We start from the raw sequence: 65,309 nt of genomic DNA, 5'->3' as shown, positions 1-65,309 counted from the left end.
CTGCTCATTCCTGTGATCACGCCTTGATCCTAATCCCTTTTGGAATCCTCTTTGCGGAATTCCTGCCTTAGACTAAGGCACGCGGTTTTTGAAGGATTTATTGGCGGCAAACTGGTTTTCTGAGAGGATCTGCTATTTAGAAAATGCAGAAGGCATCTGGAGCCCAGCCTGGTAGATAAATTGAGAAATCCGACTTTTTAATCTCATTCATATGTGATCAGAACTGGAGAGATTGGTTTTCTGATGCATTTTCCAAACTATACAAGCAACTCCATATCATGTCTCCACGGATGGGCAGCAAGTGTGTCTCCAACAATGGAATAAGCATGTCGTCTAGAAGGGAGAGTGTCTTAAATAGAACTCTGTTTTGTTTTGGTTTGGTTTGTTTTTGCTCTTTATTAAAAATCTTATCGGAGCTGCAAGACGAACATTCACAGAAGCCTAGGTTCTAACTCCAGTACTTCACAAAACAGGCCTGGTAGCTCACTCACACCTGGCCATCTTAGCGCCTAGGAGGGAGGGACAAGCAGGATCAGGAGTTCAAAGCTGTCCTCGTCTAAGTATTGAAGTGGAAACTTCTAGTTTCTTTGGAAAGCTAGTTATGTCAAATGATGGTTTGCTGGGGCACGCAGCTGAAACGTTCAGATGTCTTACTAAAGCAAACCCGTGAAAGAATGTTTTCCTGAAGCAGACGCAGGTGAAAGTTACCTGTGATATAGCAAACACCTGGAAGGACCTGTGCTGAAGGAGTATAAATAAGACCCCCACAGACAGTGGGAGATGCACGGTGAGCCATGCCTTGGTTGGCTCGGTCTTGTTATTCTTCCCTAACGACAGGACTGTATTGGTTCGCCTTACACGGCGTTGTTGAGCTCAACTTGCGTGCGGTAACTCCGACATTGAGAGAAACCAGCCATAGAACTGCTTGGGTGAGGTTGTTCCTTCCGCAGCTTCACCTCAGATCAGGTAGGTGAGCCTGGCTGTTTCTTCAGGATTGAACTATCGATGCTTAGTGTCTACTTGCTGAAAGGACTGGACTGTAGCAACCATTTCATGCCTGGTGTCTGACTGCAGGTGCTAAGCCATGTTTGGTGTTTGCCACGGGACTGAACTGCTGTCCTTGAAGACCGACCTCTCCCCCAAAGAACTATTGCTGAACAGGTCCATTGCCCCCATATCCTAATAATTTTCTCTTCCACTAACTCTGCTGGGTGGTGGCTAAAGGAGAGGTTGAACCCTTATTAGAAGTAGGCTGCAAACAATTTATTGCCTACAGGGTATTCAAGGCCAGTCTGGGATACCTGAGACCCTGTCTTTAAAAAAAAAAAATCTTAAGTTTTGTTTCTTTTCCAAGTGTTCCTAATTGCATCTTTCTGGGCCAGTGACTGTATAATCTGAGCCCACTTAGGCTGAACCCATCACCTGTACCAGCAACCCTGATTGATATCTGGAGTTGGGTTCATCACCATCTTTGGTCCTTTGGGATAGGGTAATGTCAGTATCTTGACTTCCTCACTAATTATATTTTTATGGGACTTAAGTCATCAGCCTTAACTTGCTGCACACCGAGAGCTGAGACGAGAATAGCTTGAAACTGAGGGGGAAAAAATGCTGATAGGCTTAAAAGAACCCAACAGCCCAGACAAACAAGCCTCAGGGAATCTTAATCAGGAAATGATGGCCAAATGTGTGTCGTGGCCAGCCAAAATACTGAATGTTGTATTTGAAATGGAATCCTATTTTCAGTCTCTGCCGTGCTTATCACACACTACTATAATACAAATTTAACCATTCCTTTAAAAAGAAAAAAAGATGGAAGAGACCTTTTTCACAGGTTCTTGTTGGCATCAAAGGAAGCAGAAATGGGCATCAAACAAGCGATGTCACAGGTGTTGGGTCAGGTCAAGGAGCAGGAAGAAGAGCATCTATTGCTAGGGCCAGTGTGATGGCTCAGGGGGTAAAGGCAGGTTGCCAAGCCTGGCAACCTGACTTTGATTTCCCCAGGACTTACATCATGGAAGGAAAGAACTAAGTCCTATAAATTGTTCTCTGGCTTCTACATGTGCTGTATGGCATGCACACTATCATATATACATATGCATGCAGACACACATGGGTGGATGGATGGATGGATGGATGGACGGACTGACAGATGGGCAGACAGACAGATGGACAAATCTCCAGTCAGATGATACACAGTTCTAGGGAAATACTGGTTTCTGCAAGGCCCTCCCTAGAACAACAAAAAGGTAACTGAAAAATAAATGAATCTTAGTTTTTGTCTTGTTTTATGGTTGTTCAGCTGTCTTCTCTCTCTCCTCTCCTCGGAGATTGCCACAATGCAACAATCAACACTGTCGAAGATTGATGTATTTTTCTTCTCTTCTAATTTAAATGCTTTTATAGGCAAGCACTCTAAGGTACAGTTGGAATGTGCTTGTCATTTCGTATTTGACTTTCCCCTTTCATATATTATGCTAGGAGTTGTTGAAAGATTACTTTTAGAGGTGGTCTGATGACCGACCATATGCATAGAATATAAAGTTATCATTGGAATTCCTACTAATCTTTTTCCTAATTATACATGACTATAATGAAAATATTCCTGGGAAATACTTTACGCCCTGTTATTATGATTTATTTGTGTGCATTCTGAGAAGTGGAATTCTTAGGTTAAAGCTCCCTATCAACTGAATTGCACTCAACCTCAAAGTTCTTTCTTTTCTCCTTAGTTCTTCTCTTTCCTCCTGTCCTCTCCTCCTCTCTTGTCCCCTCCTCTTTCCCTCCCCTTCCCTTCTCATCCCTCCTCTTCTCCAGTATTACCCCCTCCCCACCATCCTGTGCTGGATAGGTTTACATCAACGTGACACAAGTTAAAGTCATCTGAAAGGAGCGAACCTCAGTTAAGAACATGCCGCCAAAGATAAGGCTGTAGGCAAGCCTGTAAGACATTTTCCTAATTAGTGATTGTGAGCTATAACCGGGCTGATGGTCCTGCATTCTATAAGAAAGCAAGCCGAGCAAGTTGTCCATGAGCATAGCAGTCAGCAGCATCCTCCATGGCCTCTGCATCAGCTCCTGTCTCCAGGTTCCTGCCCTGCTTGAGTCCCTGTTCTGACTTCCTTTGATGATGAGCTGTGATGTGGAAGTCTAAGCCAAATAAACCCTTTCCTCTGCAACTATCACCGCCCCTTCTCTTTCCTCTCCTCTTTCCTGTCTCACTGTGGAGTCCTGGCTAGCCTTGAACTCCAGAAATAAACTGAGAATCTGTAGTAGGGGGAGAAGGGAGCCAGAGGTAAAGGAGGAATTGAAGGAGAGGTGAAAGACTATTGGTGTGGCCAGGGAAAAGGTAGAGGAGGAAGAGGAGTGATCAAGCATTTAGTGGCCACTGACTTTGCATTTTATATGCAAATTTCAAGCTTTGTGAGAGACTCCTGCTAGCACTAAGCCCCGTTTCACGCACCCTCTTTGAAATGAGTTTCTCTTTCTCAGAAGCAAACTATCCAAGACCAGTAGTGTTCTGTCTCCCCACCACAGCAAATCTTTCTAACTTTTATGGTTAGGAACAGGTCAATATATCTTCTTACAGTTTTCAAAAACAGTAATATCCATTATATAATTGTCGTTGTTATTCTAAGCCGGGGGCCCGCTGATCTGCACAGTGTGCGGTTGGAAGCCAAAGGACAACTTGGTGAAGTCAATTCCCTCTTCCTGTCTTTTCCTGGGTTCTTGAGGATGAGGTCAGGTCACCAGGCTTGAGTAGCAAGAGTGCCTTTATCCACTGCATCGGCTCACCAGCCCTCGATACATATTTAAAGAAAAAAAATAAAAAGAGGAAATTAAAACAAAAACATGTGACTAGAGAACATACCTCACTTGAAAATGCTATGGAGTTTTTTCCATCCTATAGATAGATCATACTGGTCAGACCACATGCTGACTTGTGCATTTGTTCCCACCAAATGAGTCAGTTGAGATTTAAAAACACCCCAAACACCAAAAAAAAAAAAAAAAAACAAAAAAAAACAAAAAAAAAAACAAAAAAACAAAAACAAAAAACAAAAACAAAAAAAACAAAAACACAGAACAAACCAACTATCTCCCGATTGTTCTGGAAGAGTCTGAAAGGGAGCTGGTTGGTCTTCTTGGCTTACCCTAACAAAATTAACCGAGAAAACCTGGCTTCACTGTATTTCAAACAATAATATTAACTGCTTCCACTCCGTTTGTAGTAGTAGAGTTGTGAAACGCTGTGCAGTGGCTTGGCAGGCTTTCAAGTTGGGTGTGTGTGAAAAATGTTTTACAAAGTTACTCTGCTCTCCAGGTCTCCATGTGTACAGGAGCATGTACTTGGTATGGAAGGGAGAGGGAGAGACAGAGAGAGATTGAGAGAGGTGACAGAGAGAGAGACTTTTGAGAGACATCAGTGCCTGTGCATTACCACCAAGATCTTGCCCGAGTGGAACTAAGGTAAGAAACTGGGGTGTCGCCATTTTTTTACTTTTATAGTAGTTCTCTATTGATAACGATTTCAATGTTCACCATTTCAGTTAGCCAAGATTCCATAAATAATTCTTGTGATTTTCTTTTTGTGGAAAGGGGGTCTCATGTGTAGCTCAAAGTGACCTCAAAATTGCCACAAAGTTGAGGGTGACAAAGTTGAACTTCTGGTCCTCCTGCCTTTACCTCTCCGGTGCTGGTATCAAAGGAGCACACCACTACACCCAGTTTTGTGTGGTGCTGAGGATCAAACCCAGAGCTTTCAGGATGCTAGGTTAGCACTCTACCAACTGAATTAGATCCCCAGACAATTCTTAAGCTTTAAATGGCAAAGCCTGCATAGTTAGGAAATCTTGTCCCTTCCTATCTAGAACATGACATATTGGTTTGTCCAACGTGTCCACACTATATGTCACTCACCCGCTATTCAGTCAGAAATTGTCTTGGTGAGCAAGCAGAGTGTGATGATATGTGGGATTTGGCACCATCCAGATTTCAGGAATTCCTGACGGTCTTGGCATGTATCTTCTGTGGATGGGGTAGGTAACTACTTTTCTGGATGACGTCATTGGCCATGACAGGATGATGCAATTCACTGGAGAGATGACTTAAGGGGCAGCCAGGGCTGTGGATGAGAGCTGTTGCTTCTACTTCTCACTTCCTAGAATAGACATGCTACAGTGTCTCGGTTCTCATTTCCTGGGGGAAGGACTCAGAAATGGAGATTCGTGTTGCTGGAAATTGACTGGGGAATGCTCTTGAACAACATCAAGTAAAGGAGTTAATGAAGCAGAATTGAGACTATGGGAGGCTAAACCGAGATGCTGTTGCTAGCGAGGTCTCAGCTGAGACACAGGGCTCTGAGGCTTGAATGGCTCTGTGGCTGTTATCTTGGATTAACTCAAAAGGGAGTAAGGAGCTTACCTTACTCATCACTTGCCAGTCATGCGATGGTGGCTAGCACAGGTGAGAAGAACTTTGGCAAGGCAGCTTCCTTTCAGTAGGGGCTTTTTCCAAAGAAGCCCAACATATGTGACAGCTGAAGAATTAATGAATGCCTCTGGCCCTGAGGAGGACCCTGCCTGAGCATGGAAAGATTTACTACAGTCATTCTGTGTACCTCTTGAATCCAACATGGTAAGTTCATTCTGAGAGGGGCTTTTCAGAATTATGCTTAGGCTTATTTCTTTGATAAAGTCACAAAACACAGGTGACTAGAAAAACTTAAGCTCCCCACTACTACCCCTGGGCCCAAAGCATCAATTACACACAATATCTTTCTAACTGCCTTTTATCTTTCATGACTATAAGCTGTCCTAGAATGGACAACTTATCTGGAGGGGTGTGTCTAGACTTAGTCTTGAGAGGTCTGAGCCCCTCACTTCAAGGTTTTTTTCAGGCTGTGACTGCTATGTTTGTTCATTTACCATCAAAATAATTGGGTAGGGAGGTGTAAGGAAAAGTACTGGTGTGGCATCTGGATGCTATAATTATTCCTTCATCTTTAATTGTGACATTTGGGTGATTTAGGTCAGTTTATCCATGAGAGCAAACGTACCAGCCAAGATGATGTCCTTTTCCCTGTCTGATGGTGTCAGGGCATGAGGTTCTTGATGTAATTGAGTGCCAGCCATGATTTAAAATTTAACGAGAGCCTCTCTGAGATGCCCAGGGGAAACATGATTGCTCTGGAGACCAGGACCTCCAAACCACAGAGCATAGAGGTTTGGGGATAGGATTTACCAGTTTATCTAGCAGGAAACTTCAGCTGTGTGTCTGATTCTACCTCCAGTTCTTGTTTCCTGGAGCTATGCTGCAGACTACATTGGAGCCCGACACAGTGCATGAGCTACAGGGGGGAGAGGTGTATCATAGTTGGATAAAGATGCTCCATTTTTGCAGAAGGTCAACTCTAGGGGCTGAACTCTTAAACAGCTGTTTGCACAACTTCATCATGCTGGAAAGTTCTAGATGATATATAGGATCAGTCAATCCCATGGTCTTCTACCTACTGTTGCATCTCTCTAGCTATACCTCAGGGCCCTCATCTAATTGAAATCCCATGACAACTGGATCACTCTGCAGGAGCTGTCACACTGGTCTGACTGAGGCTTGGCACACACCTTATGTTTGGAATGCACATTTCAGTCAAAATGAGGTCCTTCTTCCTAGATGGAAGTATATGATGTGGACTTGTCAGCAAGTCGATGGAGTGGACAGATGCTTTCAAGCCAAACTTGGAACTCAGTGTTGGCTCTCTTCTGCCAGCCTGTCTGTGGCAGTAACCAGCATTCTTTTGCTTATGGGAGACATTACTTGGGCCTGTGGACCTTCTGTGGTTGGTCACGAGTACCGGGGAGAGAATGGTAACAGAGCTGGCTGTTATCAGAGGATTAAGTTATTACACCTCCTTGTTATTTAGTAAGCCTTCAGTAGTAGATGTTCTTGAGTGTCATAGCAAACTAAATCTCTCGCAGTTTTGAGTACACACCCACATATCCAACTACATGTTCCAAGAGTTCTTTTTCAATAATACGCTTTGGGACCCAGAAAATGACTACTAGATCTGTGGACCCAACAGACTTACTGTGGGCTGCATCTGGGTCAAGATGTCATATGACCTGGCTTCCGCATCCCTGTGCTAATAAGGGTCCAGTATGATGGTTTTGGCATTGGTAGTAAATGTTAGCCCAGACCCTGTATAAAACAGTTCTCAAGATGTCTAAATAAGCTGGGTACAATGGCGTATTCCTTAGTACCAGTTATCTGGGAGGCTGAAGTAGAGAATTGCTTGACATGTTTAAGTGTTTGCTTTTCCCACTATACAGTCACCTATAAAAGCCCTGGGAAAATTTACCACAACGAACTGTCATAGTGCGGTAGTGTCTTTCTCCCTTGGGACTCTGTCTTGTCTTGTCTCTAGTCAATGGGTCTATGTCAGACTCACTCAGGTCTAGGTCCTAGATAGAGGATCATGTATTTTTATTGGAGTGACTGCTCACTGTTTCCCATAATATATTTTTGTGGTCCTGCTCAAGCAATAATCCTATAAACTACTCATCTATGATGGGAGGCCATATTGCTTCTTGTTTCTTGTAGGACCTCTATGCCAGCCAGGTTCCCTGGCTTGTTACTATCATCATTTCATACCAGGCGTCTTAGATGTTCATGCCAAAAATTGAATCTACAGTCCTGAAGCGAAACTACATAACCCTTCCACCAGCCCCTTTCTCTGTTTCACTAACTGGACTGCTGTGCTATGTGTGTGTTCATTTTCATGCTCTCACTGATGTGAGCCTCTGACTTCCTTACCTTCACCACGGTAGCTCCGGCTTTTCTCCATTCCTGTGGTAACACTCGCATTTTCGAATGGCCAAGAGCCATCCCAGCAGTGTATTAGCACCATTTTCTAACAAACCTTTACTTGTTTGAAAAACATGAAGTGCTTCCATATCAACAGATCCCCCTCCCTGTTCAAGTTCGTGCTCCTCCCTTAGCCTACAACCTTTCTATTCAATCACAGGCATACTCTCCAAACTCCTGCTAGCACAGATAGCCAAGTACTGAAGTTCCTACAGCACAAGGATTGTTTCTTGATCTAGAAGGCTCAGAACTCTCCACTGTGACTTAGAAGACTTGATACTAGCTACTGTGTGATGCTTAGTTAGGGCATAAGGGACTCTTTTATAAGAGGATTTCATAATGTCTTTGAACAAGGGGTAAGCAATGCTAGACGTAACAGATAACAGCCTCAATGAATAGGTTACTTCTGTATTCCCTAAGGTTCAAAGGTCTGTTCTTAAGGTTTTAAGTGCACCAAGGCATATGTCTCCATTCTAAGGCACAGAGGACCACGTGGATTCATAATTATGATAGTTTTCTCAAGTTTACATGCTTGTTTTCTATTCTGCAGTCTCCTTTATTCACTTAGAAATAGACCCTAGGGTCTTTTCCTATACAACATAAATGTGTTAGGTTATACCCTATTAAAAAAAATCATAATCATTCCAATGTTTTGAGCACCATCAATGTGGTGGTTTGAATATGCTTGGCTCAGGGAATAGCACTATTAGGAGGTGTGTTATGGTAGGTGTGGCCTTGTTAGAGTAGGTGTGGTCTATTCTAGGAGTAGTGTGTCACCGTGGGTGTCGGCTGTGAAACTCTTCTAGAAAAGTCAGTCTTCTTCTGGTTCCCTTCAGAGCAAGATGTAGAATGCATAGCTCCTTATGCAACACCATGTCTGCCTAGATGCTGCCATGTTTCCCACCATGATGTTAATGGGCTGAAGCTCTAAAAAACGTAAGTCAGCCCCAATTAAATGTCCCTCATAAAAGTTGCCTTGGTCATGGTGTCTCTTCACAGCAATGGAAACCCTAACTAAGTCAATCAATTAATTTAACACAATCTTTTCTTCTGGCAAAATTCCCAGTTTAGCCAGTAGCTATCTCATCTGCCCAATTGCCTTGACCAGTATTTATGGACTTTTTTTTTTCTTTTTTCCCCCTTTTTTCCCATATCCAAGTGTCAACAAAGATAGGGACATCTGATCTACCTTCTGATATGTGAGGAGTCTGTCATACTGTGTCACCTCCATAGTGACCACTCTGTGCCACCTGGGTTATCATCATATCTTCCTAGCTTGTTTCTTCTGCTACTCTGATCGTTGTCTCTCTTCTGTTCAAAATCTTTCCATGGCCTCTGTGATGATTAATTTTAAGTGTCAAACTGCTAATGACATTAAATTACCTGGGAAAAGAATCTTAACTGGAGAGGAGTATTTAGACCAAGTTGGCTCATGGTCTTGTCTGTGGGAAACTGTCTTGATTATTAATTGTTATAAAGATGAAGTCCATTGTGGGTGGCACCATTCCCTAGGCAAGGGGGTCATGAACTATATAGAACAAAAGAAAGCTAGATGAGAGCAGAAGCAGTGAGTGAGCAGACAGTAAGGGTCCATTCATTACTCTCTGCTTTTGACTGTGGGTGTGGTGTGACTAGCTATCTTAAACTCCAGCCACTGTGACTTCCACACATGATGGACTGTAACTGGGAATTTTAAGCTAAATAAATCTGTCCTTCTTCTCAGTGACTTCTGATCAGGGCTGTTTCATCACAGCAACAGAAATGGAAGAACAGCATCCCTTGTCACTTAGAATGAAAGCCAAAGTCCTTGCATCAAGCCTTGCACGAGTTGGACTGTTTGACCCATTCATCCTTTTAGCTTACTCTTCTGCCTGTAACAGTTTCTCTCACCCACAGACTCCTTGCTATTTATTGGACATACTGGAAGGGATTGAGGGCTTAATTTAGTGAAAGAGTGCTTGCTTAGCAAACACAAGACCCTTGAGTTGGGTCCCTAGATCTGAGAAAAGAAAATAAAAGACACTCTTAAGGGTTCTGCTTCAGAGCTCTTGAGATGTGCAGTTTACTTCAGTATCCAGGTGGTGTCCCTTACCTCCTTTAAATGTTGCCTTCCCTCAATTCTGGGTACCACCCCAGCCTCCTTAATGCTTTTCTTTCGAATCTCACCACAGTGCTTTGCCACATATAAGTGTATCTCCTCGCTCAAGTATTCTCTCCTCCTTACCCTACCCCTCAGGATGTAGGTTCAAGGACAACAGAGAATTTTTGCCAGCTTTGTCTGCTCCTGACGAAGCTAAAAGTGTGATGGTCAGGAAGAGAAAGGGGGTAGTTTACTAATGACAGAATCATGAATACGTGTCTAGTGTGTAGCCAAGAAAAACCTATGAATGTGGTCAAACACAAAACCATAAATATACTTAGAATGTTATAAGATTTGGTGGGAGGAAGTGGGGTAAGTTGATTGTGTCCCTTAATCGAGTGCACTTTGTAGAAGATAGTGTGGTGTTGTGATGTCAAAAAGGTTGGCCAAGTGTGTCAGTGATTGAACTAATCAATCAATGTGCTGCCTCTGCACCCCCCAAAAGATTTGTTGACTGAATGAATAAACTTGCAATGGCTTCATCAGTGAGGATCCTAAGTTAGCTATTTCCTGCAGTGGTTGTCACTGGTTTTGATCTGTTCCCATTCTGAACATCCTCAGGCATCCTTAGGAAAATAAACAATTTCAAACTAAATTTCTAAATCCTAATGAAACTCATATTTCTCAAAAGACAAAAGTGAGTTGAACAATTTAAGCAACTAAATAAACAACTTCTTTGCTTTGATAATCTAGGGGCACAAAGTTTGCAGCAAAAAACCAAACCAAACCAAGCCAAAACAGTGTATGCTAACTGAGGCTTAGCAAATCAATTTCCTTGCAGCCAGGCATTGTGTGACACATACTTGTGATCCTAGTACTAGGAAGGTGGGAACAGGATACCAGAAGTTTAGGCCAGTCTTTGGCGATGTACTAGTTTAGGGCCAGCCTGAACTCTGCTTAAAAATACAAATAAAAACAGACTAAATATTTAGATGATAGATAGATAGATAGATAGATAGATAGATAGATAGATAGATTCCTTCCTAACATGTGAATGTGATGTTTGTGGGAACGTAACGAAAGCCTTTATCTTTCTCCTATGCACAGCATCCTGGTTGTCCCTTATTTACTGTCTTGGCAATAGATGGGAACTTGTCACTTAACTCTGGCTTCTCTTTAATCCTCTTTTCTCCACCATAAGAGTTCAGCAAGCAGTGTGAATTCCATCCCTCTATATTTACAAAAAAAGGTTTCCCCTCAAGCCTTGCCATAGTTAGGCCTCATCTTGGCCAGATCCCTCAAGATCTAAGACGTTAAAAAGAATCATTTCTCCAAATACTATACCCTACAGCAGTGGTTCTCAACCTGTGGCTTAAGAACCTTTTGGGAGTTGAACAACCCTTTCACAGGGGTCACATAGTAGACATCTGCATATCTGACATTTCAATTCATAACAGTGGGAAAATTACAGTTATGAAGTAGCAACAAAAATAATTTTATGGCTGGGAGATCACCACAACATGGGGAATTTTGTTAAAGGTCACAGCATTAGGATGGTTGAGAAGCACTGCCCTAGAGGGAGTTCTGGTTTTTACCGTGTTGACACCCATGACATAGTAAGGTTTTTTTAGCCAGCCAGTGCCAGGTTATGTGGTGAGGCTTAAACTCATGTTGCCATAGTTGCACATGCAAATGTGTTTATGTTCCCTTGTAGGATATTTGAACCTCCACAAAGAAAATATTAAGATTCAGCTAAATACCTCTGTGTTTTGGAGCGGCAGGATGCAACGAAGACTTCTTGCATTCATGCTATTGCTGTTAGAGGTGACATAGGTAGACAGTGGCAGTGACATTTTCCTCGTCTTAGGCCAAGACCAAAGGGCATGGAAGTGCTTTTTATTTACAAGTCCCAGTTGTCAGAAACAGTCAGGAACTCCCGCCCTCATAGCTTCAAGATGTTGCCAGCCCTTTTTCTTTTCAATACTTCATGTTCCAAGCATATATTTTTTTTATTTCTCATCTCCCAGTCAAGCACCTAATACCTTTCTGATTATGTTTTTACATCATGAATTCCCTATGCTTGGATTAGCTTTGTGTGCAGAAACGATAGCAGAAATGATAAAACAGATGATGAAGTGAATCGTTATATAGCGTGTGGAATTTCATGATCCAAAAGACATAAAAGTGTTGCAATCTGGGTGGAGCAGGAATGGGGGGAGGTGTGGATATGCAGGGAAAAAGATGTTATTAAAGTACTTCAGTGCTTGATTGGGTAAGCAGACAGAGCCTAGGGTTAGCCCAGGACTCTGTTGCCTGGCCCAAGACTCCTATAATGTCACCCAGACAACAGTGGCAAGTCTGATAGCAAATGCTTTAAATGGACCCTACCTGGATTGTTGTGGTGAACCAGCGATGCTTGGCTGATCATAAGTGGCTAAGTGTGCCAATCGGAGAGAGATTAGGTGATGGTGATTGCAATATCCATATTATTACATAAGGTGTACATTTGTAAGGGTTGTGTAACTATAGTAAGTGCTGATGTTATTATCGTGCATTTGGATATGCTTTATCTGTCTTCGAGTTGCATGACATTAATTAAAAGAATTGATTCTACTATGTTTTAAAGTCTTACTAGTTGAGTCAACAGTAGGAGAAGATGACCTCTGTCATGGTGTTGACTATACCTGACGGGCTTTGAAGTATCTGACAAGTTCAGATGTGTTGAATATATAATTGTAGCATGAATGTCTAAGGAAAACTTACTGTTACTTAACAGAGAATTTAAGTGTTTTATGAGTTAATTTAAACATTATCACAGGCCATGAAAATGACTTCCTACAGTTAGACGATTAACCGTGCATCTAATCAAGTGCAAAGAAACAAACAGAAAGGTTTGCAAACTTGATAATCCGCGTCAATAATTGATGTTCTTGATATATTATTAGTTTATAACGTTCATGAACCGAATGCTAACTCCAAGCCTTGTGACAGTAATGCCTCTCTAGGCACAAGACCATCAGGCGTTTAAAATGCAACCATGTTACTCAGACCACCTTTTGTTCTCAGGGACCTAGGCAAAAAGCTCCAGCCTACTTCTGATACTAACTTTTAAAATTCTCTCTCCCCTCTCCAGCTCAACATGCTTTCTGCTATTCCTGTGGAAGCAGTGTCTGTGTTCATCTCTGGTCTTCCCTTTAGAGAGTACAGTGAAGGGCAGAGTCAACTTTGGGTTTATCCCCTTCTGCACTCCTTCCTCCTCCCCAACACACCTGGCTTTCTAAAGAGGATTTGTTGTGAATATCTTTATTTCTTGTCTAACCGTTTTACCTCTTTTGTTTGCCCTTGAGCCTTTCTCCTCTTTTAACTGTTCCCAGAAGATAATTCAGTCATACAGAACAACCCACACTTCATAAAAAGACATCCTGGGTTGGGGGAAGGGGGGTGGTGTAGAGTGGGAAGATGGCTCAAGAGCGAGTAGGAAGACCTGAATCCAGATGAAGCCAGAGATGGGACACTGCAGCTGTAATCCCAGAGCTTGTGTGGTGAGATGGGAGGTAGAAGCAGAATCCCAGAAGCTGGAAGGCAAGCTAGCCCGGAACACACAGCAAGAAAACAAGAGAGATCCCATCTCAAAGAAAACGAAGTGAGAAGTGATGACAAGCAGCAGAGGCCGTCTTGTGATTTCCATACATCGTAGCAAGCTCACACACACACACACACACACACACACACACACACACACACACACACACACACACGCACATGCACACGCACACATGCACTCATACACAAATACCAAAGACTACAAAACCAGGTATCCAAAAGTCAGTTCATGTCTACTAGGGATGCATAACAGCAAACCATCTAGGGGAGAGGGTTGGCATTATTTCCTAACCTGGGGATACTGTACTTTACTTCTATCCTTTTCTTTCCTTGTCTACCCCACCCCTCATTTTTCAAAACCTCACTTATTCAGAATGGCTCAAAGGTATACGTATCGGTGACTTGCCGGTTCTGCAGTGTTATTGAGGCTTACCCACGTTGATGCAGATGGTAGATATTTCATCATCTGTCCATCATGCATGCACTTCATAATAGATGGAAATTCAGGTTGTTTTCAATCTCTCCACTCATTATGGACAGCCACTCACATCTATTTCCTGCTTACATGAGAGCGATTCGCTGGGCAGAATCGATGGGCCAACCTAGCAGGCGATGCCCAAGAGACCTCTCTGCTTTACTACACAGAAGCGGGCATCCTCATGGACACTTGGCCCTGCCAAGAATTGCAATACCTGCTAGGAGCGACCCTAAAATCATGTACCACTTCCCTTGGCACTTCGGTGATCACCAATGGGTCGAGGATCTTTTAATGTCTGTTACTATTCAGCCTTCTTCCTTTGTAGAGTATTTATGTTTTTCTGACTTTCCTCATTGGGTTATCTGGTAGCACATAGGAAGATATTTATATAGTATATCTATATTATTGACTCATAGGCATTCTTAATATCTTTGTCGTCCTGACCTTTTGCCAGTTTTGTGTGTGACAGGCGTCTCTCCCACTGGATGCCATGTGACTCTCATCCTTTCAGGTATCTTTGTATGTGTGCAGTGTTGTGCGTATATGTCTGGTATGTGTGTGTGTGCATTTATGTAGCTGGTGGGAAGCTATAGGTTGGGTTTCTTGATTGCTCTTTACCCTATGTGGCCTGGAACTCACTAATTTGAATAGATTGCTTGGCCAGCGAAACCTGAGAATCCTCATCTGTGCCTTCCCAGTCTCAGATTCCTGCTGTAGCGTTGCGTGAAGGGCTGACACGTCTTAGGGAAGTTCCTTAACTTCTTTGCCTCTTTCAAGAATGTCGTAAGGACTTTGCGCTTTCATATGAATTTCAGGATTACTGTACCAATTTCCAAGAAAAATCATATGGTAATAAACTTATCAATCTGTGAACCTGTTACATAGAAACTGATATCCTTCCCAAGTTGTACTCTCTGGCCTATGAAGTTAGCATGTCCTTTTGTTTATTTAGTTCTTTTTTTAAGGCTCATGTATGTATTTGGGGGATAGGCATGCAGATGCCAGGACACACATGCAGAGGTCAGGGGACAACCTCGAGTATCAGTTCTTGGCTTTCAACCTCAAGACAGGACCTTTGATTCTTTAGGCTGGCTCACTGGTGATCGTATGGAGACTCCAGAGTCCCTTCTCCACCTTGCAGCAGCAGCTGTGTGGTTACAGACGCATGCCACTGTCTGCAGCTTTACCTGGTTCTGGGGATCCAAACACTGGGGTGGTGACTTACACAGCTAATACTTTTTTCCACTGAGCCATCTCCCCAGCCTGATGTTATTTTTTATTAATAGTTTTATCAGTTTAAGTCCGATTACTGTATTGAATTTCACTGGATGCTTTTTCTAAGTCTACTAAGACGATCGACCCCTCTCATGTGTCACGTTAGTTGTATGAATACACTTTCTGATTTCTAACTAATACTAAGGTTGCATCCTAACATAAATCTAATTTGATTATGATGCAATGCATCACGTAGGATTATAGAAGATAGGACTCTGTTCGTCAACACTTTGGTTTTGCTACTATTTTTATGCATTTAAATTTTTTTTAGATTAAAAGCAATTATTATGGAGTAAAAATAAGTTGAGATACCATTTGCTGATTGCCTACCTCCTGGAGAGTTTGGTTAAGTCTGAGACTATCAATCAGTCCCTGAGCGTGAGGAGATTGTTCCCTTAGGACCACTCAAGGTTATTGGAGGAAGGTTTGTGAAATTCCAATTTAATTTATTAACAGTTAACAAATCATCCATATTTGCTTTTATTACCTGAAGCAACCTTTGTTATTTCTAGTTGTTAAAGAACACTTTCATTTCATTTAAAACCTTAAGAATGGTCTTTTCAGTCTGCTTACTTTTATAATATATGTGCTTCTCATATATATATATATATATATTCTTTTTTTTACTTAGTATTTGTTATTTCTGCCTTTTGCCCCTTTTTCTCGATCTCTTTTGCACCACATTCTTCTGTTTATTGGTTTATATAAAGATATAGTTTTACCCATTTAGATCCTCTTTGAAGTGTTTATTTCAATTAGCTTCAAAATTTCTGTTCTTGCTATTTTCATTTTTCCCCCCTTGGGTTGACCGTGTTGATTTCCAAGATTAGCCTATGAAACTGGACAAAAATTTGAAACAGTTTAACATAAACAAGGTAATGGCATTAAATTCTCTTTCCTATACTGCTCTCCCCACATTAATTTGGAATGTATAGGCTCTGTTTTTAGTTTCTCAGTGTTCCTCTAGAAACCTTTGCATACATTTTTTTAATTAGCAGGTTGAACTCAGTCTAACTGTATCCGTTTTGAAGAATCCAGTCCTGCAGACTTGCTTTATGCCCAGCTTCCCCTCAGTCTCCTTACGTGCAGCCACGATCCAGCACAAGCTCTCTTACTTTAGTTTTTCCTTCCAACAGCTCTAACAGGGAAGTTGTCCCCACGCTGGTTTTCACGTTTATTCTAAGTTCCAAGACTGTCCCCTGACCTAGTTTGACTTTCAGAGCCCTCCAGAGTGTGGACTTGAGTCTGGCCCTCACTTGGAGGGTGTCAAAACCATGCAAACACTCATATTCAAGAAACTGTTGCTTTTTCTGAGAACTGTTTGCCTCAGACAAATTTCCCCCGCTCTTGAGATGATCGAGCAGTGGCCACTCTCTCACCTTTTCCTGTTTTCAAACCTGATGTGTACTGTCTTCTCTCTAATGGAACGACTCTAGGGGAATTCTCTAGTGCCCCCAAAAACCTGCTTTTAAAAACAAAGGTCACGAAACATTTCCCCTTCCTAAATTCCAGGAATTTCTGTTGGTTGCCCTTTCCTGTTCCTGAGGCTGAAGTCTAGGGGCTTTATTGGCTGCAAATTTTGTGAGACTTGGAAACAAATGGCCGGCTTGACTTGTCAGAATGCACTCTGTGCTGACCCCACCGCCCCCGCCCTGCGCCCCCCTCCCCACTCCGCCCTACCCCGCCTCACCCCCGTGCTCCTGCTGATAAAACTTGTCAGGGAAATCTTTTAAGATGGGGGGCGGCGGCTCTTATCTGGTAAGTGCAGCACAGAAACAACAGAAACGACTGGAGATAAGTGAGAAATATGATCAAAAGGAGAGAGAGCCTTTAACAGCCACTAGAGAATAAGAGCAATTGAATTGTCACCGAAACGCTGCTGGAAGAGGAGCGCTGGTTGCTTCTGACTTCAGGCAGGAGGAAGGGCTCAGCCGCAGCTGCAGCCTCAGTGTACAGCAAAAAAACCCGCTAAGCCCACGCCGAGACTCGAAGGAGCGTCTCTTTCCATTCATCCGCAGCACGACACATTAGCTCTTTTGATTTCAGAATATCTCAAAGCTTAGTACATGCCGCAGTCATAAAAGAGGTGGTAGAGGAAGGCTGACCTGTGATAACACATAGACTAGTCTTTCTGGGGGTGACACCGTGCCCCTGTGTGGAGGCAGTAGGACAGGCAAGGACAGGACTTTGGAAGATGTATCCACAAAACGGAGCTCTCTTCTGACTTTAGGAGCTGGAAGAGAGGTGGTTCCTGTGAAGCTGGGGAAATTCTTGTTTGCAAAACCTATACTCAGGATGATGGTTTTGGTTTTTCAGAATCAGTAAAGTGGACTTTCCTAAGAAAGGCAACCATGTCTTGGTTTGAAAGTAGGGGAAGCCCTTCCATAAATATGCGAAACTATAGAGACCTTCCTTTTCTGCCTGCCTACTTCTGGTTTGCATCCTTCTATTTCAGCCTCTGGGCATGGGTGCTCTCTGGAGCCCCGGCTTTATCTCTGACTTTTTTTTTTTTTCTTTTTAGATGTATGGACATTTGTCTGCACGTATGTCTGGTATCACATGCATGCCTGTTCCCCATGGAGATCAGAAGAGAGCGTTGAATCCCTTAGAACCAGAATTACAGATGGTTGTGAGCCACCATGTAGGTGCTCAGATTCGAACCTGGCTCCTTCGGAAGAACAGCCTCTCTTAAGAGCAGTCGTCATCCTAACCACTGACCATCTCTCTAGCTTAAGTTTCCCTTTTTGCCTAGGCCTGACCTCACTCACAGTATGGAAGAACACGGCAAATACTGGCCGTGTTTGCAATATAGAATCTATCAGTGGGCTTTTGGCATGCATGTCCTTTTCGAACTCTATTTAGAGTCAATTTCTCCCTCCATCTCACTATGTAGCATAGGCTACCTCCACACTATGTATCCTGGGCTGGCTTCAAACTTCTAATTCTCCTGCCTCAGGCTCCTGGGGCTGGTCTCACGGTGATGAGCCACGATTCTTGGCTGATGAGAGCTCACCTTTTCTTAAGATTGAAGTCTGTTGTGTTTTTAAAACTTTCCTGTTCCCAACAGAACAGTTCATGTTTAATTCATACCATATCCACATAGGTAGATAATGTTTTGAGAGTAGATACTTTATTATGAAGACTAAGAAATTATCACTCTATTTTGTGAAACAACGTTTTTTAAATTTTGTATTTAAATACGTTTATTTAAGTTCTTATTTTAGGTTCATTAATAGTTGCCAGGTCTGTATGTCAAGTATTAGTTTTACACGTTTGTTTGGTTCTCACAATCCGCCCACACACAAGTTTACTGTCAAGGTTTTCGTACTCTAGATGAAGAACCCAGGCACAGAGAGGCTAGGTCGTCCTCTCAATTAACACAGCTCAGCCTGCTGCTCCCCGCCTCAAGCCCACACATCCTGGCTGGGTACAATCCAGCCGTGCTTTGCTGTGACGACTCTCCACACAGATGTGCCGAGAATTTAGCCAGCTTCCCGAGTTCATTCACATGTATAGGTCCAGTTATACAAACCGCGACACTATTCTACAAAGTCGAACATACCAGACACAAGAGGGACAGATACTATACACTTTCGTTTTTTTGTGAGGTGCCTTCAGGAAGAATTGCGCAGAGACCGGAAATAGAGCAGTGATTGACAAGAGTTAAGGGAAGAAGAGAAGGGGGCGTTGCTTAAGGGGCTCGGGGTTTCAAGCTGGGAAGATAAGTAGATATACGATAACACTGCCCAGCACACAGTCACAACCGATGCCACCCACTCGCACCCTAAAAGTGGTCGATTTTACGTTTGTGGATATTTCCCCACAATTTGAAAAGTACCGGGAGTCTCTTCAGGAGGCCAGTAGTGCAGCGAATACAGAGTATCTATTTGTCACCAGGAGTTTCCAGTCCCTGGCAAAGCTGCACTCAGCTATTCCAAACACGTCAGAAGCAATGGACACTTCGAATCGAATCAGAAGCAGAGCGGAGGAGAGCCGCTCAGGGCTGGGAGAGTCTGTGTTAACCAGATCCATTCGCAAGTCACGGTCACATCTTGTCTTGAAGCTGATGGTGGTGGGTATTAGTGAAAAAGAGATGCTGGGGCTGGGACTGGCAGGGAGGCCAGAAGAACTGCAGATAGCACCTTTGTCTCAGCACAGGGAGAATGCTTCCTCTGGATTCCCTCATTAAGAGTCGGCCCCCAGTGCCCTCTCATAGCACCTGGGGAATCAATCCCTCCTCCTTTCCCTTCATGCAGTTCCAGGATTGATAGGTTTTGTGTTCTATTGGGGATTAAACCTAAGGCCCCCTGCTTCTAGGCAAGTGCTCAGCCACTGGGCTACAGCCCAGGGACCTTTCCTTCCCCTCCCTCAGCCCACTCTCCACTCCATTTCTTACTGTTTCTTAGACAAGAATGACCTTAAACTCATTCTCCTGCCTCTACCTCTCTGGGCGTGTGCTGCCACACTTTTGTCACTTCCCTTCTAGACAGTATGTGTCACCTCTTCTGCACGCCTACAAATGGCTCCAGTGAGCAGCAACAGAGTACACTCCCTGTGACTAGGCACTGAGCAAACGCGAGCGGAAGGAAGAGTTATAAAACTCACCCGAGGTCACACTGCTGATGAGTGACGGGCAGAAGAGCAGGATCTTAATGAAATCCTGTCATAGATCTCTTTCTTGTTCCATATTTTCAAATGACAAATGAATTTGCATACACACACACACACACACACACACACACACACACACACGCACTGGGAACATTCTATCTTCCATGATGAGCAGAGAGCAGAGATGACCATAGGTGTCTGGGTAGCAGTAGAGCATCCACAGTGGCAGCCCTCCCTTTCAAGCTTTGAATCTGCCAGCCAAGTTAAACCTCTGTCTGACACCAGCTATGGTCCAGCCCCCCCCCCAAGTTCAGCTCCCCTTCCACTTTACCCAACCATCAGTGCTGTTGTTAACCCTTTTCCCATCCACACACTCTTCACCTGAATACCCACTAGGACGCACACTCAGGCACACATCACAGAGACCTGTGCAGTGCACAAGCGCACTAGCCAACTCGCATACACACAGAACTGTACTCTTTCGTATCCACAGAGACCCACATCTTAGTACACACAGATGCACACACTCACACATTTGGGTTCCTATACTCAACACCCAGGTCCACATATATCACACATGCAGATGTGAGTCTGAAGAGGTTTTGCAAAGCTTCTTGGTTACTCTTGAAATTCGAACATGGTGGCTTGGTGTTTGGGGACCTGCCCCGTGGGACCTGCCACATTTCCACAGGTCTTTATGCCTAACTACCAGTTAGAGGCAGTTGGGTTCCCAGCTGGGTCACCTCAGTTGTCAGGAACAATGTTCAGGAGCCCCTTTCTCCTACCCATGCAGTCCCGACCTTCTATCCCATGCACCCTAAAACATTCTGGGACAAGCACCCTACTGTTGGCTTCCCACATTTGCCTCAGTCCTTAATCTTCTGTAGCCCATGCAAAGATATACATTGAGCCCTTAATCAAAATATAGACAAAGGTCTCACTGTATGGGGAAAGATATCTCCCCAGAGATAAACTCTTCCAAATCCCAGCCTCTGGATATCACCCAACCATGCGTTCAAGTTACTGAACTTGCTTCTTCCTTAAAATTAAGTCTTCAGCCTTGGAGACAAAATAACAAAACGGGATTTGTATAGTTTCAGACGTTTTGGCTGGGTAGCTTGTGCAAACCAGAGTGAGGCAGTTGAGGTCAAGTCTTTCTCACTCTATGATTAAAAAAAAAAAAGGCTACTGTATCTTGTTGGCTAGTAAATGTTTCTGTATTTATTTGCCTCAACAGATAACGTGTTACAATATATCTGAGACAATCATAAAGTTTAGCATTGAGGCTGCTAAGGTGCTTATCTCTAGGCTTGAAGACCCAAGTTCTGTCTGAAGAACCTACACGCTAGGTAGAGGGAGAGGACTGACTCCCATAAGTTGGTTCTGACCTCACACATATACCAAGTAAGTGCCTTCCATACCATGTATATTTAAAAAGTAAGACGACAACCCCCACCCCCACCCAAGCACGAGCATTTAAAAAAAAAAAAAAAAGCCAAGCCAATTACTTCTTCCTTAGGCTGGTTGACATGAGTGACCCTTGCTGGGGCTGGTCTTTAGGGAACAAGAAATCCCGGGGACACTAGATGTCATAAGGGTATCAAAGACAGGTTAGTTTATAGCATTAAGGGGAAAACAACAGTTAAATCACAGGATACAAGTGAGAACATTCTAGAAAAAATGCTAGAGGGAAGGGAACAGAAACATGAAAATTTAAAAGACACGTTTCTCTTAGTTTAAAAATTTGTCTTTCATTTGATACGTATGTTAATGCAAAGGACTTCAGACTGATTTAAAAAGTTTATGCAAGGTGGGTGAAGTGGTGCTTGCTGGCAATCCCAGCACTTGGGGGCGAAGGCTGGGTGGATCAGTTCAAGGTCGGCTTTGATACATAGGAAACTGGAGGTTGGCCCTTATTACTTGAGTTCCTGCATTAAAAAAAAAAAAAGAAAAGGTGGAGATATTAGGGTGCACAATTCACTGAAGAATCATACCCAGCACTCAAATAGTATGTAATCGCAGAGTGTTTTATTCTGCAAAAGTTCAGCATGCTGGCTTATCCCATTACCAGAATAAAGAGATATCCAAGTGAGCTTGCAGGCCTGATTTAAAGCACATTAAGGAATTCTGGGGTAGGTGACCTCTATGTTAATCTGTTGGGTCCATTTCTACAGTCCATTACTAGGGTGTGGGGGCTAGAAACTTACTGAGGAGTTCTGAAAACTGCTGCTGACCCATTGTCCTTGCCTCAGGCCAGGTGGCGGGGCAGCCTCTGAAGCCCGGACTTGCCTGGAATTGCCTAGTTCTTGGAAGCAGAGATTTAGGGCCTAGTCTCCTTGCTGCCAATTTGAAGCCTGTCCTAGAATCAGCCTAGCCTTCTCAGAAAAGGGGTACGGGGAGGAGGGAGGAGGAAGATAAGTGTTTTTTGTTTGATTGATTGTTTTCTGTAAAGGTAGTCCCACCATGTTCTCCACGTGTTTATTGAAGTGTGGTTTTCTTACTATGCTAGTCAAAGGATCCATTTTTTGTATCCATTCTTTCGGAAGTGAAGCCACCCGGTGAATGGCTGTCTGCCCATTTCCTATGTTATTTCCTAGGGTTACGAGCTCTTAGGATAAAATGCCCACCAAAGTAAAAAGAAACTATTATTGCTACGTTGTTACATTGGGGCTCCGGGAGGAAGCTTCTAATTGAGATGTCCTACATGCCCGGCTTTGATCTCCTCGCTATTTATTTCCATATCGGCGGGAGTGTTTCTGGCTCAGGGCTGCTTCCACAGGCAGATGTTGATGTGTCAAACAGAGAGGGCTCTCTGCCTTTGCCTTTCCTGTCAGGGTGCTGACTAACCTTTGAAGACTAAGAAACTGTCCAAGTGGGGGTTGGGGAGGATCCTCTCCTACCTCCTAGTCCAATTACATAATAAAGATTTATCAGGCCCTTTGTCCGAGGAGTCCCGCGACCTATATTTGCTCCTTGCCTGTATTCAGCCATCACAACCTATTTTAATACATTCAGCTTTCCCTAATGAAACCCACATGTCTTAAATCAATAAAGCTATTGTTCAGCTTTCTCCTGTTTCCACGGGGCTGTCCTCCGGCTCTGGTTTGTTTGCATACTTGTTTGTAGGAACTACGGCTCTTTATCTAGAATCTTCCCTTAACTCCCTCCTCCCTCTGAGGTCCTTCTCTTATCATTTCTTTTAATGGTCATCCGTTTGTTGGTACAAAGCTACTAAGTGCTCTTTAATGGACTGGCCTAAAGGGGACTTCGTTTACACAGGTTTTCTTTTTCTGCTAATGGTTTCTTTTAGATAGGTTAAGACATTAGGAGTGGAAGATTCAATGTCTTTGTTCAGTCTTTGTATATACACAGGCCATGAGGAGTACCCCTGTGTAAACTTCAGAAACCAGGGCTTTTCTGAGTGTCTCCAGGCTTCCCACTCTGCCACGCCATTAAGCAAGACCATCTTTGGTGGCTTCCTGCTGTGGAGGAACCCAAAGCCCTCTGAAGGTTGCCTGATGCACTGCCAGGCCTTCCTTGCGAGGAACATTTATATATCTCAAAATCTTGGATTCAAAAGTAGAAAGCTACCTAAGTGTCAGTAGCTGTACAAGGGGTTGTATGTCCTTGAGTGGGGCTTTCTAAGACTCCTTGAAAATTTTAAATAGCTCTGTCCCCTGTCACTGTGTCCCCGGAGGATGTAGGTGAAGGGCTGGCATAGCAGCATCTCTCCTGACTCTGCCAGGAAGCCTCCCCTTTTCAGCATTATCATGGGAGAGTGGGTAGACTGTGTTAGGGGAGGGAACTAGACCATGGACATCAGAGATGAGATAGGGGGCCCTATTTATAAACTAAAATACTAGTGTCTGACATCTCATTGCCAAATTCTCCTGGACCATACAGGACCTGGAGAAGGAAGAACGGATAAAAAGCTGGTCTTTATGCTTAGCCGTCCTCCTCCTCGTCCTCCTCATCATCCATCCTCCTCTATCCTCTATCCTCCTCCTCCTCTATCCTCTATCCTCTTCCTCCTCCCCCTCCATCTCTATCCTCTTCCTCCCCCCTCCTCCTCTTCCTATCCTCTTCCTCCCCCCTCCTCCTCTATCCTCTTCCTCCCCCCTCCTCCTCCTCTATCCTCTTCCTCCTCTTCCTTTTCTATGCTCTTCCTCCTCCTCTTCCTCCTCCTCCTCTTCCTCCTCCTCCTCTCCCTCCTCCTCCTCCTCCTCTCCCTCCTCCTCCTCCTCTATCCTCCTCCTTCTCCTCGACTTTCTTGTGGTCACTGCTCATGGCTTTCTCTCACCTGCCAAGTATCTCACCAGAGTCCCAGCCACTGCTCCCTTCCCATGCATCTTCTCTTCCTGAGCTCTTATTAAAATCGTATCCTGATTGTTAAGGACAAAACAAGATATTTTCTGTAGTGGAAATCTCTACCAGTACGGTACCGTTCTAGACTTAAGCGAGAAGGAGGGCTGGAATCCAGTCCCCAGCAGTAGCGTGTAGAGGTCACCAGACAATTTGCAGGATGTCAAAATACCACCTCAGTCTGATCCACAGGACAACACCCTCATAGGGAAGGAGTGAAGAGTAGGAATAAGCATAGATATCCTGTTTTCTCCCACCTGAGAAGCCGTGCCATTCCTCAGCGGCCTACATAGGTTCCTGGAGGAAGCAGAGGCCTGCTCTGTTCTCTGTGTCATTCTCATAACTTCCTGTCTCCCTTACTCTTCCCTTGGCCTCCCGTCTGAGGAAACACTTCCGCTTCTGTGTCTAGAATTACTTCTCTCTCTCACTTTTTGTAAACTTCTGCAACTCCGTTCACATCCTGATGATGTTCCAACGTTTCCAATGGCTGGCCTCTCAGCCCTCTACTTCTTGCTCTCTTCGCTTTGGGGAAGTGCGAAGAGAGTGGACGCAGCTGGGAATCCAAGCAGAGTTCCATGGTGCCAAATGTCGCAGAGGACGGGAACTCGGTGCTTGAAAGTTGAGAGGGTTTCCTGGAGCAGGTTTCCAGAAGGTCTGCCTGTGGCTGGGAACAAAATCTCGGGACTGGTTTGGAGACTGGAGTCAGACTTGGAAAACTTTTCCAGATGCTTCCAACTCTGCCTGAGATGAAGACTAACTAGCGTTAGATATTACATGAAGCCGAAGTCTGTCTCTCTCTGTGTGTATATACACGCATGCGCACATTTGTATAAGCATGGGCGTGGATGCCTGCCGAAAGGTGATGTTGAGTGTCTTTCTCAGTCACTTGCTGAGCTGGGCTCACTCACACAGCAAGGCTCACTGACCAGCAAGCTCCAGGATCTTCACACTTGTGCCCTAAGCACCTTACTGCCTGAGCCAGTTCCCGGGCTCCTGAGGCCAAGCTATCCCCATTCCGTCCTTTGTGCTAGCAGACTCTTCACAATCTCTACCATTGGCGGATGCACACAAGGAAATGGGGGTGCTTTGAGGACCCATCAGAGATCCAGCAGAGCTGGGGTGATACCACTCTCACCATGAGATTACTGACTGGACAGCCCTGCTGTGATGACTGTAACTCCTGAGTTGTAAACAGGTCTCTGCCATCCTCGTAGAAAGCAAGTAGTGTGTGAAAATATGATAGGCGGGGTTTTGGAGTGGGGTGTAGGGTTATAGGCCCACATCTGCTTCACCACAGGGCTCGTCCTCCTGGGGGAGGCAGAACAAGGGGAGTTTGACTGTGCTTATCATCTGGCGTGGTTGTTGGGCTGTAGTGAAGCCCCAAGGCACTGCTCTGGGGTGGGAAATTGCAGTCTGATAGGTTGGAAGGCCAGAGCTGGTTCAGGGGTCCCCAGGCCTGAGATGAGGCTGGGCTGTGGGGTTCTCAAACTCTTGGACATCCAGGCGCTGCCGGGAGTCTTGGGAGAGCATAGAACAGAGTCAGGGCCTGGGGTCTGGGGACAACATCTAGCCCTGGGCCAGGGGTGGGGTCGGGGAAAGGGGAGCTCTGGCTCCTCCCAGCAGAGAATTGATTGTCCTTAACTTGGCAGATGTAGCTTTGGTGGGAGTTGTGGCTGGGAGTACAGAGAATCCTTCTATGGTCTGCGGCTCTGTAGGTGAAGGCCTTCTTATGACTCTCCACGGGAGAAAAGAAATGGCTCATGGTTCTAAAGAGTTTATTGTCATAGCAGAAAGTATATGCCTAAAACCATACCCCACTTCTCAAGGTGGGCCTGAGGGAGGAGTGTCTGGGAAGGGAAGTTTATTGGCTAAACCTTTGAGGCCTCTAGGTACCTCATTAGCATGGAGAAGTCTGTTTTGGGCCTATGTGACTTCACATTTCTTTTCCTATTGTCTTGGTCTGAGATGTTAGGGATGCCTCAGGTACACGTGGAAGGGATTGGGGCAATCCCCCTATGTGTCTGGGGGCCACAAATATCTCCATGGTGGACTGCAGCTATGTGACAGGGCCCTGGTGCCATGATCAGGCAAAGCTCCTACCATCCCTTCAGGCTCTCTGGGGCTTCTAACCTTTAGCTCGACCTTATCAGGCTTCCTCTCACTGTCCACCACCACACAGTGTGTGTGTGTGTGTGTGTGTGTGTGTGTGTGTGTGTGTGTGTGAGTATTTTCTTTAATGAGAAGCAAAAATGCTTCATTTTAGTGACTCAGTCCCACTACCAAACAGGATAACCAATTTTTCTGGATGCTTCTTCAGACCACATTGTCATCGACAAAGGCTGTCACCAAGCCTGGAGAATCAGGATCAGATCAAACAAACCTCACGAAGTTTTGAGTACCTCTATGCTGTTGTCGTCTTCTACATTCACAGCTGCATGTAGCCCACAGCCCACAGTGTGGACACCCTTGGAACATTAGGGTACTGTGTTAACCAAGATGATGAAACTTTGTTGAGACCTACAAGAACAGGATGGTGGTCATGGGACAGAAGAGTAGCTGCAAGACTTTGGGGGAACTTTGGGGCCTTACAGCTTCCAGAACAAGAAAGAGAAGGAATTAGCATTTCCTTTTCTGTATGCCTAAGGGGACATGTTTGAGTCCACCTTTACTGCCAGCTTCTCCTGGGCTCTTTAGTCCCCTCTTAGTCCTGATTACCCTGCCTTACCTTGTAAACTCACTAGACAAGAAGAGATGACCTAGGGGGAGAGGCTCAAGAAAGAAGGGAGCAAATTGCCTGTAGCTTACTGGAGGGGGTAACTGTCCTCAGACTCCCTTACTGACTTTTGAAAGAGTCCCTATCTCCTGTGACAGTCCCTCAGGCTCTCAGCAACGCTCGGCTGAGAACTGCTTATGTGTGGATTAAATGTAACACAGTCAAAAGGTTTGGAATGTTGTCCTGGCTCCGTACCTGTCAGCTATTGTCATTAAATTGAGTGCAGCACATTCTCTTGATTTCCCTCCAAGAAGTGCTTCTCCTCTGGTGGCTTAATGCTGGATGTCCCTGAGGGGTCCATGTCTATCTATTGGGATTAAGAGAGAATATGTGACTAATCAGATTATAGCGGCATCACAAGATCTGAGCACAATAAATCTAGACGGAACCTCGGCGGTTTTCTAGTTTCTACATTGAATTTAGACCATGGCCAAACGAAGGTGAGCAAGGAAGAGCCGTGCTCTTCGATGGTGGTCACAGTTGATGGACCTACCCATGCCTATTGTTCTCCATTTGCAATATCAGACTTGCAGGATCAGCTGAGGTGTGAAGGGAAATGTGTCATAGACCCAAGAGTACTGCTCACCCAGAGAGAACAAAATTACGTCATGTGCAGTAACACGGTCGAATTAGAGTCAACCTGTTAATCAAAATAAGCCGTCAAAGATAAGTCTTGCATGTAAAAAGGTAGGGGAGAGACAAAAGGGGGATGAAAATTTCATTTCCAGTTTAATTGAAGAAAAGGATTATTAGAGATGAGGTAGGGGAGGAGGGAAGGGAGGGGGAGGAGTCATTGAAGAGGGAATATGATTAAAATCTGTTATATGCATGTGAGGTGATGTCACAATGAACCCAGCTTACTTTGTATAATTAGTACCCACTACAACATAAAGGAAAGGAAGGAAACATCTTTGGGGACAATGCGGTGTGGACTTCCGGCTTTGTCCTCAGGCCCTCTGACTTGCCCACCTGCCCTTCCTTCTGGTTTTGCTCACATTGGGTTGAATGCGGGAAGAATCCAGGCCTTATCCTTTAAGTTCATGACTTCCTCTTTCCCAGGGAGAAGCACAGGTCTGGGTGTAAGAGGTTATCTGATTCTGGCTATGAATCTGGTCTGGTGTATGGGACCGCTTGGCAGTGTTTACGTTTTAAGAGAAAAAAGCATTAACTGAGATTATGGGAGAATGTGGTGCATATTTTAGCTTGCAGGTTTTTTTTTTTTCACTCTCTCTGAAATAATATGTCAGAAAGCCAGACGCTGGGGTGTACATAACTGGTAATTCAGCGAGAGCTATCTCCTCTTCCTTGAGTGTTAGGATTTTAAACCAGACAACTGCTGTCCCCACAGAGCTTGCCCCTGACTTGCCTACCTTCCTTTCCTTCTGGTATCAATCACCTTGAGTTGCACCCAGAAAGAATTCAGGCCTTGTTCTTTAAGTTCCTGGTCTCTCTCATATCAAAGCTAAACCCCCCACCCCTGACCCCCGTGTATGGTGCTTTTAGTGGAAACAGAATTGGCTGACAACTGCTCCTGACACAGAACAAAAAGTCCCTGAGAGGGTACCTCGCTGGGACAGCCATCCTAGCACAGCTCTGGGACCCTCCTGCTGAGGTTCAGTCAGGATCTTGCACTTCAGAGAAGCCAGGGTCCCCAAGCCTGGACCTGTTCTATGTCACTGCTGCGTGTGTGACAAACTCTGTGTTTAACTTGGGTGAGCATCAGTAGGTTCTTGAGGCGCCACATTCCGACCTGAACCTGTTCAGAGGGTCCACATGTAAACCCCAGGTCACCCTCACGGCCATTTACACTTTCCCTTGGAGCCAACAGAGTCACTGCCATGTGGACACGAAGGTGCCTGGGGCTGAAAACGAACTATTCATCCACTTACTAACCCGGGAACGGCTACTCTCATGGACAAGGCTAATACCCGGAACTTCCAAACTGAATGGGCCCATTGTACTGCTTGGTGTTTCTCAGAGCATGAGTCTTTCCCAGTTTTGTGAAAACATGGAGATGGGTTTAATTTCAAGAGGATTCTGGAATATCTTTCCCCAGTGTGAGTGATATGCGTCTAATACAGAAAGTTTTTGCCAATACAACCAAAACATACCGCCATGCCACTTCTTTAAGTGAGACCTATAGGATGTGGAAGTCAGAGAGGAAGCTGTTCTAATCGAAACCAGCATTTTCTGAGCCTCTATACCAAAGATTTGATGGGAAATTAACCCCGTGGGTGCTCGGAAGCGGCCATAACTGCTGTTTCCCGTTGTCTAAGTAAGGAAACAGAGGTGCAGAAAGACCAAGAACTTAACCAAGGTTTGCAAGAGGCAGAGGCACAACATGTTGGCGGCTTGCTCTGGGAGCTCAGAGCCTTCAGCCACAGCACATCCTGTGTTTAGCTCAACGATATGAGTTGGGTAGGATCAGGTCTGGAAAGCCAGGATCCTTGATTAGAGTTAAACACATGGTTTTATTTGTTTGTTTTAAGTAACAACAAGTGCTCTGAGGAATCGTCCACTGGCGTGCGGCTTCAAAGAAGGTTCCCGTGTTCAGAGGATTGCTCTAGGCTGCATCCTAAGGTCCCTGGGCTTTACTTTTTGCTTCCTCTCCTCTAAAGTCTAGCACGGATGACACTTTGTTGAAAAAAAAAAAAAAAAAAAAAACGCCAAGAAATGCAGCATAGGGGGCCAAAACGATTCAATGACTAGGAGCGCCTGACACTCTTGCAGAGGACCCAGGCTTAATCCCTGGAGTCTGTATGGTGGCTAACAGCCATCTGAAACTCCAGTTCCAGGGGATCCAACACCCTTTTCTGACCTTCTCCAGCAGTGCACCACGTGCGTGCAGACAAAACACCCATACGCATGAATATAAATAAACAAATACAGATTTAAAAAAGAAATGAGTTTACATCCCTGTGTTCCTTCTTTAGGTCTCCAGCAAGGAAGTGGAAGGTTGCAGATGCCACTGATAATACAATACCTGTGTTGTTTTGCTGGTTTCCCTTAGGGCTCTGTCCTACCTCCTATTCCCTCAGAAGGGCCGCCATTACCAGCATGATGTTCAAATGTTGCACACTGTTGCAAGCATCCCAGAGATAGGATGATCTAACTGGTCATTAACTCCAAAAACTTAGGTTCTTCCCAGGGTCTTGAGTTCCACCCTGCATGAGCTGCCTTTTCTGTTCCCAGTGCTCTGAGCTGGAGGAAGTGAAGTGAGGTCGAGCATACGTGCTAAGGGGCTTCATCTGTGTGACAATGAAACCATATACAGGGTAAGGTGTAAAAATGAGCTCCTTCTGTCAATCGCAGAAGGGAAACGTGCCTTGGGTTAGACCCCAGAGAATTTCCCCATCTCAGTGTGAATCACCATCATCCCTCTTCCCTGCTTTATAAATATCAGAAAGATGCTAGTACGTTGCAGTTCAAAGAGAAGGTGATGAAACTGATTTTTTTAAAAAGAGTTATTAGCTTCAAGTATCAGCAGCATGGTGGAGTCCCAAAGGCAGGGACAGAGGAAAGTCCTAGGAACAGAGGAAATGTCTTGCTCTTAGAAATATTTTGTTGTTGTTCTTGGTTTTTGCTTTGTTTTGGTCCTGACTAATATTCTATAATATTACTTGTTTCATGAGGAACATATAGGCTAGGGATATGGCTTAGATGGTAGAGTGCTTGCCCTTATTATAAATGTAAACAGTGAATTAATCCAGTGGCTGCATTTCTTTACCTTATGCTAATCCCCAGTAACTGCACAGAGAAACCAAGACCCATTTAAAAGTGCACCTCAATAGCTAAGCAATTAAATGATCTATCCTTAGCTTCTATGCTAATCTGGCTGCCTCCCAGCCCCATCCCATGATGCTTCTGTATTGTTATTGATCTGGCTCCTTGGACTTTTATTCTCCCAGCACATCCGCTCTCCTCTCCTCCCTCTCACTGGAGGATGTCCCACACTATTCCCTATTCTGCCAAGACATTGAGTGATCAGCATTTATTGACAAGGCAGAGAATAAATGGTAAGATCTGCTTACACACTTGAGACAGGAGATTCTTGGTATGAGCATTACAGTGCCATGTCCTGATCGAGGGCAGAGAAATCCGCATTTGAATAACACAAGGGTAAACCTTATACAGCACACAAAACATTGTGCCTACGTTCTGTTCTTCTCAAACAAGCTTCAAAAGCATAACTTTGTTTATATCTACAAACCATTTTCTTAGATGTTAGAAATTGCAACAGACTTGGCTGTCAATTCAGACAGAATCGGTCCCTTTTCTAGCTGAGTCTTCAAACTAGAACAAACCTGTTTTCTCCCTGAGTTTAGATCCTTTTTGGTTCTCTCCTCAGGAATGTGCCGATTGCAGCATAAAGATTCTATACCTGTTTGGCTAGATTCAAATCTAAATGCTTCATTTCCATCATTATAAATAATGAATTTATCTAATATCTATCAATCAATCGATTTATCTCTATCATCTATCGACCAATTGATTGATTTATCTTTATCATCTATCAATCAATCAATTTATCTCTTGTCTATCCATCCATCCATCCATCCATCCATCCATCCATCTATCCGTCTATCCGTCTATCTATCTATCCATCTATCTGTATAGTTTTTGGGTCTTTTGAGGCAGGGTTTCCCTGTGTAGCCCTGGCTGTCCTGGCACCCACTCTGTAGACCAGGTTGTCCTTGAACTCAGAAACATCCTGAATCTGCCTCCTGAGTGCTGGGACTGAAAACGTGCACCACCCCGCCTGACTTCTCATAGCTAACTTTTAAAAGAATGATTCCATGTGTTAATTGAGAGCATACGATAGCTTTCTGCGTCTAGCTTATCTCACTTAGCACACTATCTTCCAGGCCCTTCCACATCGTGGCAAATGACAATGATTTCTTTTATTCAAGGCTAAATAAATACTCCTGTCTCTGCCCAACCCTCCCTGTTCTCTGTGTATAGATAGTTGTATACATACACGTATACCCAATTCACCCATTAATGGATATTTAGGCCATCTCCACATATTAGCTATTGCAAATGAAGCTAAATAAAGGTAGGAATGAGGAAACCTTTTCGGATGTGAATTAAGTTCATTTGATTACAGACCCAGAAATACCTCTTCTCAGTCACTTGGAAGTTCTATTTTTAACTCTGTTGAGAGCTACCATTATATTTTCAACAGTCTCTGCGCTAATCCGAATTCCCGGCCACAGTAGGCAAGACTCCTTTTCCTTTGTGCCTTCATCAATGTTACTTACTTTGTTGTCTCTGGTAATAGCCGTTCAAACATGTGTGAGGTGCTACCCCGCGGTGGCTTTGATTTGTTTTAACTTCAGTTCATACATGTTCATTGATGATATATGAAGATGTACTCGGGTTTAGTGTATAATCTTGTGCTTGTGACCTCATTGAACTCACTCATCAACCCTAAGAATTTCAAGGATGTTCTTTGTGGAATCTGACCTCATGTGGGCACTTGTGCCATCTGAAGATGGAGATGGCTTTGTTTCTTCCTTTTCAGTCCCTGTGTCTTACCCAACTTTTCTCTTTTCTCTTTTCCTTTCTTGTCTCATTGCACTGGATGGTGCCTGCAGCACTATGTTGATTTTGAGTAGTGGGTTTAGGCACTGTGCTCTTGTTCCTATTTATTGGATGAAATGTTTTCATTACTTATATTCGGTCCAAATGTCCCAGTGAAAATGCAGGGATGGCAAAATGAATTTAAAAATACGAGCCAACCATACGCCTTCTCACAGTAACTCATTTCACTATAATGACAGAGGAAGGTTGAAAGTACAAAGAACAATGCATATCATGAAAATTATAGTCAGAGGAACATGCCAGTGTCTGGATAGTTATTAAATAAAATACAAGGGAAGATATCAGAGACAGATACAAGTTTTAAGAATGGGTCCACCAAAAGGACATAATAGTCTACTGTGGTTGCATTTCCAAATGTCTTGAGATTTTCTTCTTACCTGTGTTAATTGATTTCTAGTTTATTTCTACTGTGGTCAGAGAAAACTCTCTGTATGATGTGAGTTCTTTTACATTAATCAAGTTTTGTTTTTGTTTTGGGGGATACGTGTATGTATGGGTCCTAGGATACAATCTATCTTGCTATTTGTTCTGTAGGAACAAACTATTGCTGTTACTACTATTGCTGGCACTAGTATGGCCCAAGAAGTCCAGGCTTCTACTCAGCTTTGCCTGTCGTTGCCTGGGTGTGGAATGGGATGGGAGTGGGTAGAACAGACAGAGAGGTTCTATACTGCAGTGAAGATCAAGTCTTTTCTAGTAGGTGGGGCTGTGGTGTTTGACTGGAATAGAGGAATTACTGTTTAGAATAACCTGTTTTACTAGACTGCTCTTTTCTTGGCCTTCAAGGCTATTTCCTATGCCTGTGCATTGTCCATGTCTTCTTTCTTTAGTTCTCCACTCTGAGTACAAGAATCCAAAGGTCCAGGACACCCACCATTGTCGGTTTTTTGTGTTTCTGCTTGATTTGCTGTGCTCTCTACCTTTTAGGGCGGTCTTAACAATCATGTTAACGTCAAATGACACTTGCTGTTCTTGCTGTCATCTTCCTAGCTGCCCAGTTATTTTTCCCTTTTTATAAGTCCCCAAATCAGACAGAACAACACCACCCCTTCGGTCTCATTGATAAAAAGGTGAAGCTATAATGTTACTTAAATTACTGTGGGTTTGTTAAACGCCACCTCTCCAACCTCCCTATTCTCCACTTCCAGGAAGCAGGACTTACTTATGACACCTGTTTATCTGCTGTGGTTTGCTTTGGAACTGTGGGCCTGGGTCCAGAATGTCAAATATCTTTGGGAACTGTGGTGTGGGCAGAGACTAAGGATCAAGTTCAGGGTTCCCAAGCAAAGTTAGGCATGGCTGTCAAGAATCAAGTGTTGGGATATGAATGGCTTCAAGCAGAAGACCCTGCTTTAGTTACCAGGGCTAAACCTATCATGGGGTAGCACAGACTCAGCCACTTGAGCAACAACAACAACAAAAAAAAACCATAAAAACAAAAACATTTTTCCACAGTTGTAGAGGCTACCCGTCTCAGACTAAGATGTTGACAAATGTGGAAACTGGAAGCTTCATTCACTTCTACTGAGGCCTCTCTCCTTGGCTTGGAGAGGTGGTTGTCTCCTTCTGGGGCACTCCAGAGGTCTGCCTGATTGTGATATTCGAGTGTCAATATGAGGGTGGCACAATTTGGTCTACAACAGTCCTCAAATGGGCACAAAAAGAGGTAAAGGAACAAGGGGAGACTGAGCTTCCATGGAGACTTTAAGACAGCCAGGCTAGTAGAGGTACTCATGATTTCTCTGTGTAGTCTTTCCAGATTATTCTAGTATGGTGTATGATTCCTGCTTTTCTCCCTAGGGATCCTGACATTGCCTGATTCATTTCCTTTTTTTTTTTTTTTTTTTCTTTCTTTTTTTTTTTTTTCTTTTTTTTTTTCTTTATTTTTTTAATTTCCTTTTTTTATTCCTGGTTTTTTTTTTTCATTTCTTTCTCCTTTTGCCTGTATTTTTCATGATGTATTTTTGTGACTTTTTTTTTTTTTTTATTAACTTGAATATTTCTTATATACATTTCAGTGTTATTCCCTTTCCGGTTTCGGGCAAACATCCCCCCCTCCCTTCCTTATGGGTGTTCCCTCCCCACCTCCCCCATTGCCGCCCTCCCCACAACAGTCTAGTTCACTGGGGTTCAGTCTTAGCAGGACCCAGGGCTTCCCCCCCTTCCACTGGTGCTCTTACTAGGATATTCATTGCTACCTATGAGGGTCAGAGTCCAGGGTCAGTCCATGTATAGTCTTTAGGTAGTGGCTTAGTCCTGGAAGCTCTGGTTTGCTTGGCATTGTTGTACATATGGGGTCTCAAGCCCCTTCAAGCTCTTCCAGTTCTTTCTCTGATTCCTTCAACGGGGTCCTATTCTCAGTTCAGTGGATTGCTGCTGGCATTCGCCTCTGTATTTGCTGTATTCTGGCTGTGTCTCTCAGGAGCGATCTACACTTCTGCACTTCTTTGCTTCATCCATCTTGTCTAATTGGGTGGCTGTATATATATGGGCCACATGTGGGGCAGGCTCTGAATGGGTATTCCTTCAGTCTCTGTTTTAATCTTTGCCTCTCTCTTCCTGCCAAGGGTATTCTTGTTCCCCTTTAAAGAAGGAGTGAAGCATTCACATTTTGATCATCCGTCTTGAGTTTCATTTGTTCTAGGCATCTAGGGTAATTCAGGCATTTGGGCTAATAGCCACTTATCAATGAGTGCATACCATGTATGTCTTTCTGTGATTGGTTAGCTCACTCAGGATGATATTTTCCAGTTCCAACCATTTGCCTACAAATTTCATAAACTTCGTTGTTTTTGATAGCTGAGTAATATTCCATTGTGTAGATGTACCACATTTTCTGTATCCATTCCTCTGTTGAAGGGCATCTGGGTTCTTTCCAGCTTCTGGCTATTATAAATAAGGCTGCTATGAACATAGTGGAGCACGTGTCTTTTTATATGTTGGGGCATCTTTTGGGTATATGCCCAAGAGAGGTATAGCTGGATCCTCAGGCAGTTTAATGTCCAATTTTCTGAGGAACCTCCAGACTGATTTCCAGAATGGTTGTACCAGTCTGCAATCCCACCAACAATGGAGGAGTGTTCCTCTTTCTCCACATCCTCGCCAGCATTTGCTGTCACCTGCGTTTTTGATCTTAGCCCTTCTCACTGGTGTGAGGTGAAATCTCAGGGTTGTTTTGATTTGCATTTCCCTTATGACTAAAGATGTTGAACATTTCTTTAGGTGTTTCTCAGCCATTCGCATTCCTCAGCTGTGAATTCTTTGTTTAGCTCTGAACCCCATTTTTTTAATAGGGTTATTTGTCTCCCTCTTGGTCTAACTTTTGAGTTCTTTTGTATATTTTGGATATAAGGCCTCTATCTGTTGTAGGATTGGTAAAGATCTTTTCCCAATCTGTTGGTTGCCGTTTTGTCCCAACCACAGTGTCCTTTGCCTTACAGAAGCTTTGCAGTTTTATGAGATCCCATTTGTTCGATTCTTGATCTTAGAGCATAAGCCATTGGTGTTTTGTTCAGGAAATTTTTCCAGTGCCCATGTGTTCCAGATGCTTCCTAGTTTTTTTCTTCTATTAGTTTGAGTGTGTCTGGTTTGATGTGGAGGTCCTTGATCCACTTGGACTTAAGCTTTGTACAGGGTGATAAGCATGGATCGATCTGCATTCTTCTACATGTTGACCTCCAGTTGAACCAGCACCATTTGCTGAAAATGCTATCTTTTTTTTCCATTGGATGGATTTGGCCTTTGTCAAAATCAAGTGACCATAGGTGTGTGGGTTCATTTCTGGGTCTTCAATTTCTTTCCATTGGTCTATCTGTCTGTCTCTGTACCAATACCATGCAGTTTTTATCACTATTGCTCTGTAATACTGCTTGAGTTCAGGGATAGTGATTCCCCTGAAGTCCTTTTTATTGTTGAGGATAGTTTTAGCTATCCTGGGTTTTTGTTATTCCAGATGAATTTGCAAATTGTTCTGTCTAACTCTTTTGAAGAATTGGATTGGTATTTTGATGGGGATTGCATTGAATCTGTAGATCGCTTTTTTTGGTAAAATGGCCATTTTTACTATATTAATCCTGCCAATCCATGAGCATGGGAGATCTTTCCACCTTCTAAGGTCTTCTTCAATTTCTTTCTTCAGTGTCTTGAAGTTCTTATTGTACAGATCTTTTACATGCTTGGTTAAAGTCACACCGAGGTATTTTATATTATTTGGGTCTATTATGAAGGGTGTCGTTTCCCTAATTTCTTTCTCCGCTAGTTTCTCTTTTTGTGTAGAGGAAGGCTACTGATTTATTTGAGTTAATTTTTATACCCAGCCACTTTGCTGAAGTTGTTTATCAGCTTTAGTAGTTCTCTGGTGGAACTTTTGGGATCACTTAAATATACTATCATATCATCTGCAAATAGTGATATTTTGACTTCTTCTTTTCCATCTGTATCCCCTTGACCTCCTTTGTTGTCTGATTGCTCTGGCTAGAACTTCAAGAACTATATTGAATAAGTAGGAGAGAGTGGGCAACCTTGTCCAGTCCCTGATTTTTAGTGGGATTGCTTCAAGTTTCTCTCCATTTAGTTTAATGTTAGCCACTGGTTTGCTGTATATGGCTTTTTTACTATGTTTAGGTATGGGCCTTGAATTCTATTCTTTCCAGGATTTTTTTATCATGAAGGGGTGTTGAATTTTGTCAAATGCTTTCTCAGCATCTAATGAAATGATCATGTGGTTTTGTTCTTTCAGTTTGTTTATATAATGGATCACGTTGATGGTTTTCCAGATATTAAACCATCCTGCATGCCTGGGATGAAGCCTACTTGATCATGGTGGATGATTGTTTTGATGTGCTCTTGGATTAGGTTTGCCAGAATTTTGTTGAGTATTTTTGTGTCAATGTTCATAAGGGAAATTGGTCTGAAGTTCTCTTTCTTTGTTGGGTCTTTGTGTGGTTTAGGTATAAGAGTAATTGTGGCTTCATAGAAGGAATTCGGTAGTGCTCCATCTGTTTCAATTTTGTGGAATAGTTTGGATAATATTGGTATGAGGTCTTCTATGAAGGTCTGATAGAATTCTGCACTAAACCCGTCTGGACCTGGGCTCTTTTTGGTTGGGAGACCTTTAATGACTGCTTCTATTTCCTTAGGAGTTATGGGGTTGTTTAACTGGTTTATCTGTTCCTGATTTAACTTCGGTACCTGGTATCTGTCTAGGAAATTGTCCATTTCCTGTAGATTTTCAAGTTTTGTTGAATATAGGCTTTTTTATAGTAAGATCTGATGATTTTTAATTTCCTCTGAATCTGTAGTTATAAACCTACTTTTAATTGATATATATTACATAAAATATATCCATCTAAAGAATGCTATATATTATATATAATTTATGTATTTTTATTTTAAAGTTTTTACTCTTTTTTTCCCATTAATTAACCTATTTATTTTCTTTACATCTCCCTCTGAGCTTCCCCTCCATCCTTTCCTCCCAGTCCCTCCTTCTCCCCTCCCCTCCCTTTATGGACCCCTTCCTTTCTCCTTGGAGAAGGGGAGACCTCCCATGGATATCAACCTGCCTTGGCATGTCAAGTTATAGTAGCTCTGAGCAAGGCCATCTCTTTCTCGGTCAGGTTCCTTTTTATCATTGGTTCTGTGGACTTCAGTCCTGCCTATTACAGATCTGCAATGTCTAATTATATCATGAAATCAATTGGAGGTGCAGTTTTGAAAAAAAAATCCCTTCTTAAAAATGAACTGATTGGGGTTGGGGATTTAGCTCAGTGGTAGAGCGCTTGCCTAGCAAGCGCAAGGCCCTGGGTTTGGTCCCCAGCTCCGAAAAAAAGAAAAAAGAAAAAAAAAAAATGAACTGATTGGACTCTCACTCCCAGAACCTGGATCACAACAGCAAACATTTGCGGTCCCCTGGCCACCACATCTGCCCCTGCAAATGCCAAAGATGATACCCGAAAGCCAGTATCCATCAGAACAGAGATTTCAGCGACAGCTATTTGAGCCCAGCCATCCCTTCCCTCCTCAGTCAGGAGTTCCTGGAGATAATCTTCGCAGCTACCACAGGCAGATGTCAGAGCCCGTTGTCCGAGCAGCTCTGCCACCCCGTCAGCGATTCAAGCAGGAATACCATGACCCACTCTATGAACATGGGGTCCCTGGGAAGCCTGGTCCCCTGGCACATGGCTTCCAGTCACCCATGGGAATCAAGCAAGGGCCCCGACATTACTGTGCTGACTCAGAAGTGCCTAACTACCAGTCATCCTACATGAGAGGCGGGTATTTCTCCAGCAACCATGAAGGATTCACATATAAAGAGGACCCCGGTTTATACTTTGATGACACTCGCGTGGTGCCCGAAAGACTGGAAGGCAAAGTCAAACAGGAGCCCACCGCGTATCAAGAGGGACCCCCTTATCAGAGGCGAGGCTCTCTGTAGCTGTGGCAGTTTCTTGTCACCCTTCTGGTGACCCAGCCAACATCTGCTTCATCGCCTGGACTGACTGAGGGTTGAAATTTATGCTCATAGAACCGGAAGAGGTTGCTCGGCATTGGGGTAATTCAGAAGAACCGGCCAGCCACGGACTATGACAAGCTGAGCCGTTCTCTCCACTATTACAATGAAAAAGGCTCCATGCAGAAGGTGACTGGGGAACGGTACATCTACAGATTTGTCTGTGACCCGGATGTACTTTTCTCCATGGCCTTTCCGGATAATCAGCGCCCGTTCTTGAAGGCAGAGTCAGAATGCCCGGTCAATGAGGAATACACCCTGCCACTGACTCACTTTGAAGACAACCAGACTTACCTCCTGGACATGGGTCGCTGCAGCAGCCTCCCCTAGGCTGAAGGCTTTGCTTGCTAAGTTTCTGAATGGCTAAGTAGCCAAACCCTCGAGCTAGCAGTCCTCATTCAGGCAAACAAGGGCAGTGGTTTTGTTTGTGTTCTTGACTGTTCCTAAAGCTTGCCCTTTGAATATTATGTGGAGAACCCAAGCTATTTCTGGATTTGACACCCTTAAAGACCTTGGCCTAGGGAGTGGGAACAGCGAGAGACAGAAACCCACCACATGGCTGGTGATTCTGATTTAATTCCTGGGAAGACATAGAAGTGGGATCTCCATGCCATCATGGACAACATGTGCAGAGCTGTATAGCAGCGTGTTCAGGGTAGCGCCCATGAAAAGGGACTGGAATATATGACTATCCACATTGATCATAGACTACCAAATGCCTTCACACAGGAGGACCTGACTTTCTTTGGAAAGAGACTGCACACTCATAGGAAAGTCGATAAGGCTGGCTTGGGGAGGCTCAAACCACTGAGACTTGAAATTTGAAAAACTCCTTTGTAGCTCATTCTGAAGTCTTTCCCTGTGGTTCAGAACTGGGGAGGCCAGGAAAGAGAGCTGTTACTCACTCCCTAGTTCTGAGACGGCTGCTCCTCTTGGGCCTTCCAGCCTAGAGGTCAACATAAGTAAATCAAGTCCCCCTCTTCCCAGTCACACAGCTGAGTGCAGAAGGCTTGTTTTACAGAGATGATTAACATGACAGTATTTTGTTTTGCTTTGGTTTGGGGGAACATTTTGCTTTTTTGGTGGTTGTTTTGGGGAAAAACAGTTTCTATAAACTGTAGTTTTGATATTAAAGCCAAAAAAAAAAAAAAAAAACCAACAAAACAACCAACCAAACAAAAAAACCAACCAAAAACCAAACCAAAACAAAACAAAACAAAAAAAAAAACGAACAACAACACCTTTTTGGTAATTGCACTGCACCCCTTAGGTGGGGTGGTACCTTAGAAGATGCTGCAGCCTGAGGGGCTTTGCTGGGCCTCCCCTATCGCCACTTAGAGGCCTTCCTGGTGCTTTCTGCACCAACCTGTTGAGACGTTTAACATGATTTGTACATTTTGAAGTGTGCAGGGCATCCTGGACACAACTTAGAGTTCTATGCGTCTAGTTCTCCATGCTTGCTAACTCTCCTTCTCTGGGAAGCAGCTGTACATACTACATACATGTCATGTCCATGTACACACTACATACATGTCATGTCCATGTACACACTACATACATGGCATGTCCATGCACATACTACATACATGGCATGCCTGTGTACATACGACATACATGTCATGTCCATGTACACACTACATGCATGTCGTGCCCATGTACATACTATATGCATGTCATGCCCATGTACATACTATATGCATGTCATGCCCATGTACATACTACATACATGTCATGTCCGTTTCACAACTGGTCACCTAGTGGGAACCCAGGCACCTGCCTCGCTTTCCTATCTTAGTTTTGGACTTTCTACCCTGCACAGTGTCTGAAACTTACCTGTCACTTACAGGTAAAACAGTGCTAGCTAGCATTCTGGCTTCCTGCTGCTTTTTCTTTTTTAATTTTTTTAAATTCTGATTGCTGTATTATATTGGGAATGTTCTAAACAGCCAAACTAGAGCTGTATAAAAATCGGGTTTGGCGTGGTGGGAAAGTCATCAGGAAGCACCAGTGCTTTGCTGTTGTCAGGAGTTTGCTCCACACTTTGTGTTCCCCAGGTGCAGGACACAGAGCTGACTGGGCATGAGACATTCTTTGCTGTCCCATGAGTGAGGCATTCCACAGTCTTCTCAGGACTTGTGAAAAGAGGTTCACAGGAAAAAGGAGTACGTTTTAGAGCTATGAGAACCTACCGTTTTCCTCTCGAAAGCTAGTCAGCCCACTACTTTCCCTGCACAGGGCCGTGTTCATCCTGCCGAGCCATGTTGTATTCTGAACTGTGTACAGTAAAGATTTCTTTCCTTTAAAAAGAATGAACTGGTTGACACTATACATTAGACGTGACATGCAATATGGTTGGAGTTATGCAAAACAAAAATAACTCTGTCTTTGGACCTTGCTATGGCTGCCATGATTTGAGTATAACCCTGAAAGGTCTGTGCTCTTGGAACTGGGTCCCTAGTGTGGTAAGTTGAGAGGTGGCAGAATCTTTAAGAGGTGGCCCGAGGAGAGATAAATTGTCTTTGGGGATGTTGCCCTTACAAGGGATTAATGTAGTTCTTTTGGAATTCTAGTTACTTTCCAGAAGAAGAAGTTGCTGTCAAAAGGGAAAGCTTGACCCTAACTCTTTCCGGCTTTCTGTTTCACCTTATGCTTTTTCTACAGCTCTCACGTGATGCTGTCTGCCCCAGAGCTAAGCACACAGAGCCAGGAGTGGTAGTACACGCCTGTAATCTCAGCACCCAAAAGGCAGCGGGATCCGAGTTCAAAGCCAGTCTCAGTTAAATAGGAGGTCTAGTCCTTGGGTTATGTAAGATCCTCTCTCCAAACAAAAAAACAAATGAACAAACCAATCAGAGCTAAACTAATGAAGTCACCTTCACTTTTAACCTCTAAAATTGTGGTCAAGTAAATTTTTGTTTATAAAGAACACAGCCACGGGTATTTTGTTACAGTCTCAAAAAAGTGGACTTAGACTTTTTGGTCAGATGCCACAAGTCAAAATAATAAAACAGCTTTGTTGCTAAAATACAAACTGCATAGCAATGCCTTGAACCAGACAAATGTGCTTTCCTTACCACACTGTCGACACTCTGGTTACTTAAGAATCACAGAACCGACAGCGTCACTGGCCTCCTGTTAACTTCACCAAAACACTTTATCCCCAGCAGACTTAAATCCCTAAATCACTGGAGCCACACAAAGCCTGGTGTCTCCAAAGCTCCCTGACCTATTGCTTCTGGCTGCGAGCAGCCATACCTGTTTATCCAGTCCCCCAATGTATGGTGTAGACAGGATCATATTTTCTGGGCATTGTAGCCACAAGAAGAATGGGAAGCACTTGCCAATCTAGATTGACAGGTTCAGTAGCACAACACACTCCAAACTTTTCTGGAAGGGCATGAGTCTCATTTAATCTCCCCCTTCCATGACATCCCTTTTCTACAATTACACACATTAAATATTCTTCATAATCACAATAAACAATTACTTCTTTTTGGAGCCATGACAGAATGGCCACCTCAGAGAACATGAAAGAACTGAGCATCTGAATACCATTGTCAGAGAAACAGTGAAGACCACTGCAGTCCTCTTATGTAGACCTAAGCCTTTGTCCAAAGCTATGTAGATTCTCCCAGAAGCAAATAACAGGCATGTTGGACAAGGAGGAGTACGCATGTCATCCATGTCATGTGTTTCTCCCCTTGCCTCTCCCACCTTCTTAGTTATAGCACCAGATCCACTTTAGAGATTGCTACAAAGATCAGCTTTGGGCTTGGAGGAGCTCCAAAAGACCTTCTTTGTCTCAGTACCATTTGCCAAAAAGCAGAGCTGTGTTCGTACTCTGTAGTGAATACTGTATTTCATTTCCATTCATGGTATCTTAATTACTTTCCTCTTGCTGTGATAAAACACCATGACCAAGGCAACCTGCAAAAGGAAGGACTTATGGTTCTGGAGGGATAGGAGTCCATCCTCATCATAGCACAGGGCATGGTGAGCAGGCAGGTGTGACTCTGGAGCAGCAGCTGAAATCTCAACATCTCTGTCCACAAGCAGGAGACAGATAGCTAATTCAAACCTCACAGCCTTGGCCACAGCGACACACTTCCTACATCAAGGCCACACCTCCTAATCCTTCCCAAACAGTTCCACCAACTGGAGACCAGATATTCCAATAGATGAACCTATGTGGGCCACTCTCCTTCAAACCAACACAGATGCTTATATCAAGTTTTTTAGAAATAAAGAATTGCAAGTCTTTGATGAGCCCTAGAGAGCTGTGGCAAGTATCTGAAGTTTTTGATGAGCCCTAGAGAGCTGTGGCAAGTATCTGAAGTTTTTGATGAGCCCTAGAGGGCTGTGGCAAGTATCTGAAGTTTTTGATGAGCCCTAGAGGGCTGTGGCAAGTATCTGAAGTAGGTATAGTTTCTGCTAGGAGCAGAATGTCTCCACTCTTTATAGGGTATCTGCCTAAACTTAATGTATCATTTCTCTCCATCGTGAACACCAGTCTGCCAACAGACCCTTGTTAAACTGCCATGATAGATTCTGTCACTTTAGGGAGCTGTAGCTACTGTGTAGGCAGCAGTGACCCTCGTTTAAAACACTAACAGACTTAAGGGAAATTCACTGCATCTGCAGCCATCGATCTGTGAAATAAGTCATTTGGCTTTTGTTTTTCTCCTCTATATCCATGTTCTGCCAGTGTATTTAAAGATTTTTGAAAACAGTTTTGAACTCTAAGAAATTAGCACAGAGTAACTAGAATGACTGTAGGGTTTGAAACTGATCAGGCCTTTATTTGATGTTGCAAACACACACACACACACACACACACACACACACACACACACACACACACACACACACCCTCCCTTCAAACTCCAACCCACTCTCTCTCCTACCACCATCCGTGATTTAATTTGGTTCAATTTCGGCTGCCTAAAGTCAACCACAGTCTAAAAGTACTGGGTAGAAAGTTCCAGAAACAAACAAATTCCATTTTAAGTTGTATCTGGTTCTGAAATGTTGGGCTGCCCCACTCTACCGATGTAAGCAAATAATCCATTTGTTCAATGTATCTGTGATGGTTTGTATATGCTTGGGCAAGGGAGTGGCACTATTAGGAGGTGTGACCTTGTTGGGGTAGGTGTGTCACTGTGGGTGTGGGCTTTAATACCCTCGTCCTAGCTGCCTAGAAGTCAGTATTCTGCTAGTAGCCTTCAGATGAAGATGCAGAACTCTCAGCTCCTCCTGCACCATGCCTGCCTGGATGCTGCCTGCTCCTGCCTTGATGATAATGGACTGAACCTCTGAACCTGTAAGCCAGCCCCAATTAAATGTTGTCCTTGCAAGAGTTGCCTTGGTCATGGTGTCTGTTCACAGCAGTAAAGCCCTCACTAAGACAATATCCATGCAAAGTAAGGTGTCCATCCTCTAGTTAGAAGCCATCTCAGATGTCAACCAGATTGTTGCAGTACAGCAATACTTGTGTTCCAGTGAACTTTATTTTAGTAATAAATGATCTCAAAATTTAAGTATAGTGATGCGGACAATTTTATTATATTATTGTATAGTACTGTTGTTCTCTTGCTGTACCTAGTTTGCAAATGTTACTATTATATATACATATATTCATATATAATTTATATATGTAAAATATGAGTATGTGTAGGGCTCAGAGTTATCCAAGGTTTCAGTCATCCATTTGGGCTCTTAGAATATATAGCTCATGATGAAGTGGGGTTTGTTGTATAGCTTTGTTATTTACCTTTTCTAAACCCGTGTCCTTATCAAATCAAACCAGATGAGACTTCCTGGGAGCTTAAGGGACTTTGAAGAGAAAGTATGTCCAAGGAATCCTGGACATCAGAAGCTTTGACTAATGTCACGTCCTCACATCCCAGCATCTCTGTGCTATCAGGAGAACCAGAGAACCAAAGGGATATTAGGGCTTTATGGAAGCTCTTCTAAAGGAGACGCATGCAGAACTAACCTAAGAATTAGATGCTGAGCCATCAGCAGGCACAGTGCCGTCAGGAAGTTCCATGTTGGCTCCAAAGCGGCTTTATTTAATAGAGTTTGAATGGGGCCAGGCTACCGAGAGGGGTCGAGAAGATCCTAATTAACCCAAGAGAGTAAACCAAGTTCAAGACTCAGGGGGGAAAAACCCACCCAGAATCACAAGAATGAGCACTGGGTTGGACAGGTGGCCAATCCGTATTTTGAGGGGTAAAGAGCTTTGGGGGACATTCTGAGCTCATCTGTTAAGTGTCGGGATATCTCAGGGGAGAGGACTCACAATCTCTGGGAATTATGGCAGCCTTAGTTCTCCAGATGATTTAACACTTTTGGACAAATCAGACCTTTTTTTTCCCCCCCATGTGGAAAGGTTTAATGAGAGAAGTGTAGAAGAGGGGGGAACAAAGGCTGGCCATAAGCATGTGGAGGGAAGGGGGGAGTATGAGGAAAGAAGGGACAGAGGGGAGAGGGCAAGAGAGCAGAGCAGAGCAGAGAAGAGAAGAGAGAGAAAGAACAAGAGCCGAATCAGACCCTTGACAATGAACTGTATTTGCCTGAATTATCACCCAGACTTGGTCATATCTAGAGACGCATAGTATGCTGGTCGGTTCTCTAATAGAATTCAACACATGTCATTACAACACACGTCTTAGCTTTTCTTCCACAGTGTTCTGATAGTCTCCATAAGCCTTCCTGGAACTGAGCCCACCAGGGCAATGGAAAAACCAAACCTAGCCGCTTAATTCACCCCTTCTGCTGGGCATCTTGGGACCTCGGCCAGGCACTTAAAACAGTCTGAGGTTTGGGTTTCCTATCCATCAAAAGATAGCAGTCACAAGAGCAAGCTAACAAGGAAGGGCTTAGTCTTCAGTACCATCCATATTTTCGTGTGTGTGTGTGTGTGTACACACATGAGCTCTTGTGCATGTGTGCACATGCATATGCTTGATGATGCTTGCTAGATTTACAGGCCTGCATAGCCATACCCAACTTCTTATGTGGGCATTGAGAATTTGAATTCAGGGTCCTGTGCTTGTATGATGAGCAGTCTTGAACCTTATCTCCTTCTCCCATAATCTGAGAAGCCCTGGTATTAGAACCCTGCCATGTTTACCATTCTATCTTCGAGCCCCGAGAGCAGTTCTTGACCTATAAAAACATGCTGGGTTCGTGGAATGACTGAACTTCTTGATCACCACACATTTCTGGAGCACAGAAAGGCTCTACTGTAGGGTCCCAGGCTTGCAGAAGCTCCAGCAACCATTGTGGGAATGCTTTCCAACCTCTCGGCTCACGGTGACTCTCTGTAATTGCGATCACTTCTTGTCAGTGTTTTGTAATCAGGACTGGACAGACCTGTGCATTATAATCGCTTGTTCTTTCACATGCCCCCCACTTCCTGTGGGGAGGGGAAAACAGTGACCCTTATCAAATTATTAATGATTAATCTCTGAAAGGAATACTTTACCTGTTCATTAAGATGAGCATAGCTGACATTACAGTAGAGACTTGCAATCTTCCTTCTTTTTCTGGAGCTGGGGATTGAACCCAGAGCCTCTGCTTGTAAACCCCTTCCCCTATTTCTTTTCATTTTTGAGACAGGGTTTTAAGAATTATTTTTCTATCTATCTATCTATCTATCTATCTATCTATCTATCTATCTATCTATCTATCTATCTATCTACCTACCTACCTACCTACCTACCTACCTATCTATCTATCTATCTATCTATCTATCTATCTATCTATCTATCTATCTATTCATTCATTCACTTTACAGCCTGATCAAAGCCCCCCTCCCTCCTCTCCTCTCAGTCCTATCCTTACATACTTTTCCCTCTCTCCTTCTCCTCAGAGAAGGGGAAGCCCTCTCCCCTGGGTACCACCTTACCCTAGCACATCAGCAGGACTAAGCACATCCTCTCCCACTGGGGCCAGACAAGGCAGTCTAGCTGTGAAGAAGAGATCCAAAGGCAGGCAACAGAATCAGAGCCAGCCCACAGTCCAATTGTGAGGGGATGCACATGAAGACCAAACTGCACATTCGCCACATATGTATAGGTGACCTAGGTCCAGCCCTTGCGTGCTCTTTGGTTGGTGGTTCAGTCCCAGTGACTCCCGTGCATCCAGATTCGTTGAATCTGCAGGTCTTCTCGTGGTGTCTTTGACTCCTCTGGCTTCCTCAATCCTTCCCCTATCCTTCCACAAGTCTCCCTGAGCCCCACCCACTGTTTGGCTGTGGGTCTCTGTATCTGTTTCCATCTGCTCCTGGATGAAGCCTCTCAGAAGACAGTTAGTTGTGCTAGGCTCCTGTTTGCAAGCATAGCAGAGCATCATAATAGTGTCCGCGGTTGGTTCTCTCCCACGGGGTAGGTCTCATGTTGGGCCAGCCATTGGTTGGTCATTCCTTCGATATCTGTCCCATCTTCATCCCTGCACATCTTACAGGCAGGACAGATTTCAGGTCGAAGGTCTTATGTGTGAGTTGGTGTCCCCCTCCTTCCACTGGAAGTCCTACCTGGCTACAGGAAGTGACCTTTCAGGTTCCACATCCCTCACTGCTAGAAGTCTGAGCTAGGATCAGCCCCACAGACCTTGCTGGATGATATTCACAGGGCTCCCAAATGCTGGGATTACAATTGTGCACCATTCTATCCAGACGGTTCTCCCAGCTTGGATGCCCTAAATAAAATTTCATGCTCAGGAAGTTAACATGCCTTCTCTCCCTTATTACCATCAGGATTTCAAAGATAATGTCAGGCAAAACCCTGCACTGGCTTGCCTAATCCCATTATATCCTAGTCAACATTTCCCCATTATATTTACAATAACCCAAGCCCTGGTTCCCATGTTTTCCCTGCATATTCACAGAATATAATTTCATGCAGAGAGAGCTCCAGGCTCTGAGAGCAGGCAGGGCTGTAGTTGGACCAGGAGTGAAAACCAACTGCACCATAGTAACCAGCCATCATTTTGTCTGCTGCCCAAGGGGGATCTGAAAATAGTCTAAATTCACCTTTAAAATCCGCTGCTCTGTGAAGGGCCTGTAACACTTGGAAGGCTGCCCGAGAAACAGGACTGCAATTTAGACTACTGGTATCCAGCTGTAAGCCTTCTTGGAGGGGAACAAGCCACCCATTCACAGGGCTGTTGTGAAATTTCCTTCCCAGCAGCCCTTGCAGCTAAGGAGGCATCATCTACCTGGAGGAATGGCATTTGGGAATTTTCACTCTTCTCAACAAGCCACTCCTGCCCCGCTACCTGATTGTAGATTGCCTAGTCTCTTTCTCCTGTTTAACTCCTTCTGCTCCAACCTGTCAGACCCACAGCTTCTCCATCATCCGGTTTTTCATCCTTTAGTCCTAAGGCTGGGTGATTGGGCATGAGTGAGAGCTATGGTCTAGAATTAAATAAACACCAACAACAGCAGCAAAACTGATTAGCAGAGGAGCCATGTATAAACTGGTATACAAACCAGCCCACTCTGGAGAAAGAAGTGGCATTTATAATTAGTGTAAGTAAGCATGGCTGGGATAGAGTGGGGTCTCCCTGGGCAAGCAGTTCACACGGCATCACCAGATCATGGCTGAATCCACCTCTTGGTATTAAATGTGCACCAGTGAGGGCTCAGCTTGTACTAACCCAGGCCTAGAATCACTCTGTAGCTACACTTGGTCATGGTACTACATTTTGTTCTCCACCTTGACCAGAGCACAGCCAATGGAGATTAAGACAGGATTAGTGATGGGCGAGTCTTTTTTTTTTTTTTTTTTTTTGGTTTGGCTTACTCTTCAGTCTGTGGTATTTCTTTTTGTTCTATTTCTGTTACTAAAACAGTCAGCATCAGGCATCTCAGCCGGTTAGGTTAGGTCTCTGGTTTGAACTGGGAAGTGAAACCGTGGTATTTCCTATTTGATTCTCATTTTACACTGTTGCATTTAGCGCATCACCAGTTTTAGGCAAAGCGTCCTCGGGGATGCTGACCACCACGTAGATGGCCTTGTCATCCTTCACAACATCTTTGAGTCAGGTAGCATACACTTTACAGTGTTTCTTCAGACTCAATCTCCAGCTTACCAAGAAAAGTAATTTTAAAAAAAAAATCAATAGGTTGTTCCTGCGGGACAAGGTACGTGAGAAGCCTTAAGAAATCAATTTAAAGGAGAATGCATTTACATGTGTGAGTGCTTGGGCCCCCACCACGCTAGGAGGCGTGATGAATTAGTCACGGCCCACAGCCTGTACAGAACTGCTGGAATATAATAGCTCTCACATGCAGCCTGGTGCAGCTGGGCTTCCCGGTGACTCAGTCCCTTCAGAGGTGTAGACATTGGTATTGTGATTTTTCAAAAGGTGAACAACTCTTGGGAAAGCTCCAAGTCAAACAAAGTACACTCTTACATGGACCTATGGCAGCTGCATTCTGGGAAAACTTCAGTGCACGTGGGATGCTGGACAAAATTTGCTCTGCCACCTTATGAAATACAGAACATAAGACTTCCCAAATTGTAAGACCCTTTTCACCTAGGTGAATAGCTCATGGCACAATCAGAAGCCCCGAGCGCGAGTCTTTGAACTCTTGCCTTCTCGTTCACTAAACACTGACGATAACCTTTAAGGACACTGACAGTCAGAACATGGTTGATGTATTTTAAACAACCCTGAAGATGATACAGCAACCCCTGTCCTAGCAGAAAACAATGTCCTGAGGCCACACTGGCCTGGTACAGGTTGGGTGTCAGGAACACCCCTCATTTTTGAATACCCACAGTGGATAGGCCCCCTTCCCTGGGGTAAGGATAGACAGATGCAGGGAAAACTCTGGAGCCAGTAGAGTGACGCCTCAGGCAGTCCCTTTCTGGCCCCACACCTCATCAACGTTCTTAGCTTATATGTGGTTTTCATTTTGTCAACTCCCACTGTGTACAAAAACTGCAGTCACTCCTGGCAATTACAGAGACTCAGGTTTCCTTCTCGGCCTCGGGTAGTTAGAGGTCTAAAATAGGTGTGGAAATGGTATGGGATTAGAATAGAACAGACGTTCTTAGCCTGGTCTCAGCAGTATGCTGCTGATGGCACCCTCGGCTTTTGCAAACCCTTGCATGGTGCTCACACAGGTGGCAGGTAAGACCCTCGCCAGCTCAGATGAGTCTGTGGCTGTGTTCATGGTTTTGACTTTTATTTTCAACATAATGACTTTTAAGGGAAGTAGAAAGGTGTGCAAATATGCTACCCTCCCACACTTTCAAAATACTGGACAGTCAGACGTTCAACACTTTGCCACAAAGCAGTCTTGTGTCAAATAATTTTGCTGTGTTCAGGCTAATGTAAGAATGGTGGGAACTTTTAAGGTAAGCTATGATGTTCAGGTGGGTAGCTGGGACAGATGCACTTTTAGTTTATAGAATTTAAGTGATGGTGAGTTTATCCTGTTTGTGAATCAGTGTGTGTGTGTGTGTGTGTGTGTGTGTGTGTGTGTATGTACACTTGTGTGCACACAAGTTTGTGTAGTGTGTGCATGCCTGCATAAATGTGTGGTATACACAACCGTCCTCTGGTTTGAACATACAGATTTAATCGCATTCTTTTATAACTCTGAAGCAGTCGAAGTTACAGATTACGGCTGAGGTAGGCCTGATGCATGAATGGTAGATTGGCGTTTTCAGAAGCTGCTCTCTGTGCTGTGTTGTTTACTTAGACGCTTCTTTTCTACCAGCAAAGAATACGATCTCATGACTTCGTGATAATCAAGGGGTCTGTCTGGGCATCATTCTTACTACAACTCCCAGGCAATGTCTCTTGAAACCTAGCTGAGTATGGGACATTGATGTAAGGCCCAGTGGCCCAGCAGTGGGCAAACAAAACTCACTGTCAGGTAGTGATTCTGGGATGTGAGACAGACAATGCCCAGGACTCTTCAGGAATACAGAAGATAGGTGAAAAACCCCCAGGGGGAGGCAGCAGCCCTCCTGGGCTGCACAGATGTGGCTGTGCGTATCAGCCAGCAGCCCTAAGAGAACAGAGGTATCCTGGTGAAGGCAGACACTGTTGGGGGGGGGGGGCCTGCCTCAGTGAGGGATTGATGCCAAGACTGGTGTGGAAATGTTCCAGCAGCATCAGGCCCCAGATGCCTCTCAGTTCTGCTGGGTCAGCTACTTTGGTAAGCAGAAGGGCTTGTGGGGTGGCCTGTTAGCATGACTTGGCATTTTGGTGAGCATTAAAAGCTCCCATTTCTATGGACTATTGTTTCTTATTGAGATCCTGTGTTTGAAAAGCAGACTGCGGCCTATCTGGGTCGGAGGATGAGGGGCGGGGAAGGGTGGTTTCTAACGGGGAAACTATGTGCTGACTAGAACCACGTTGAAAAGCGATGTGGTTTCCACGGGGTGCACTCTGGAACGAACCTATTTTGCCTTCACTCTGGAGCAAGGCCTTTGCTGAAAAAAGAAAACATACCTTCGCCATGAAAATGCAAAGAACACTCTCCCCCTCTCTCTGCAGTTTCCAGCGGCTTTGCCCACTGAGGGTTAACTCATCCTGAGGCCATCTTGTCTCCCCAAACCACAGAGATCTTTTCCTACCTCCCCCTCTTTCGCACAGATGTTTACGAAGAGAGAGCAGGAGTCACTGCCAATTCAGTAGGCTCCTTGCTCTTTTGTGCATTTTAAAGGCATTTGCTCTTTGGGAAGAAAATCATGAGAAATGAGAATCTCGCTGTCTTGGCTGGCAGCTGTCTCATTGTTTGCAGGGAGGGCTGGTTGCCATGGTTTTGGACGGCAGACAGCTGCATTTTCTTAGAGTAAATTTTACTTGCAATTGGATCTATTAAAGAGCCAAGGTGGCCAGTTCCCAACAGCAAAAGGTCTGGGAGCTATTTGCAAACACCCCAGCATGTTATCATTCAAAACCAACTGTACATGGTTTTTAGTTACTCAAGTCTCCCCAGATAGGCCCAGTTTGGCCCAAATTCCGCTTCACAGAGAGCAAGCCCGCCGTGCTTCAGACTTACTGTCCTAATTGATTTTTAATAATTTGTTTTTATTTTAACGTGTATGAGTGTTTTGCTCTCGTGTGTGTCTGTGCACATGTGGGTGACTAGTGCCCACGGAGGTCAGAAGAAGGCCTCAGATCCCCTGGAACTGGAGTTGCAGACAGTTCTAGGTTGCCATGTAGGTACAGGGGGCGACCCTTGTAGCTGAGATTGTCAGAGCTTTAAGGAGGTCCCAGGATGGTTCCCTCCTGAGACCCTCTTTACAGAAGCCACATGGCATACCGAAGATGAACCTTTTTAAACAGGGTGTACTGTGTAGGTATTAAAAAGTGAGGATATTACCACAACTCTTTTGGGGGTGCTGTGGTCTTCTCTATCTTCCTTGAATTTGGGGCTGATGCTCCAGAGGGTACCCCAACTCATTTTCCATTATGTTGGCTTTACTGCCCTGGGATCATTCCATTCCCTATAACGATGACCATCCTGAATCAGGGCCATGTCTCTGTACAGCTCTCTCTGGGACGGGGAGTTAAAAAAGCTATCTGAGCTGGGCTGCAGTCATGGCTCAGTAGCTAAGAGCAAGTATTTTTCATATGGAAGACCCCAAATTTGGTTCCCAGCATCAATGTCAGGCAGTTCACAGCCTGTTGACTCCAGCTCTGGAGAATTTAGCATCTTCTGGCCTCTGGGGGCACTGCACTCAGCGGCATACAGCAAGCAGTCATGTACGCAGAAGCTGTCTGTGCCTAACAACGGTCTCTCATTTATAGTCCTATGCATAATCTCAATTTTTTAATCACATACCAATATTGAACTAGGTTGCGTGATGTGCAACATCCCACCATCCCCTACAGGATTTCTTACATTACAAGAAGCATCACAGGTCTGCTTAGAGACTGTGCGGAGGGCTGCTCCTTAGAGAGCTTGATTTCTGAACCCCTTCTTCCCCCTCAACCCCACTCCTAATGAAGACTCCTTTAAACGAGAGTCTGTCCTTCCCTCTAAGGTAATGTTTAGATGTTCTTGTACTGCACTGTTTCCGTCCCATGTGCTCACAATTCCAGGTTACAGTCCATTTTGTGGGTAAGGTGTGACGTCAGGAACATCGTCATAGCCACACAGTCAAGAGCAGAAAGACTCCCTTGTGCTCGACTCCTTTTCTCTGCTCTTGTATGGTTCATTATTCTCTGCCTAGAGGATGGTGCTTCCCACGGTGGGCTGGATTTTCCTTATCAATCACCTTAAGGCAGTTCTCAATTTGCATGTCTGTAGGCCACTTCCTGTTCTTCCCTTGTAGTCTATTGATAAGTGGAAGGAGAAGAATGTGGATGGAGAAGAGGGCTAGGGTGGGAGAGAAACTGGGAAACCGAATAGAAGAGGATGAAGTGGCAAAAGATGCGTAGAGACATCGAGGAAATTCATCCACAGGCAACTGACCATCGCAATATCCACAGCATGTATAGAAATGAGAATTCAGTTTAGTCAGGTACCTTATTCTAACATTCCATATCTTTTGTGCTTGAAATGTTAGCAGTGATTTAAAATAGAACATTTAGGTCTGGATCACAATACTGCTTCTCCCTTAGCAATGTGAGTTGAGGTAACTTCACTCTCACCACAAGGGTGCTACTAGCTGTGTCACCCTGCCACCATTATGAAATACTAGTTACTATCAAATTTTGACACAGAGCATTTAAGAACCCTGCTTTGTAGCCCCCAAAATGTTCATACTTGAATTTAAGTTCCTTTCAGTATGCAAATTACTTTATCATGAAATGATATTACTTACCTTAAGTAAGTCATTGAGGATGACACCATAGTTTTCATGTGAATTGTTGTCTAGATTGTGTGTGGAAAGCAGGCCTCCTTATGTCAGCCCTTGGGTAGCACTTGGAAAAGCATCGAGGAAAAGTACTTATTATTCTTTTACAAAGATATACATTCTTTTTTTTTTTTTTTTTTAAACAGAGGTAAGCCGAGTGGTCACTTCAAACTCTTAGGTCATGTTGGGGGAGCAGATATGAAGACTTTCCAGAGTAGTGTCTGTGGAGCTGAACCAATGCCTGTAGAGAAGAACAAATAGATAATTAGCTAGAGAGGTTCTCTCCTTTTGGATCTGTGGGAATCTATAACCCCTGAAGTCTTCACACTGAACAGGAAAAGAAGATATTGAGTAATTGAGACCCTTGGTCAAACATTGTGTGTCTGAACACACAACACCAGAACTCTACCAGCCCTTCCGCTGTACTGTGTTCTATCCCTACCATCTCAATACTTCTGCTTCTCCAATTGCTGAAGATCTGCTGTGGATCTGTCTTCTAATTTTCATGCTGTGCTTAGGCTGACGAAGGTTGATATGCTAGTAAAGAGACCATAGAAGAATGACCCTTAGAAGATCTTTCACCCAGCCATTGTCTCATGTCAACCAGAGAAATGAATGTACCTTTGATGTTCCACTTCCCACAAAGAGCACGGGGTTGGGGGAGGAATCACACAGTTCCATCCCAGCATGCTTTAATGCACTCAACATTGGAAATCTTGCTTCTACTCAGGAGCCAATCTTGAGTTGTATAGTTATCAATAGACAGCTGGTGCCTACCATGGTCAGTGACGCCAGGGCTACTTGGTAGAACTCTTCGATCAGGCTATGCACTATTCGAGGTGTGGTCACTGATCCTTGCTCCAAGTTGGAGCATCAAGTCTCAGGTAAATTTTTTTTATTGTCTTGGCTTAAAGTCCAAATAATTTCCATTGAAGTATGGTGTCAACCTCAGTCAGAGTCTTCCCTGTGTTTTCTCCTCCTCTTTACCTGCTGACCGCTCTACCACACATAGGCAATATATATGTTTATTTGTCTTCTTTGATTCTAACTATTCTTCAACCAATTGGGGTATTTCATCCAACTTGGTTCCTGTCAAATATTGTTTAATCTCTTGACAAATTAAAATCGCTTATCAGACTTGACAGATAAAATCCAAATGAATATTTAGGGTCTTATCTTAAGTGTGTCTTTCTGCTATGCTATTTGAAACTCCTAATAAAACTTATATACAATTTAACATGTGCACACGCACACACGCACACACACACACACACACACACACACACACACACACACACACCAATACTTGGCCACTGAGTAACTGAGTTTTCTATGACTCCATGAGAAGAAAGAAATAGCTCTGGTCATTTTTCAAGTTGAGAACTAGGCTTCCTGAGTTCTGGGTAGTGTTGGCGTTTGTTTCAGATTACTTGAGTCAAGGCCCCATGGCAGTTGCACCCTGGGATATTAACCTCTTTCCAAGAATTGCTTTAAAAGTTCAGGAAGAGGACGAGCGAGCTGACCTTAACAAAATTAGATGCTGTTTTTCCAACTACAGTGCATTGCTACTTGGCTGTCGAGATTTCCAACGTTGAGTGTTAAGTTCTAGATTCCCAGCCATCAAATGCTCAGGGGCCTTTAGACACACGAGTCCCCACCTCCTCCAGGAGACAGTAATACTGTATTTGATGAAGCCACGGCACACGGACCATGACTTTCTGTGTGATGATAATTGGGTTTAGTTTGCGTAGGACATGGGAATTTTTTACTATTATTTCAGTCTCCATGGAAGCTCTGATGTTTAGTTACTGAGTTTGCGTTTCCATTAGCACCTTTACATCTCGCCCACTGTCCTCTCCCTGTAAGTCCATGATGACATTTCTACAATGATCCACTGAAATTCTAGCCAAGACAAATCAGGTCAGTTCAGCGAATGTTTGCTTTTGCTGACCGGTTCATCCTACCACTTCAGTAGCTGACCGTACTGTGTTTTATCTTAGGTTTAACTGAAGTTCTGGTGAGGCCACTTGTGAACAGTTGGGTGGGTTCCTTGGAGCTCACCCAGGTCTTAGACTGTCGAGAACTTTGAGCTTGCGTGTAACTGGGTCACCCTTAGGGATCTTGAAAAGCCCTGTTGTCCCTTTCTTTGCCCGTCTTCCTTCTTCATTCAATTGAATCAATTAGTCGTGTAGTATGCTGGGCCTTGCTGCTAGGGGGCTTTATGATCAATGCAGGCTTCATGGTGCTGTAGGCTGTGGTTAGTCATTCCTCCCTTTTGCCCTCCCCTGGGCTCCACGGTACTTTCTTTGATGGAAAACTGTCAAGGTTTTGCTCCGCCTTTTCAACCCTCCCTCTCTCTGCATCCACACCACCAGTCCAAGTTCAAGCCTATGACTACTTAAGAGGGCCTTTGGCCGATGGGGCCACACAGCGTGAGTGGGTGGAACCTCTAATGCAAACAAGAGGGCAAACCATAGAGCAGCATCAAGGGGCTGAGCATGAAGGACAGGCAGGAGAGCACCAGGCAAGCCCAGGAAATAGCAACAAGAGAGCCAAGGGCAGAGCAAGGTGGAACACAAGGTGAGCATTATCCTCATTGGGCCATCTAGGCCAGACAGGACCAGGGACCTGCTAGGGCCACTCTCAGAGGGACACAAGGGCTCTGTCCCAACCCCACATGAGATGTGAGATGTCCCTCTAAGCCTAGGTTGGCTGGTGAGATCTGGCTTCCACCTTCAGGCAAATATAATCCATGTTCTTCTCCCACACATTGTGGAATGTTACCAGGAAAGACAGAAAAAAGCACCCATAAATCTCTGCTTGTCCACTTCTTGCTTTGTATTGGGGCCCAGCCAGAGTCCTCAACTTCTCCAGCCCACGCTGAGTTCTCTCTGAGAGCCCTGAAGACTGTAGGCCTAAATCATGAAATGCACCCATTAATCACCCTCCACCCCAGAGTGGGTGTGGGGCAGGGAACCCCCTGGAGGCCTGAGAACTGGGCCTTGAGCCAACTTCACCTCTCTGTATGCTGCTTAGGTTGCCCCTCTGTCCTTTTCCTCTCCAGCATCATCAGAAAGAACAGGCCAACCCTGTGTACATTGACTCGCCCTAAAACTCCAGGTCTGAGCATTCTCTGGTTGCTAGTTTCAAGCCGAATGGGTAGAACTCAGGTTAGATTACGTTCTCCTCTTTCCCAACATGAGGCTTTTGCTGAACCTTGAAGGTTCAGCCACTCTCATACTCTCGCTGCATCAGGAGACCTGGGTTAAAACACAGGTTGCTGGATGGCTCTCTGGAGTGTTGATTGCCTTGGGGCTGTGGCCTCTGTGCTTGCACCTCTAACAAGCTGCCTGACAGTACTGTTGCTGCCGCTGGCATATGAACAGGGCACATTTCACAGGCATCACAGTCGGTGGCAATGCCTTTATGCCTGGGTGGTATCACCTTAGCAGCAGGTACCTAAGTGCTCCTTCAGGAGGCATTTGCTCTTTGTTTAGGATAAAAGGAAGTGTCTGGGACACCCTGCTTGGAGAAGATGGTGCTGAGGGTAAAAGGACCACAAGAGGATGTGCCTCTCTCGACCCAAGGGGGCTGGGAGGACCCATAGGCTAGAGCTGGATTTAGAGGGAGAATGGAGTAACGGTTGCCTGATTTTCTGAGGACCAGAGAATCCGTATGGTTTCTGGGAATGCCAAGGCTAGAAACCAAGCTCTCGGTGAGTTCTCAAAGACCTGGACAAGCTTTTATTTCATTAAGTGTTTTTATTTAGACTTTAGATCTTTAAAGAAGGGGCAAGCGACTGGGCTTGCTGCTGTTCATTGTCCATCCCAGCACTCAGGAGGCAGAGACAGGAGTGTGATGTGATGCTAGCCTGGGCTCTATCGAGAGTTCCAGCTAGGACACATAATGACATGCTGTCTCTAAAAGCAGAACACCGAAATTCCACTAAAAGCACTCTGATTAACCGTGTACCACATGGCCCAAGAGCTGCGAACTTTTCAAATTTATAGATTGCTTTGATCTTTACCAAAGTCTTGTCAGAGAGAAAAGAGTAGAATAAATTATAATTCCCACTGGGAAACCGAGGGATAGATAACACGAAGAGTAAAACCACAATCGAGGTTTGCTGACGAACACTTCAGGTCGCTTCCTGAAGGGCCCCCGAGAAGACCCTGTGTTCTTAGGGCTTCACTTTCTTTTCCAATGAGATAGATCCAGACTTCAGATCTAATCCTGAGTAAATGGACATTTGGAGTGGTGTTTGCAAAGGTCTCCGGGAGGGAATTAAATCATTCTGTCTCTAGCTTAGCATCAGAGTCTCGGCCTCTCCTTGAAGAGCTATACATCATCCTCCTGCAGGAGGGAGGTGGACAGGAGTGTGATTGGACCTAACTCTCCTTACATTTTATCGTCGCATGTTGCACTCCGACGTAAATCTTGAGCTGAAAAGGCCTACGGTAAATAAGAGCCAGTTGTGGACAAATCCTCCTGGTTTTTGGCAACACTGACCCCATCTGTCTTTGCGACCGACAAACAAATCAATTTCATTGTAAATCAACGTGACAGGTTTCCTGGCAGTTCTACAGGGCTTCCAGCACTGTCCCTAGAGAAGTCCAAGTTGTGCAACACCCTGAGGACCCTCCCCCACATAACCCAGCTCTTCTGGCTTTAGTCGGATAATACCGGGCCCTTGTGGGTCTCCTTCCCAGGAAGAAGACCAGATCCCACAATATGAGACCAGGCCAACATGGTTTGTGATTGGAAGGAGGGGGCAGCCTTTTCGTTGGGTGTAGGAACACTGAGACCAGCTTTCTCCTGTCCTCAATACCATCTTCCCCTCCCCCGTAGACACTCTTGGATCTGGGGGTAAAAACGTGCTTATACTGTCTCACTAAGGCCCAGGAGCCTGGACTGTTTGGTTAGCCTTCAAGGGAACTCCACAAAAACCCCATGTCTTTGGGACTTGAAGGAACCTGTCGTGAAGAGCAGGAAGTGGAACTGGTATTAAAACATGCGTTTCCATAAAGCCCAATTCTTTACTGTGCCAGGCAGGGGCTCGGTAATGCCTGCCTTGGATTAGATAAAACAAGGAACTTTGCTCACAGATGTGAACCCATCTCATCTCCTCTTATCTGGGGGATTATGTTTGGGTATTAAGTGGTTCATTCTTTTCTCAAAATCATGATATGTATATACATGTATATATACATATATGCATGTATTTCCTGTTTCCATTAAGATTTTTTAAGTCAGGCTAATATAATGGGTCATATTAGGGTATTTTCCATACACATATGTAGTGTACTTTGAGCATCTGCCCTTTCCCCTCCATTAAGATTTTTTTCTTGGTCCACATGTCCCCAGCCTCTGCTCTACAGACACCATCCTGTCTCATCCTAGCGTAAGAGGAGCACAGCTCTGAAATCTGTGCCGCCGTGGGTCTCACGCCAAAATTCTGACTTTGAATCCACAACGTCATTTGGTTTGAGGGAAAGTGCCACCCAGTAAGGCCATTGGAGGCTTCATAGAGAAGACGCCCCCCTCCTAACCTGACCACTCTTTCTTCTCCTAGCACCTCTTACTAGGATGTGTCCAAGATGAGTTACGGTTTCTTGAACTGTAAGTATGTGCTAATTGGTTAGTATTCCTCCCGAATCACTTTTATTTATTTTATGGGCCGCCATTTTCTTTCAGCGGTGAAGAACAAATACCTTTCTTCTAGTTTTACAGAGCACGGGCAGACTCAGCTGGAGGTTCCTCCCCCCAGGCCTCCTAAACCCAAATGAAGCCACACGAGTGGCAGAGAAGTGTAATTGGATAGCTGCCTCCTCTTGATAATGACATTCAATCGTGTCTACAAGTCATGTGACAAGGGCACCTGATGACTCTCTAATGCTTGAGAAGACCATCACTGGTCACCCCTGGGTCTAAGGAAGCTGTGAACCTGCTCCCCCCTCCCCCCAGAGCCTTGTGTCCAAATACAGCTTTGTGCCTGCATCATCCCACTTCTGGGCGCCCACAGTGTCTCTCGCTCAGGTCTTTAATTCCCTTTATGGCCTCGGTAAATCATCCCACGCACCACGGAGCAGGGGGATGTCTGATTTATGAGACCTACCTGCTTGGTTCTCTCAGTGGAAGATTCCCTTGGTGCATGCTTTTCCCTCTTCTCAAATTCTTTCATTTTGGATTTTTAAAGTATTTAAATAAAATGTTCCTGGAGTATTGGGACCTGCCAGTGGTGTGTGTGTGCGTGTGTGCGTGTGTGTGTATACGTGTGCCCACATGTATTATATGCCTGCATGTGGAGGACAGAGTATTGTTTCTCAAGGGCTAGCTACATTTTCAAGATCAGATTTTATTTATTATTTTTGTCTATAATATCCATATACGGTGCGGAATAGCCCTGTGCTGTGGTACTTGTAGAGGTCAAAGGACAACTTTGGGGATTCAGTTCTCTTCTTCCACCATGGGGTCTGGGAATCAAACTCAGGTTGGCAGGCATGACGGCAGCCATGTTTACGGTCCCTTTCTTTTCTTTCTGAGGCAGGTTTCTCATTGGCCTGGGGCTCGTGACAGGCTGGATGTCCAGTACTCAGGTCCCCGAGATGTTCCAGTCTCTGCCTTACCCCCACTGGGATTATAAACCCATGCCATAGTGCCTGGTCAGGTCAGGTTCAGAAGGAAACTCAGTTTCCAAAATCCCAAAGTCAGTCCAAATATGAGCTCAACATGAAGTAGAGGAAGATTTCCCGTGGTTAGATAAAAAAGTTCCTTGTAGAACTTGTAAAGCCGGTTCATGTCTACCAAAAGAAGTCATTTCCCTTGGCTCTGGCAAAAGGGACTGTGGTTCTCCAGTTCTCGTACCTGTGGTGCCTATCAGCATATGGAGGTCTATGCTAGCCCCCTTGTTCCCTCAGTCCCTATTCACAAGGACTTTTATACATTTCAAAACCCCTCCACCAGTCTCTCAGCCCTTCCTGTCTCCCAGCTGCTCACCCTTCTTACAACTCAGCTCCTCTCTATTCTCAGTCCCTGCTACTGCCATGTGTGGTCTGCTGGCCATGGTCAGTCCACTGTCTCTTTGTGCTCTGCACTCTTCCAGGGCCTATGGCTGTTCTCTCTCTCATAGTTACAATAAAAACCCCTCCCCTTTAACCATGCCATGCAGCTGTCATGTTGGCAGTTTCTTTACTGAACCCCCTCACATACACCTGGCTTTAAAAAAGACTATTATTATTATTATTATTATTATTATTATTATTATTATTACTACATGTCCCCTGATAGTAGTACAGGTTCATAACAGCTGAATCATCTCTCCAACCCATTTTACAAGGGTTTGGGGGTTAGAGGGCACCAGCATGTGCATGTGTACATGCGTATGCTTACATGTGTGTGCACACACACATCCATGCAAATATTTATTTACTTTATGTGTATGAGTACACTGAAGCTGTCGTCAGACACACCAGAAGAGGGTGTCAGATCCCATTATGGTTATGGGCTAACATGTGGTTGCTGGGATTTGAACTCAGGACCTTGGGAAGAGCAGTCAGTGCTCTTAACCACTGAGCCATCTCTCCAGCCCTGGCATGTGCACTTCTTATAGCTAACGAATCCAGTCTTCATTCAGACAACTGGACTTACCTTGGGAATTTAAAACATCACCTGACTGGGTTTTCCCTGAAGATAAACCAAAGTGCTAGACTAAGAAATTAGGGTTCTTTGGTTTCCATATCAAGAGGTCACCCTCCCTTGTTGTTTTTCTTTTTCTCTGAGGGAAGGACATTACTTGGATTTGCTTTTGCCTATGTGTGTGTTGAAGAACGTCTAAAAGTTTACCTTACTGAGTTAAAGCATCAATTCAGGCTAGCCTTGGTTTTGTTTTCACTCACTTTGCCCCTTGTATCCATTTTCAGTGTCTGGAAATAGATGGGATCCCGAAAGAGCTCAAAAGAGGTTTGGGTGGCAGTGACTGAAACTCTGACACGAAGGGAGGCAAATCTAATGTAGAATTGTTCCTGAGACTCTGTTACTGCTTGTTGACCCAGCAAAAGCCTAGTAGCCACTCTGGTTGTTACTAAAGATGCCACACAATTCTGTCAATTATTTTTCCCAATCTCAGGAGAAAGAATGGGGGTCTTTCATCTCAGTAAAAATGTAAAACTCATGCCCTTATGGTATTATTTTATTATTGAAGTAGAAATTCTGAACAGGAGCTGAGGAAATGGACCACTTGCCAGGAGGCATGAGAACTAGAGTTTAAATTTCCAACATTCCTGTTAATGCTGAGTGAGCATGGAGGTCGACCTGTAATCCCAACACTCAGGAGATAGAGACAGGGGATCCCTCAGAGCAAGCTAGTTAGCTAGAGAGCCAAGCTGGTGAGCTCCTGTTCAATGTCAAAGGTATAGAGTGGCCAGGGAAGACACCTGACATCAATTTCTGCTTTCTTTCTCTTTTTTTAGAAAAGATTTATTTATTGTATATGAGTATACTGTAGCTGTCTTCAGACACAACAGAAGAGGGTGTCAGATCCCATTCCAGATGGTTGTGAGCCACCATGTGGTTGCTGGGATTTGAACTCAGGACCTTTGGAAGAACAATCAGCACTCTTAACCGCTGAGCCATCTCTCCAGCTCCCAACTTCTGCTTCTTAACATGCATATGCACTCATACATACACATGTGTGCTCATAGGTGATCACCCAAACACAAATATTATCTTTTTATTTATTATTACTATACGTATGGCATACTAATAATCCCTGAAAGTTGTTATGAAAGAGCTGTTTTGTAAAATACTAATATTATAACAAAATACAGTAATGATGAAAACATAAGTTTGTAACAATATAAGCAATTAATTTATGTAATTAAGCACATCTCAGCATTTCCCCCCTTCAACTCTTGCAGCTCTCCTTTCAAGTATATTTGGCTTACTAAAAACCTAATTAGCACACAGAATAATTGCTTAATTCAGTCACAGAAGGCAAATCTGTTCATCATATATTTATTAGAGCCAAAAGCTATTTTTAGCAATGTGCTCTTATTTGACATAGGCCTACTTTCTTTGAAAAAAAAAAAAAAAAAAAACCTCAAAACCCTTTACCAACAGAATTTCAGAACTGCTTTTAACAACCCATGGGAAATTCTTGAAATTATAGACTTTAGAAAATGAGAACTGATGCCGAGGAACACTTCAAAATCAAGATGGAGGGGTTAGGGTGTAACGTGGGCCTTTACAATCCCTAGTCATCTCTGCTGGTGGTATTTAGTTGTTTGGTCAACCCACTTTCGAAGTACCAAAGAACATAGTCAACAAATATATATATTTTCTATTCATCGATGCTGTTATGAAATATAACGCACTGAGCGGGGGTAGGGGGTAGCCTGGCAATGCTTACACCAACGTGTCCCCCTGAGAAATCACGCCATGCAACAGACCTGCTATAAAAGGGGTTTATTGGAGGCAAGGGAGGGGGATAAAGCCTGGAGAAGGGGTAAAGGCAGACAGACAGACTGGAACAGAGCCATGCGGGTAGAAAAGAAGGGACAGAGAAAGACAGAAAAGGGGAGAGAGACACCAGCCAGGAACATGTGGAAAGAGAGAGAGAAAGAGAGAGAGAGAGAGAGAGAGAGAGAGAGAGAGAGAGAGAGAGAGAGAGCCAGCCAGCTAGAGCGAGCGCAAGCGCGCCAACTGGGTTGGCTAGAGTCCTTTTATCATTTTATATGGCGCTGGCACAGCACCTGGCAATGGCTGGTAATGGCGGCAGGTGATGATGTAAGCTGTTGCTAGGTCCCTGGGAGGAGGCCAGTGGAATTGCCTGTAAGCCAACAAATGTGTCGTGAACAGAATTTTCCAGAAAAAAAGAAAAAAGCTTCACCTATGTTAGAGATTCTACAAGGCTGACTGACTAGAACATTGCAAGCGTCAGCCAAATTACTGCCTGCCGTCTTCAGTTTTCTTTGCCTGAGTGCGGACTGACACCTTTGCAGCTACCAGGCCAAACCTTTCAAACATAAGAGCTTACTTACCGCAATTTTCACCAAACCCCAAGCTAAGAATATCATCAGACAACACCTTAAACCTGTAAAAGAGTTTCTCCCCCCACTACATTATAATCTACTACAAGCCGGGTGTTCCCACCAATACATTTGAAAAGCACCTTGATTTATGGCTTCCTTTTGTTCTGTAACTACAAAAGTTCTCGTAACTGCTTTCAGGTCGGGACATGTTGTTCAGGGAAACCTCCATCCGTGTTCCCAGGTCACCGTCAGTCATATTTGATTTAGAATAAATCATACCCTTACCCCCTTTGCTGTGGGCACTGTGAGCACTGAATGGAAAAAGCAAGCCCCGAAGGCGAACTTAAATTTGAGATTTCGGTGATTTTAGAATTCAGAAACGGAACTCTTTTGTTTTCTGAGGATCGTGAACAACTTGGTAAGTTGGAGAATGGATCAGAATGAACGGAGACATTCTAAATGCTGAACGAAAGGTCACACAGGGAGGTTAGGAAAGCTTTAGGGAAGGTGCCATGAAGATGGGAGGAGGAAGTATTCAGTCAGCCTGGGCTCCTGGGCTAAGCCAGACTCCAGATCTAAGGCGGGCATCCATTGTTCTCTGTATAAAGTGAAAAATGGAACGGGAAAATAATAGTTAAGATTAAAGTGTGTGCCTAGCGGACAGAGAATGTGTTGTCCCAGGGCCAGAGAGGAGTAAACTGTGCTATGCACAAAGAGACAAGGGAAGTGGGTTCAGATTCATCCAGAGCAGACTCAAAGAGGATTCTCGAGTAGGACAATGGTGGACTATTGGCCAGGGGAAGGGTGTCTTTAGTAACTGTTGATGTTTAATTTATAAGGAAGAAGTCACTAACCAATCAAAGGGAAACACACACACGCAAATCAATCCATGCTTGAGATTGGATTACCTTGGATGATTTTGCCTGGAAGTCACCATTCAAGCACAGCCAGTGTGCAGGGATCCTGGTGTTTGAGGCAGTCGGTAGCTTTAGGCTAAACTGGTTTGCTCAGCCCTAAGGAGGCCTCAAAGCCATCATCCATAACCAAGTGGCAGCCTAGCTCCAACCTTCCCTTTGCTAAGCTCCTCTGCAGGACCTACTGCTTCCCCTCCCCCACCTAACAGCCTCCTTCAACTGTGTATCTCCACAGGTCATTAAAATACGCTGTTCTAACAGGTTCACAAGAGTTAGTCATCCCCAGAGGTTAAGGGAGCTTTGCTGTAACTGGAAGCTGGCACCAGCAAAACTCCTCCAATCACAAGAAGGTCCGGCTTGAACAACTGTGGTT

General features: G+C 44.3%; 1 pseudogene; it reads left to right on the top strand.

Annotated features, from left to right (window-relative positions):
* The first annotated feature begins 27,471 nt into the window (after nucleotides 1–27,471).
* LOC116893582 lies at nucleotides 27,472–39,511 on the top strand (annotated as a pseudogene).
* The last annotated feature ends 25,798 nt before the right edge of the window (nucleotides 39,512–65,309 follow it).

The sequence above is a fragment of the Rattus rattus genome, chromosome 2, assembly GCF_011064425.1.
Source record: "Rattus rattus isolate New Zealand chromosome 2, Rrattus_CSIRO_v1, whole genome shotgun sequence".
In the NCBI taxonomy this organism is placed as follows: domain Eukaryota; kingdom Metazoa; phylum Chordata; class Mammalia; order Rodentia; family Muridae; genus Rattus; species Rattus rattus.
Note: the sequence above shows the minus strand (reverse complement) of the source record. Positions and strands in the feature narration are given on the sequence as shown.